The 72089-nt window shown below is 49.4% G+C and overlaps 1 long non-coding RNA gene across 1 annotated transcript; it reads left to right on the top strand.

Annotated features, from left to right (window-relative positions):
• Positions 1-21990: 21990 nt before the first annotated feature.
• Positions 21991-59104, top strand: LOC119405205 (uncharacterized). The gene is made up of 3 exons (XR_005186437.1): positions 21991-22168; positions 26237-26279; positions 58904-59104. It is a non-coding gene; the product is annotated as an uncharacterized LOC119405205 (long non-coding RNA).
• The last annotated feature ends 12985 nt before the right edge of the window (positions 59105-72089 follow it).

Here is a 72089-nt window from a genome sequence, read left to right as displayed (position 1 = left end):
CCGCGGAACGCAGGCATCGTCTTCGCGGCGCCGCTGCACCGAACTGCACCGATTGCGGCGCGATCGAAACCCTGTGCCACCTATTGTTTGACTGTCATTCTCTCAACACAGCGCGGAAGCGGCTCGCCATGAAGTACCGCCTCGTCGGACTGCCGTGCGCGACCCTACAGGACTTGCTCCATCCCACCGGCCACGTGCACCGTCGCCGATCAGCCCTTGCGGCCCTACTCGCTTTTCTCGAGGATGCCGGCCTAGTCGAACGAATTTTCTAGCCGCTCACCACGGTGACTCGGACGCCCGTTCTCTTGGCCCCCCCCCCCCCCACCCCCTCACTGTTTCTTTTTCACTCATACCTTTTTTTTCTTCTTTTACCATACTCTTTTCACTCTGACTGTCCCTTTAATCCCCAATCCCCCGTGAGTGTATCGGTTGAGGTGTCCTCACCTGAGAGACAGTTATCGTGCACTCCACACCTAATTTCCATTTTCATTTCCTTCTTCCTTTTAAGAATCACCCGCCCCACACGTTTTGTTACCGGTTAGGATTTCCGATGATTTCTGACAAAAATAAACATATAAAACAACACCAAATGAAGTGTAAGTAAAGAAGTGAATGAATAAACGTATTACAAATAATTAAAAATATCACGCAGTACCCAATGCTTCATGCAACGGACAAGAAATGTCACTTTGCGAAAATTCAATATTCATACCTATCATTGCGATTTGAGCATTCTTTTATACGCTTGATTTTATTGCGATAGCAATTATATGGACACTCTCAGCTGGTTTTTGCCGTCGCCTTCGCCGTTGCCGTCATGTGCCGGATATCGATATGTATATATACGTAAAAGCCACAAGGCAGAATTAATCAATAGGAAAAAATTCCGAACCCCGCCACTGAGATTCGATGCGATGAACCCTAGCTCCGCAGCGCGCTATTTGAAACAACTTGGCCATGCGCCACTGGCTGTTCAGGATAACAACGGTGAGCTATTTATTTAGAGCTCGGAGGTGTTTCAGTGTGTGTAGTATCACCCGCGAGATTGCACGAAGGGTGTGCTTTAAACTACGCTTCTGCATTTTCTTCACTTTGAAAGGTGCCCTTGAGACGCGCACTAAGAAGTGGTGAAGTCCTTTACCCCCTGACGATGGGAAACGCCGAGTAAACAATGCGTTGAACGTCAACGCGCGGCAGAAGACGCGAAAGGGTCACTCCACGCGCCACTGTTGTAAAGAAAGTGAAGTCTTAGAGCATTGGGTTGCAGCGTGCTGCTGAAACACGAAGCAACAAGCGTATCATTTAGTTCGCGCTCGTCCTGTGTGTACCTGTGCGTTCTTTTCGACTGTCGCTCATTGTGTTTGAGCAGCGCGCTGCAAGTGTCGAGCTGTGATCTTTGTTAGTTCGAGGTTATCTTGTTTGTGTTCCTTTCGTCACTCCTTTGCACTCGAGCGACGCGTTCCAAGTATCGAGCTGCTTGCCGATCTTCGTGTGACATTATAATTTGTTGCTATCGCATTCATTGCATCGCCGTTGCGGCGGAACTGTGATTTCTTTCCACAACATGAATTACGAATTCGTAGCGTTTAGATCTCCTACCCGTTAGCACTGTTTCACAGACCGTTTCCGTATTTGAGCAATATGATGGACACTGTCTGCCTTCAACAAGATTTTTAGAAGGAAAAATCACAATTATGTCGCCTGAATGGCAGTTTATACGAGATGTTTTTATTTGTAGCTGATGTCATACGGTGTAACCTATACAAACTTTCACGTCTAGTAGGTAGTGTGGTGGAGAGAGAGTGAAGAAAATTTATTAGCACTTGGCCGACAGTTTGGTCTTGATGGCCTCAGATGGCGGCGCTGAGTCCCTGAACTCGGGCGGCATCTTCAGCCTGCCCGACGGCCCAGAGCTGGTCCTTGAGCTCCGAGGTTCTCTGCGCGTTCTCGACAGAGAAGGATCCCGCGGCTAATTTTAATATTTCAGGTTATCTTAGCAATATTCCTTAGTATGTTACTGAGTTATTGATGCAACAATGTAAATAGTTTATGTTTATTATGAATAATTCTTATTTTCAGCAAAGCTATTGCATGGTACGCAGAGAAAGTTATACCAAATATATATCTCTTTCAAATAGCTTCTTTGGCATTTCTCCTGAAAATGCGTACCATTTATTACCCAGATGCTCATGAGAAAATTTGTGATGAAATCCACAAAGTGGTAAACTGTGCTTTTGCGATCGTACACGATCCCTTGATCGGTGAATGACACCACATTCGAGCTCCGCGGATCCTTTCACACGAGAGGTGTATTCTAGATGCGAAATACATTCATTGTTTCAAATGAACCCATTTCCAGAACCAACATTTCTTGCTCACGAATTGGTAATTTGCATAGTGTGCAGCGTGTTGTCCACTACACAGGAATCACTGCCATATTGGGCCGTGAATTCTCGATTTGACTGAACTTCACCACATCTGCAAGAACGCCCACCTAATTTGCAGCCGCCAGCGCCAGACGAAATCACCAGCAGTTCGTGCGCTGCAATGGACGTGACGCTAACCGATCAACTCTAAAAATTTAGAGGCCATACTATTCGCAATGCCCATAGACTGTCGCGCTGCCAAGCGGAATTCAGGAGCATCCTCTCGAGGAGGGTTAGTAGCCGACAAAAAGGCAGCACTATGCAATCGCTCCCCTGTTCGGCTGTGCTATCATCAGTGTTTACGCGTTGGCAAGAAAGGCACACTACGAATTTGCATGTCCCCTGAATCAGTGAACAAACCGGGCCCTCCGTGACGCGAGAAATCTGATTCGTTTTTGCGAGACGCGAAGTTTTCGTGAAAGTACGTGGCAACTCGCGCTTTCAATGATAGCCCACAGTGTAAGTACACATTTCAGCTTTGCGAGGTTTTCTGCAGCCACGTAGGTTAGTTCAGTGTTATCGTCTGACATTTTCAGTTGAAACTCACGCTGTTTTACTTGCATATAGCATTCGTCAGTGTTTTTGCAGTGCATGAATCTCATACCATTGCACGCGGGAGGTTGCGCGGGCTCGCGATGTGCTCTTCTATAAGTGAGCAATCGCAAGTTGGTGATATACATTTTAGGGCGTCTATCTTTTGTCAGGAAAGCGCTGTTACGAATCGTGCGAGCGACGTTTTAGTCATCGTGGACGCGTCCGCTCCACGCCTTTCGTGGAGCGAACGCTCTCAATGCCGTCCTTCACCAGTGTTGATTTCACGGCCAGCGCTGCGCCGCTTGTTTTTGTACGTTTGTTGATAGGTGGCAGCACACTGCAAGCGATTTGCTTGTTGACCGGTTTGAGAGCGAAATCAGCGAAATGTTCTCCGCGCCCAGACGTCTGTCTATAATTGCTAATTGTAAACATGGTGACGCGGAGTGGTCGAAGTCGTTCGGCGGAGGAAATTCTTCAGATTGCTTTCAGCAGTGATGTTGAAAGGAACCATCTTGACGACGAGGATTTTTCACTGGACGTAGAAGGCTGTGAAAGCACCGAGAGTGACAGCGACGATGAACGATCAGCTGCTAACTGACGCGAGTTGCACTTCACGTCCCCTCGTGCGTTAATGTTCTTCCACGCTAGTAAGTCACTTTTATTGTATTTAACGTGTAGTATCCGTGAGCGAGATCAAAATAAAAGGATAGTTTTTCTTGTGCATTGCATGTAGCGGAATTATTGTGGATATTATGGAGCGCCGCATGCCGCCGACACGCTCGAGCTTGATCAGCGAAACGAAATGGTTAGAGCGATGAATAGTGGTCAGAGCAACAATCCACGCCTCTCGGCTAACTTCTGTACTTCACCGGTACCTTCCGAACGGCATTGTTGTTCGACGAATGTTCCGCTACGTCGAATTATTCGACGTTGAGAAAAGCATACGTGTGCATTCTTTTCGATATTCATGTTTCGATCGTGCTGATCGAACCAGCAACATGCGAGTGAAGTGAATGCACACGTGTAGGGTCTGAGCATGGCTGTGATACAAGCGCTACTGAACGGGATGTTAAATGCTTGTGTTACGTTGAAGAAGTAACTCCGCGTTCCTGACTCTGCAAGTAATGACGACGGCGTAATATGTTTGCAAACCATCTCCACCTTAAACATGCGGTCCCGTGCAGCAGCGATGACGCTACTCGCTGGAGGCCTACTACTGCGACAAATCCGTCAGGCAGGCTCGGTACGTGCTACCTCAGAGTGCCGTTCACTTCATACGTCAATTATAGCTCATGCAGTTTTCTGTAGCTCGCACAGGATTTCGCAAAGCATCGTTGATGCACGGTAACGGAACTGAAATGTAACCTTTCACACAGCAGCAAATAATTAGGTGGTGAGCATTTTCCATGGTTTGGGAAAGTATTTTGGTCTCATATCCATTTCAGTGCAGCTCATGACTTCATCCGGTGAAAGTGGCACGGGCCGTGAGTTCGCACGTCCTACTGTTCCTATGCTAACAAACGGGTTGACCCTCGTCCGGGCGTCATCTTGAATCGCACCGCGCGCCACCTATGGTTCGTGGGCATTGCGAATAATTTAAGAAGAAAATGATGTGCGCACAAAAAACGCAATCGCCGACTCCGTGGAGACTCGGGTATTGTCTACTAATCAAGTGCAGCGGTAAACAGCCAGCGTGCCAGCCACAAAAAGCTTCTCGAGAGTCTCAGTAGGGCACAGTTCCGCATCTACGCAGCGTATGAAATTTTCAGTGCAAGCCAGATATGATAATATGTGCGCACTCACCGGGATCGAGGCAAAAGATGAGCATTTTACAAGATATTTTGGGCAGGCGTGGTCTGGCTATCCTATAGCCAATCTAGAACACATGCTCTGGCGGCGCCCCGCCTTACAATAAAAAGCGAGTTCTATTATGGTTTGTCAAGGTGCTTCACAGAGGCTGGTTACACACCTGACACATTTTAGAAACAAATGATGAGAGTGTTATAGTCTACAAGCAAGCGGGACATCCTTTTCCCTTGCGCCAACAAATTATGGGAGGCAGTTTGTAGTCACATTCTGTCATTAACACACCTACCGGGTCAGCGCACACGAAAAAGCTTCCCTCAGAAACTGTGAGTTTAATGTTAATGAAAATATATTTGTCTGCAACGATCTTTGATGTTCAATCACTAAAGTTTATTGTCAATGTAAAGAACAGAATATATCGGCTATTGTCTGAACTTTGTGGTCCCTCACGTCTAAATCTGATGACACTGCAGTCTGCTGCTGCCGGTTTTTTTGTGTGTACTGTTCTAGGAATAAGACGACGACATTTTCGGGCCGATTGTTTCGAGAGTCAGGGACCGACAATTCAACAGCGTCAATGAAAACGTGCGTCAATGAAATCGACCTCTGATCTGGCAGTTTCACAATGAAACGTACGGCTTATTTTTCTTTGTTTTTTGTTGCCAGGTGATATCAGTGGTACTCTAAATGGGAGGATTCATCGCACGGTAATACGCAGAATCATTTTCTGGTTTCCCCACGACCACTGCCATGAGTAGATATACAGTAATGGGGTGTTATGCTGGATGGCCCGAACTTTTCGGGAACACGAGTTCGCTCGGAGCTCGCACTACGGCGTTCATGATAGGAAGACAGCGCGAAGCGTGGGATAGCAGCTTTGATAAAAAAGGCTGCAATAACAAGAATGGCGTAGCAAACGCATGTGCGGCATTTACGGTGGTTTTCAAAGAAACACCGCGCTCGAACCTGTCAGCTCAGCTACTCAGTCACCATTTCAACAGCGCAGCGACCTCAGCGTGAGTGTCACGCTATCTTTTTACCAACTGAACATCGTGTCTCCCACAGGCGTGTTCGTGGGCATTTGTCCTCTTTCGGGCAAGTTCTTTCGTTCCACGTGCGGCATGGAAATTTCCACTCTCGAAGGCAACAAAGGCGCACACGCCGCAATCTTGTGCAGCTTGTTTTCCTTCTCTCGAATATTGCAGATAAATAAATTGACAGGTTACCGCTACTTGAATGAGACGCCTGAATAATTTTCTGCCGTACCGACACGGTAGACACAGTAGAAACACCGCCCCAAAGGCCACTATGGGCGCTTGTTTCATGGCTGTAAGTACTACGTCGTGAGCGCGGTGAAATTGAATGCGAGACATCGTATCCACGTGATGATGTAACGTTTAGTTCTTCGCGTGTGTGTGTGTGCATAGTTTGCGCGATTAAGCTCATAGATGAATCTTGCTGGTCACTGGCTTTGCGGCGTGAGCACTGCTCTTCGCTGCGGGCGTCTGTCAATCAAACTGACTGAAGGGCGAACTCGGGTACAAACTCGTTGATTCTGAAAAGGCCCCAGTTCAACTCGTGACTGCCATAGCGCCGTTGTGTCTGTCAAGTGTTTCACGTGGTGGACGCTAAGCAGCAGCTTCGTCGCATATAAAATAATTGGTTAGCTCGCACTACTTGTGCAAGGCTGGAGGCATCAGAGGAGCTTGTGATCACCTAGCTTCTTCCAGCTTTTTACGTGGCTCGTCTACTCAGTCTGCCCGGTCGGCTTCGGAGTGGAGACCACGTCACTTCGGTCTCCATTTTGATGGTAATAACTAGCTTGGTCTTAATGAACATGACATTGAATAGTTATGTCCTCATTGGTAATTTTTTATATACCCGATAACCATTACATACTGGTAATTACCAATGTTTAATTAGTACGACACTAATTCTATATTAATCAGCGCGGCCCTTATTAGCACGACCTAAATGAGCAGGGCCATAATTAACTTGATTTTATTTAGCTCGCGTGTAAGTATTGTCATGCTAATTTGCATGGTCCTAATTAGCGTGGTGTTAGCCTTACACGGCTTCGTTAGCATGGTCTTAGTAAGATCTAGTGTACTTAGCTCGGTCTTAGCATGACTTGGCGTAATTAGCTTGGTCATAGCATGTCCTGGCTTAATTAGCTAGGTATACCGCCCAGCCAACAAGCTAATCAGACGGGCGCACGTGCTCGGGGAGCGAGCAGACGAATATTAAGAAGACGAATGATGGCGAGCGCCGGGCGAGACGCGCTAGAACGTAGAGGTCTACCATGTTGACTACAGACGTGGCCTCGCCGATTAGCTCCTGCCGGGTATTGTAAGGTGCTCGGCCGGAGCTAATCTCAGAGGCCGTGCTGTTTATTATTCAAAAGGATACTGAGTGCACGCATTAAACGCTTGAAAATGAATTTGAACAGCCCATACCTCTAAAAATATCGTTAGTAAAAGTTTCCTCACACCTTTCTTCCATGGGTGCACTTCTGCACTTAGTGGAACAACAAACAAATGAAAGAATGTGCCTCTGGTTTGAAGACACCACCCAACTTTGTCGACCACCCTTGACGTGACGCCGCGTTCCATCGTAACCAATGGAACGCAGAGCGCCGAGGGATGGTATTCACCCTTTCGTATTGGTAGCTCGTTCAAAAGGGCGTGTCGAAAGAGCTCGGAAAGATTCCAAGTTATGATACATGATCCTAACTCGGAATCAGGCTCATCGATCCTACATAGGATCCATGATCCTGATTTTCATGCTCTGCTTTGCTGTGTAAGTGAAATATCTTCCTTTTTGTACAAGTTTTGCAGTTCCTAGAACTTAGCGCATTTAGACTTATAACAATACCGCATTTTCAGGATACAATATAATTATATTATTTTGGGGTTTACGTCGAAAAACCATGATATGGTTATGAGAGACTTCATAGTGGAGGGCTCCGGAAATTTCGACCGTCTGGTGCTTTTTCGCGTGCACTGACATCGCATATTACGCGGGTCTCCAGCATTGCGCCTCCATTGAAATGCGACTGCTGCAGCCGGGATCGAACCCACTACCCTCGGGTCAGCAGCCGAGCACCATAACCACTACTCCAACACGGCGGACGACTTCCGATATGTAGTTCTCGTAATACGGCTTTAGATGTCAAGCATCTTATGGCAGGGCCTTTGTCCGCCTCTCCTTCCCGCGTTCGGTGGCTTCCACACCCCACTGCTCATGTGCGTCCCCTCACCCTGTCCTCTCCTCTCTTAAGGTCCCCCTCTCTCTCTCTCCTCTAGGAGTCCTCTGCTCTACGGAGCGGCGCGCACAACAGGGGGTGTGACAGCTGCATACTCCGTTGGGAGCGCCACGGTAGTTCCGCGGTATGAAAGCGACGGAGCGCGCGCGCCTCATTCTCTCTCTAGTGCAGCGCCGCGATGAGCGCTCGGGCCGCTGCCGCGAAACGGGAGCGGCGAAGTGGCGATTCCGAACTTCAGGCTCGCGAAGCCGGAAGGTAAAGGTGGACGGCGGCAAGCGGATCCTGAACTCCGGGCTCGGGAAGCTGAATCAAAACGTCAACGTCGAGCGACGGATCTCGAGGCGGCACGGCAACGAGAAGCCTAATCGAAACGTCAACGTTGAGCGATAGATTCCCCTGAACTTCGGGCTCGCCAAGCCGAAAGGAAACGTGAACGCCGGGATGCGGACCCTGAACTCCGGGCGAAAAAAATAAATTACACCATCTCTCGCTCAAGCTAACCATCTCGCCGCTGCTTCGCGTCCACACATGGTTCCCTTTAGCGGGAGATTGTGTAATTTTTTTTGCTTGTCTTTTGTCTGTCCGGTCGATATTTTTTATTAGTCTGTGTTATTTATATCGTACTTGGGCACATTCAAAGTGCAGGGAACCGAAAATTTTATTTCCGAAAAACGCCCTCAGCGCACCAACAAAATATTTGAAGGTGGCGGCGTGGGCTACCTGTTTTTGCTCACTGCAATATTTTCGGCTTTCACGGCCGAATTTAACGCGAACTATAAATGTAGTGTCGAAGCGTTTGTCTGCTGGTTTTATTACGCATTACTGTGAATTACATCCCTGCATTTTATGCCGTCCTCAAAAGGCAAAAAATGTGAAAAAATGACAAGCACGGCCCAAATAAAAAAAAGTGTGCTAAGTTTGATGCGCTTTGTCGCCTTTGTGTTTGATGCAGGAACTTCTAAACAGTGTTAAATATAGAAAAATAGCCTTTGCAACATTTTTGCGGAAGGTCGTACTCCTACGGGCAGCGAAAAAGAAGAAAAAAATCATTAAAGCAGCATAGCTCATGGATTGCGGCTGAAGCAGTGGCGGTTCAAGGTTGCCCAGCGACTGCTGGATTTCTGCTCGAACGTCATCTGCGATCGAGCCCACTTGAGGCTGTGGTGAGGGTAACAGCTGGCGCAGTTCCTCCCGGACGATCGCTCGGATCGTTTCGCGCAGGTCGTCGGAGCCGAGGGCATGAACAGCTGGGCTGTCTTGAAACGATCGGCGATTATCCTGGCGGGTGCGCATTTCCAGCGTCTTCTCAATCGTCGTCGCCTCTGTGATGAATTCTTGGACTGTCGAGGGTCGAACTTGGCCGAACTTCTAGCCGCAAAACGGAAAGTCAAACTACAGGAATACACACAGTGCACTGGTAGCGGCGAGCAGAGCATCGGTGGTCGATAAAACTGCTCATGGCTGGGATGCGCCGTCTTTTATACATCACTTATACATCACGCATCGAACTTTCCAGTCTTATCACTGGTGGTCGAGCAAGCTCTGGAATAATATATACTATTCACGTCCTGCGCGCAATCTTAACAAAGTGATATACTACAATCGCGGAGCTTCTCGAACACTGCGGCACGGCCAGCGCCGAGCGTTGCTAACCGTGCTTGTGGGTCAAACCCGAATACATAAAAATAAAACAAGAAGCGGGCGTGACAATTTCGTGGTTTTCGGATGTCGAACCTCAAAAAGTATTGTAGTTTGAAACACAGTTGATCCATCACCGGATTCTGGCTTTGAGCCAGAACGCCCTAACTGCGCTTGCTTTGTTTTGTTTCGACATCCCGCTGTAGTCCTTTAATGGCATCGTCTCTACGCGTGCCTATACCGTGACAGATCTTTAACCCTCTGCGATCCCAAACCTTTATATTCACCTTGCGTCCTTTCCGGTGTGAAACTAAAGGAAACAAAACTCAAGTAAAATAAGTTTACCTACGCATTTGGAGATGACACAGAAAGCAATTAGAAAATGCGCACGTGAATTAACCACCAAATAACTTGTCGAGTAATGCCAGACCACAAGCCGCTGCTGTCAACGCCACCTAGAAAAATAACACGCCTGCTCACTACTCCAGGTATGGCCTCTGACGTCACTCATTTTTGACCCTCGTTTCCTGCCAAGTAGACGTGCGCATGCATCGAGAAAGCAGGATTGCTAAGCCTGACGAAGCCTGTCGTCGCGTTCTGGTGTCTCTTTTGGCGACTGCATCACTGCATGAAGAATACGTGTTCTTCTGCGTTTGTGAAGTGCTGCGTGGTGGTGTGATTTGCTTCGTTCTCTGAATGTTCACGTAATGTACTACACCTGCAAGCTCTCCCAATGGGGCAGTGCTGCGGGCCCAACTCTTGGCGATATTGACAATGTGCCGAAGATCCGAGTGTTTTTATTCCAAAAGGACGACCAAAAAGCGAAGTGAGAGCGTGCCGTTCATCGGGATGACATCGATATGCGTTCTCTCCGTGATTCGAAGGTATGTGTATGTCTGTACTGCTTGCTTTTGAGTTTTAAAAGCAGCACCTCTAACACGTTTGGTTCTTTCTGTAAAATAATGATGTCGCGTGCGCTTCTGACTTGTTAGCGTAAGCCTTTACATTAGACACATTTAGCTGAGCGTCGCTGACGCTCACCCCTGCGATGATGTAGCGTGCCGAGACAGTGCTGGGAACTGCATAGATTTCGCATTTTTGACGAGCGCGTCTTCCCGAGACGCGGTCAGCTTGGTTGCAAACGACGGCTAATCGAAGTAGACACACCTTCATTCCACTCAACCGACTTCACAAGCGGAGCGAGACATGCGTTTTACGCTCTGCTGCTCGTACTCCGAACACATCAAAATGAAGCAATAAACGCGCCTGGCACTATATTCTCAGAACAGGCGCATTTCCTTGAGGGGCGGTAAACATTACGCTATTAGAGCATAGCACCGCGGGCTGCTTTTAACACCTCTGAGAAAATTTAAGGAGTGCCGGTGCGTGGCGTCATGCATTTGTTTAGTACATAGTGTTTCTTACCGGTGGTCCGACCACCTTTCTTGCGGCATTATAATTATGAGCCAGTCTCGCCAGCACCTTCGCCTAATTTGTTTCCTTGAAATGTGTAGTGCTGTAAGTCAGTTGAATTGGGATGCCTGTAGACACGTCGTAGATTTTCCTGTTTTGTAACTGAGCAAAAAGGGGCATGTAACTGAGAAAAAAGGGACGCAAAAGGCAAAATAAAGCTGTTACGCATGTAAAACTTGCCGCGAACGCTTTGTCTTTTCAAGGGAGGCGATGGTGACAATGGCTTCAGTCTCCCGCGCGTTCGCTCGCTCGGTCAAGACGCATGACGTCACGGCGGCAGTGAGCAGGCCTGAATTTTTTTCTAGGTGGCATTGCTGCTGTCATGTTGCATTGTCTGTAGTGGCCCCACAGCAGACCGAAATGATTACTAACCTTACGGGTGCTGTTTCTTGGGCGAGTTAGAAATTCATACTTGGAAGAGTAGCGCTAGTAGACACGGACTAAAGGAAGACACACGGACACACAGAGGGGAGCGCTTCCGTCTGTGTGTCCGTGTGTCTTCCTCTAGTCCCTGTCTACTAGCGCTACTCTTCCAAGTACAATTACTAACCCACGAACACAAAGTACGAAACTCATGTGACGCTACAGCTCTTCTAGGATGTTTAACTCAGGCTTCGATAATGTGGAAGTTCAGGTGAAATGCATTTTGATTGCCGCAACCGATCTCGTTTTTTATTTCTGGGAAGAGACGGCAGATAGAGGAGTTTTTGCTGCTGCCATAAGCTAACTGGTTCTTCTGAAGGTTTTTCTGAAGCTAACTACGTCGATTGCAGTTATGACTTAAATAATTACAAGGCTCTTTTAGGGACTTGGTATAGTCCAAAAACATTTTCTGTTCGTCGCGGTTGCATTTGACTAAATACAGATATATAGATAGATAGATAGATAGATAGATAGATAGATAGATAGATAGATAGATAGATAGATAGATAGATAGATAGATAGATAGATAGATAGATAGATAGATAGATAGATAGATAGATAGATAGATAGATAGATAGATAGATAGATAGATAGATAGATAGATGGATATTGATAGATAGATGGATAGATAGATGGATATTGATAGATAGATGGATAGATGGATGGATATTGATAGATAGATGGATAGATGGATGGATGGATGGATAGATGGATGGATGGATGGATAGATAGATGGATGGATGGATGGATGGATAGATAGATGGATAGATAGATGGATAGATAGATAGATAGATAGATAGATAGATAGATAGATAGATAGATAGATAGATAGATAGATAGATAGATAGATAGATATGGAGAGAGAGAGAGAGAGAGGGAGTGAGATGAAAAGAGATATCTATAGTTATATGGCAATATGCGCCGCATACTGGAAGCGGAATTTTCTCGCTGTTGGTTCAATATTAAATTACTATGCATGAGGGCATACGGATTCATTTCTAGTTGTTTCTTTCATTTTTTAATGTATTCATCCTCCGCTAGTTAACGCTGCAGTCACAAATTGGTCACATAAACGCTATCCCGCTGTACTTAAACACGCTTTCCGCAACGACAGTTTCCGGCACAGTAGCGCTATTTCCTTAACGCCTGCTGTCAAGGCAATGCTAAACAAAAATTACTTTAACGGGCATAGCGGAATAGCTGGAACGAAATGTCAATGCGCAGTACGCTAAACGAGCCGTAACGTTTACCATGCGTTGCCGTGTTTGCCAGCTTTGCGTAACACCATAAGAAAGTTTACACCTTTAAGGGGGTTTAGCCGTGTCCATAAATAACAACCTTACAGCCTACGAAAAAGGCGTTTTCGCGAATCGAAACACCCATAACATGCGTATCTTCAGGACACCCATTATTTCTGAAAAACAGAAAAAAAAACGCTACCAGTCAAGGAAAAGCTTATTTCATCAGCATCAAAGGATGCCATACCGCACATACACAGCAAACCATACACACAGATATATCACACAAGCACGAAATGGGTGAGCGCCCAGGCGACACAACTATGCACCTGGCATGTATAGCCATACACTCAAAGGCAAAGGGGTGTTAAAAGAGTGTGTGGTCGTCCCTTTGGGCACTACTGGGTCTGCCGCAACCATTAATTCATTTAAGCGCTAACGGCACCTGGTCTAACCATTAGTCCCCATGCAGCTAACTTCTAGTCCCCACGGTTCACCTCAGTGGACTAACAGTTAGTCCTCCCATTTAGACCTTACGGAGCAACCGTTAGTCCCCGCAGTTGCACTTCGCCGGACGAACGGTCGGTCCACTCAAATACTCTATTCGAATGAACTTTTTATTCCAGGTTCAAATGATCCGTCAATCCCCAGGGATGATATTCTGCAGTTACTTTTCGCAAGGCTTAACGCTTTTTTCGCGTGTTTTTTTTCCATGGTGAGCACCATATGGCGTGGTAAAGAACACGCGAAAAAACATTTAGTCATGTGTGTTTCACTGCTTCGCAGCCAGTGCGACAACGAAAGACAAAAGTGAGACAATGAAACGTTTTATTTTTTTTCTATATTATGAAGTTTCTGCTTCTTTCATTGAATTCACTAAAAAATATTCAATACAGGCGCAGCCGCGTTGTCATATCTCATACCGCCCTTTTTCTGAAGCTACTTGAACGGAAAAGACAGATGACTGGCATTGCACGCGCCAGCGCGCACAGCCTTCTGCACGTTGTGGGCAACGGCTGCATCCTGCAAAGCACAAAAATATCGCAAATAGTTAATAACACGTGACAGAGAGGATGAAGCGCACGCACTTGAGAAATACGTGCAAGGTGAAATAAACACACGTCTACAATATTGCATGCAAATAATTTCACCGTGATGTCATGCATCATCAAACGCATTTCCAGCCACATAGAGCAACAGCTCAAGTGCGGTAGCCGCAACCATCACGCCGAGGCGCCGCAAACTACCGTGCCGCCAATGAGTCGGCGTCGTATAGCTTGAGGAAGCCCGTCAGAGCCACTGCCGCCGGCGATTATCGAGTAGAACAGCGAGCGAACGCGGGGCCGCCGCCACAACGACGCCGAGCTACTTGCGAGCGCGTGACGAGGAAGCCGACGGTAATGGCGACCGATTTCCACTAAGTCCCTCGAGCGAACGGCAAAAGAGCGAACAAACGCGAGGCCACCGCCACGAAGAAGCCGAGCTGTTTTTCAGTGAGCGACGGGCAAGCCGACGACAATGGCGTCCAATTTCCACAATGCTCCACCAGCGAGCGGAAGTACAGCGAGCAAACGCGGCGACAAGCTGCTTGCAAGGCAGAGATGGTGATGCCGACTGTAACGGCGATCAGATTCCACAGAGTTTATTGCTTTGTTATAAATTTTGGTAGCGAGCACTACAACCACAACTGACGTTGCACCGACATCTCGCCTACATAGGGTCTTTTTCCAAAGCAGTTTCCCGACCTTGTGTGGCTCTGTGATAAAATACCCGACTGTCATGCAGAATGATAGGATCCTAATTTTTATTCTTTGCATTCGCCATTTTACCGCTGCCGGTGTCAGATTTTTTGTTACACCTCTGGCATTTAAAATAAAAGTCTGTTCTCACCGTTCTTGGGTAGATGTAAACTGCCACTCACGAATACCACGGCCCACGGTATACGGTATGTGCCACACGTGTCTGGAAGAAAGCGTTTGACGACGTACGCGGCAGGATTTTCACGTTATTCATGTCATGACGTGACAATCATATTCCTGAAACCCTGTTACCCTCCCATGCCAATTTTGGTCTACACTAAGCAATGGAGCTGATCATCACAACACCCAGACAGAAGCGGGCAGATGGATAGATACGGCGACAGAAGCGCTCAAATTGCCTTGGGTTCGCTAACAATGCGTTGCATTTAAAGTTTACTTTATATATATATATATATATATATATATATATATATATATATATATATATATATATATATGTTGGGCGAGTACCAACTCGCCCAACACTCAGTCCTTTTAAATGGCAGCCACTGCTGCAAGGTTGGTCACCGCCGTAGCCCGGCAGTACGGCTTCCTCGGCTGCCTCCCTGGACCAGTCGCCGAGCGCGAAACACGGGCTCTTCAGGTTTATTGTACCAGCTACCCAGCTCGCTTGGCTCCCTGAACCATATGCCTTGTAGGAACACAGGTCTTTGGAGCCGAACTACATCGCAGTGGTAGGGGCGGTTATCTCTGGACCGGCTTCCCAGCTCACCTGGCTCCCTTGACCATTTGCCTAACAGGAACACAGGTTGCTCGAGCCGGAGTGCGTCGTAGTGGTCCGGGTGGCTTTCTCTAGACCGGTTGCCCAGCGAGACCTAGCTGGTTTCTGTGCCGAGCAGCCCGAGCCATCGATCGCCGAACCACTTTCGTCATTACTCCCGCACGGTGAACACTTCCCGCCTCTGGATCAAGACAACATACTCCCTGGTGGAACGAAGATTGTAGGAATCCGTGCAAGAGGCCGGATAGCATTTAGGGTATCGTCGATATCATTGCGCTTGCCTCGATATCCGTAGCATAAACCACGTAGAATTAAAAAAAGGTTGAATCACAATAAAAAGGCAAATTCCACCTAAGGCAAAAATGGAGAGCTGGGTCATGTTCATTGCCAGCATTATACTCTACACTCAAGGAGGGAGAGCTTACAGATGTCTAAAAAAGACTTGGGGGTGCCTAAGCATGCCAGCTATCAATGCAGTGCATTTGGTTAATGAAGGAAGCACACCGAAGAATCGAGTCAACACCATTGACGTGCACATTGAGCTGGTCTCCAATTCCGCTTTCCAGCTCTAATCGAGCATAAATCTAGAACAAACGAACGATACAAATGTCCTTTTAATATTGCCCACCTTAGGGCCGCCTTGTACGCATGCCACAGAACAGCACCGGGACTCGACAGACTTGTTTACAATGTGCTCAAGCATGTCTACAATGGCGCAAGAATCACTTTAATTGCTCTATATAACACTATCTGGTCGGCGGGGCGCCTTTCATCAACGTGGAGATAGGCTTTTGTCTCTGTTTTAAGGAAGATAAGAATCCCTTTATTTACAAGCTATTGCCCAATAGCGCTTACAAGCTGCGTGCGTAAGCTGTTCTAGAAGATGGCAAACAAAAGATTTGGATTTCCTAGAATCCAACCCATTCCTTACCCTTACCGGTGCGGTTTCTACTGTACGTCAATCTACTGTTGACCATATTGTACGCATTGAAGCATACAATCGTTACTCGTGTATTCACAAACGTTACTGTCCCTAATGCTCGACATGGGCAAAGCATATGACACCACAATGCATTATGGCATCGTCCGAGGTGAGCGAGACATGAGTATCCATGGGGACACCCCGAAGATAATAAAGAGCGACCTATCTGCACGATTAATCAGTCTCCGTATTTGGAGTGTTCTTTCAGGAAACTGTGGTACTGCAAGGCCGCGTGCTTTTCTGCAACCTTGTTATTGCTAAAGCGAACTTGTTGTCTTCATCAATTCTAAAGACCATATTCAGTTGAGCATTTGTTGACGATGTGCAAATGGGGTTGAAGTTGTGAAGCTTGGCAATCTGTGAGACAACTGCAGCTTCGTCTGAATAAGGTGTCGCAATGGGCGACTGAAAATAAATTCAGCGTAGATGCGCTTACAGCCACTGCGTGCTATTTTCAACGAAAATAGTCTTTGTCTCAGTTCGTCATATCGTATTGTATAAGCAGCTTGTACCTATAAAAAACAGTTTCCTCGGCATCATTCTTGATTCGCAGTATATTTTCCACAATAAATCTCTTAATCGCAAGTGCTTGGAAACGATGGGTACTATAAAAATCTTGTCGTACACAACATGGGGCAGTTAGAGAAGGTGCCTAATAAACGTGTACAGGAGACCCCTATAATCGGGATTCGACTATGGTGCTATGGTGTACGACTCCGGTACACGAAGACCTATGGAGATTTTCCATGCTCTGGATCACTTGGGTATCCGTAGTTCTACGGGTGTATTCAGGACAAGTGCTCTACCTGACATCTAAGCATAGTTGAACGAATAATATCTACACTTGCAGAGCTCGTATACAAACTCTATGTGTTTCCTTATGGTAAATTCAAATTGTCAGCATCCATGCTGCTCAACAGCTAAGGATACCTCATGTGCCCATTTCACTATCGACCTTCAGTTAGAGAATACTTCTCACTTCGTGTGACGAAACTTAGCTGGGAATTGGGTGTACCACATTTGCAACATTAGCTAATGGTTACACAAATGTTATGAATGTTTAAAAAGAGGCCGTGGGGAAATAAAGTTATTATTATAATAGTATAAGTTCCTTTCACTTAGTGCCTTTTTTTCACTAATCTGCGTCGTTGAATATCAAGTCTGTCCACATTTCGGTGCCTCTGTCACAGTAGTAACAAACGTGTGACAACCCTTTTGTTACTAATGTTCTCGAGAGTATGATAGCACTCTGGATAACGCCGGGCACGTCTAAATCGGAAGCAACGGGCAGCACATCGGAGAGAAAAAAAAAACATTCAGAGCCCTTCCACAGGTGTGAATACCGAAGACAGCAAAGGCTGCAGCTGCACGTTCTGCACGGCTTCACGATTCTATCTCATCCATTCGCGCTTCCGTGCGCTTTAACGTTCTTTATGTCGCCGCTCTTCCGATCGGAAGATCACTCGATTGTTCGATCGCTTTCCGCTCACACGAAACGTGTCCCTCGCATAGCCAGTCTAAAGGGGAACTGCTGAAAATAGCGTTAGTGTGATGTCCACGTCACGAGACAAAGGGGCACCATGATTAGTGGAACGCGCTTTCACCGAGTATCGTGGTATTTGTCACATCTGCATCGGCGGTGAGGAGGCGAGGTCGTCTAGCGGTTATTGTGCTCGAGTGCTGACCCGAAATTCTCTGGTTCGAATGTCGGCCGCTGCGGCCACGTTTCTCGAGAGCCGAAATGTTAAAGGTCTGTGTGCATGTATATAGGCGTAATATAAAAAAAATCCAGGTGCTTGTGGGTTATCGTGCTTCTGGAGCGTAAGACCCCAACAATTATTTTTTTTTTCTTACGCACCCGGCGTTTCAAAACCTATTCATACGCCTCTTCGCTATAAAGGAAAAAAACCCTAAAGACCGTGGAACGTATCTACGCAGCTACTGCGCGGGGTCTCGATGACCTGCCATGTAATCATCGCATCATGGCTGTGATACAACTGCATGCCTTCGCAAGAACAGAGAAAGCCTGGCGCTGGTCCGATAGGGACTTACTTCACTTACAAGGAAAGTATGCGAACATTTGTTGCCGCGTGTGTTGCGTGAGGTAATTAACGCAAAAAGTGAGCTCGTCATCATCGTTATCAGCCTCATTACGGCTCCTGCAGGGCAAAGGTCTATCCTGCGTTTCGCCAGGCAACATGGTCCTGAGCTGCAGCGGTCAGGTTATCTTCGCAAACATCTTAATCTCATCGGCCCACCTAACTTTCTACCTCCACCTCGTTGACTTCCATTCTCTTAGCACCCTTATTGAGTGGATTCAGCGCGATCCAACGAGGACATAGCTTAACAAAGGACACGAACACCAACGCTGTTCTCACAACAAACTTTTTTAGCGCAGAAACACATATTTTAAAGCACCACCTCTAACCACGTGACCACACGCCGATGACCTCAAACAGAGGATAAATGCAAAAGATTAGGACTTAGCAGGAACAAACTGCATCATGTGACAAAACTATTATTGCGATAGCGGTTACATGGGCAATCTCGGCGGATTTTTTCCGTCCCCATCATGCCCGCGATATGTATATGTATTTCTATATAAAAAAAGGCACAAAGAAGAATAAAGCAAAAGAAAAAAAAACTTCTAAAGTACCTGACCGGGGAATCTAATCAGCGTTCTCTCGCTCCCTAGCGTGCTACGTTAGACAACTCAGCCACACGCCATGTATCAGCCTGCGAAACATCGGCGAGCTATTTATGATCACCATTTACCGTTGGCGGTACGCAGGTCCCGGAGCAGCTTGAGCGTGTTTTCTATGACGCAACGCTCCTACATTTTCTTTCAGTTTGAAAACTACCCATGAGACGCGCGCGCCCATGTGGACCCTTTCTGTACCACCTCGCTGGAACGAAAAAATAACACCGGGCACACCTTGCGTCAGACGGCCCCGTTTTGGCAGCAGACGCAGAGAGGCCACTCCATGCGCAGCTGTTTAAAATAAAAAGCAATATGTAAGAGCGTCTGTTTCTCCAATGTCGACACGCAGTCTTGGACAGTCCCCCAGAGTGGGTATGTGTCGTAATTTTGAGGACACAAACAAACATTGTCGACACTTGCACCGCGTTGCTCAAGCACGAATACGTAACAACTGTGACAGTTGTTAGATCGCGCCTGTCGTGCGTATACCTGTACGTTCATTTCGGGCGTCCTTCTTTGTGCTTCCACGGCGCGGTGCAAGTATCGAGCTGCTTGTCGTTCTTCGTGTGACATTCCCATTTCTTGCTATCACATTCATTTTTTCGCCCTTGCGGCAAAGCTGTGAGTTTTCACGAAAAAAATGTCTTTGTCATGCAGTGTTATAGAAGGCGCGCTTACACAAATAGGGCCTTATTTGTGAATGTACAAAGCTTCCATAATTTCTCTGGTAGCTTGATCCCCATGAACAAAACTACACACCGTGTCTGCAAATATCGCTGCACACTCATGTTCATTACAGTGTCTAGCCCAATGTGAAGAATGTTGCCTGCTAGCGAACGTTTACGTTCCTCTAATATAATATTCAAACGGCGACCCGTTTGTCCTCTGTGAACGTGGCCACTCGAGAAATGCACCTGCTAAACAACGCATATTCTGCTTTGAACTATCGGGGAGATATGCTTTATCTAGCGACATTTTTTTAATGAATTAATGAACATGGGTGTGCAGCGATATTTGAAGACACGGTGTATATTTTTGCGCATGCGGACCAGGCTACCTGAGAAATTATGGAAACGCTTTACATTCACAAAAAAGTTCCTAGTTGCTCAAGTGTGCCTTCTATAGCTCTGCATGACAGAAATTTTTTATTGAACTGTTTTGTCACATGATACAGTTTCTTCTTGGTTAGTCCCAATCGTTTGTATTTATCCTCTCACGTCGTCGGCGTGTGTTCAGGTGGTTATAGGTCGTGCTTTAAAATATATGTTTCTGCACTAATAAAGTTAGTTGTGAGAACAGCGCTGGTGTACAGGTCCGTTCTTCACCTCTTTGCTCGTTTTATCGCGCTGAATCTACTCAATATTGCCACGCGTGCTTCTTTTGCTACGTTTATATAACTGGTCCGTTAACGTATAATCACTGTTGTGCGCAAACCACGCCCGAATGTGTGGGAACCTTCCTGATTATTTCAGAATGTTTTTATAGCCTTGAGCACGCAGACGCGAGCAGTTGAATTCATTCTGGAACTAACGCGGCCACCAGCGATACGGCTCGAATGTTCGATGCCGCATGTATGAATGCCGACACGCCTTACCACTGGTCACATTATCGACAGCCGACGCTCTGTTCGACGCTATCAGTATACAGAGTGTATCGCTTCCTTACAATTTGACTTTCTGTTCCCCCGCCACAAGCTCGGGCAAATAAACAGTTTAATCTTGGACACGCTGACTGCTGTCTTCGTCGACGTCGCGACCCCATGACAATATGATTAACATAATTCAACTCACGCAAATGTCAGTTCCCTTAGTAGCCAATCTTAATGACCAGCGGCTTATGCCGACTTCTTGATTTTCGGTAAGATGCCCTTAACACACGTTTGTTCCCTCACCCATTCTGCCCTCCCCTTCTCACTTAAGGCAGCACATATCACTTGCCTTTCCATGGCCCGCTCCGTCATCCCCAGTTTAGGTTGCACCCGATTCGTAAGTCGGAAGGTTCCTGCTCCGCAGGTAAGTACCGGTGAAATGTTGCTGTTATATACGTTTTTCTAGGAATACTGGTGAACTACCCTTCATGATTTGCGAGTGCCTTCGGTAAATTCCTGTCCTAAGTAGACGTATTTCTTCAGCACATCGAAAGCCTCACTAGCGACAGACTATTGAACGCTCATTTAGTTTTCGGCATATCAATTTTCAGACCTACCTTTCTCCTTACTTTGTTGTATTCAGCAGTCATGATTGGCTGTTCCTTCCCTGAGTTACCCTTCAAGGAAATGCCGTCAGCGAATGGGAGGTTTATACATACTCTCCACAAACTTTTAAAAATACAAATAGCTTTGAGAGTATTTAAACAAATAAATGAATAAACAAACCTCAACTTTTCCCCATATAGGGCCCTGAAAACTTCCTGTGAGCACGCGGTCAACAGCACTGGGGAGATTGTGTCTCCCTGCCTTACACCCTTCTTTATTGGGATTTCACAGCGGCTCTACAGCCGCCATAGTCCTCTATAATGAAAGCGAAAAAAAAGTGAGTTCAGTCGATCATAATTTGAAAAGGTGCTTCACAGAAGCTGTCTACACATTTGAGGCGCTTTTAAAACATACGGTGAGGGGGTTTTATTCTAAAAGGTAAGCGCGACATTTTTTCCCTTTACATCAACGACTTATGACAGACACTTAGCATTCATCTGTGTTCCGCGAAACGCCTATGAAGTAAGTTGCCGAGAAAAAGCTTTCATCGGAGACGGAAGTTCAATCATGAAAATACATTCGTGCGTAAATCTTTTGTTTTGCTTGTTTCTTAGAAATAGTGAATTTAAACAAGCGAATGTGTCGGCCTGTTCCAGGAAGCAACGTGAAGAAACGATGACCTGGTGCCACTTGATTGGTGGCTTACGGATTCTAGAGCGTCAAATAAATCGTGCGTCAATGAAATCAATCTTTCATTCGACAGCTTGACGACATTAAAACGTGTGGCTTCTCTATATTACTTCTTTTGCCAGCTAACGTGAGTGGCCATATAAAGGAAATAAAGCATGGCACGAGTAATTTATAGAATCACTGCCTGGCTTCCTCAATACCACTGCGATGGGCACATATGCAGTAACGTTCCTGATCTTTATGCTGTGCTTTGCAGTGTAAGTAAAATTTGTTTCTTTTTAGGGGCGAAGCTCCTTAAAGCGGCACCCGTTTGTCCCTCGTAGTCGTAGTGCGTAACCAGTCGTAACGCCAGTACCAGATCTTGACCTCCAAGTTGGTGCCGGTGGGAGATTTTTCCTGTGCGTTGTTGAACAATAAAAAATTCGCAGCGTGCGCGTTAACTAAAAGCCGAATTCTTCTTAGTATCGAAGCTTGGGCGTGTTGGTTAGACATCGGAGGGGATACAGCGCAAGAGAAAACGAGGACAAGAAAGGCGACGCACACAGAGCGCTGACTTACAACACTAGACACAAGATGTCAGATGTCAACACAAAATGCCAGATACAACACAAGATGCCAGATGTCAGTTGCCCCGGTTTTGGCGCATGTCAGAGAAGTGCATAAATGTTCATCCTTCCCTTTCTACCAATAAAGTGTTGTAAGTCAGCGCTCTGTGTGCGTCGCCTTTCTTGTCCTCGTTTTCTCTTGCGCTGTATCACCTCCGAATTCTTCTGTCTCTCATTCCCCATTAGCAGCCATTGGCATGTTCCAGTAGGAAACGTTAGTAGAAGTGTAAGTGTTAGCTAAAAGCCGACTTCTTCTGTCTCTCATTCCCATTAGCAGCCATTGTTTACCTCCAAGGTAGTGCCTGGTGAGATTTCTCCTGTGCGTGATTAAACAATAAAAATTTTGTTCAAAACGCCGTTGATTGATTAAAGAAACCAACGAAAGACGCCAGAAAAGAAAAACGAAAGAACGCCAGATGTTTCTAAAGCAAAACGAAAAGACGCCAGCTGCTTAACGAAAGACGCCAGATGTTTTCTAAAGCAATGGTTTTCTAAACAATGAAAATTCACAGCGTACATGTAAAATTAAAGTGAGCTGCAAGTCGTCATAACTCTCATCGAACCTTTAGTATAAACGCGCCCGATCTCACGTCGGTGATGATGTACTGGGCAGAATTCACGGAAGATTTACGGTTTACCGATGAACCTCCGCAGCTTCGCCCACTCATCATCATTCACTCCGTGGATATGCTGTGATTGTTTTATGTTTGTTCGAAAAGTAAATAGCCGAAGCAAAAAGTGTATACATGTGCATCCCTCTGGTTTCCTCCACTTTACTGACGGTGACGACACCATGGCTACACAATAATCAACCACACTGTACATTGCACGTCATAAAATCCATATATAGTCGAGATCGATTAAATCGTCTCGCGCATCGTATTTTCTGCGCGCTAAAGAAAGTGCGCGACCCCTGTCAACAAAGGCGTCTGAAACACAGATGATACGAGTCGGCCATCTCCGTACGCGAAGGACATATGCGATAACGTCTCCCCGCTTGCGAAGCCTACAGTCACGGAGAAAGAAGTATTTGAGGAGGAGAATCTCTCGGCCGCGGCAGCGCGTGAGGGCGGCGCGATAGCGTCACGGCGGAATGCGGTTTACGCCGAAGCACGACAGATGACGCTTTCGGCCTGCTGCCGTCCTCGTACGATAAAAAAGCGCGAATTTCCAAGATGCAACACCAACTAGCCCCTGTAGCTGCTCTAATCTTTTACATGCTCTTCTATGGACGCGACGCATAAAAAGCGAGATAGCGCCTCGTACAATGTAAAATTTCTAAGATTTCGGTCTTTAACATCAATCGGTAGATATGACAGATATTTTAGCTGTTGTTTCTAATCGATACTGCCAGAATTATAGGCCATACAGCGCTTGAAACCAATTGCTAGTAGTGGCTCCTGAGCAGACGACGTCTGCCGCCGCATGCACGCGCGCCTCGCTCCTCGCTCGCATGTTGTGCGCGCGCATGCGTAGGTGGCCTTGGGAGGGAAAGTTCCCTTCGCGATTTTCTGATTTCCTTTCTCTTTAGCGCTCTCAGTGGCTACCGCGCGTTGCGCCGGCGGCGCCGACTCCTCGATGTTTGCGCGCGCTTTTCACGCCGCGACAAAGGAGCTTTGCAGATTTCGACCAGTGCTTCTTCAGGATGGGGCGGAAATGGCTCGTGCCGAACTGCAGCAGTGGGTACGCGTCCTGCAAGGAGAAGGTAATTACATTCAAAGTTATTAGTGACCCAGTGAGGTTGGAAGCGTGAGCTCGCGCCATACCAAGAAAAGACCGACAGCTGACGCCTCGTGACTACGTTTGCGAGAAGCACTTCTCGGACAGTGACATAGGCAGGCGACGCTATTATGGCGAGCTTGGTGGCGAAGTTCTCCTTGACAAACCGGAACGGCCAGTGTTGTTACGAGACGCCGTGCCTTCCATCTTTCCGCGCTATCCCAGCTACTTCTCTGCTGTTCTAAAAAAAATACAACGTGAAATTTCGACCACCTGGGGGTTTGTAACGTGCACCTAAATGTAAGCACACGGGCCTTTAGCATTTCGCCTCCATCTAAATGCGGCCGCCTCAGCAACCTAAATCCGAATTGATGGCATATAGGGTAAGTCCCATCATTCGTTGAAGTAAATTATACCTAACTCATTCAGTTCACGTTATCAAAAACTATAGATTTCGCGTTGTACAAAATATATCACGCTGGCAATTTTCGTGTATGTGACGCCATTTTTCTCGTTAATTTAGCGAAAAAATTTGGAGTGCGCTTGAGCTTCGCCTTTAAGAGTAGAACGCGATAGCGGAGTCGGGCCCCGTGCGCATCGGCCTTCTCAATTGCTAGCCTCACCGACGCCGACACCGGTATTTCTGCGAAACGAGCTCTTTAACGCAGTCGCGTTAAAATATGGAGCCGGCCAGGACGCACAAAAACACATCCGTTCGGGCGTGAAGCGCGAACGGCGAATCGGCGCCGAATGGCCTTGAACCGACGAGCTTCTTTGGAGAGCGCGATGAGAGGGACGCGCGCATTTTTCCTTCTCCGCTAGCGGACTCTCACGACAGAGGGCGCGTGAGCGCTGTGCCCGATTCCGTGTCTTTATTAGGACGCGCGGGCGAGCGCAGTTTCGCCTCCTCAAGAATTCTTGCTCCGTGCCTACAGTACATAGCTGGCTCAAGCAGAGAGTAAAGATCCCGCCCGTCTTTCGTCCGGTCAAATCGCATGAACAGGCACAGAGGCCATGAGGGGGGAGGGGTTCTGCGTCGCTGGAGCGAGCAGCAACACACAGTCTCGACACACATCGGCAGAAGGCTCGTATATCCTTGTACGTGCTTTGCTCTCACTACTTACCGCGCATTGAGAAGGCACCTAGCACGAAAAATATTTCCCTTCCTGGATAAGACCTCATTTCGGCCTGGAGTGAGGCCGCATCTAAAACAGTTAGCTGATAACCTTGCTTCGTTAGCACTAATTTTTTTTGCTATTGCATCCATTTCTTCGGCCTTGCGGTGAAAATGTGATTTCTTTGTATTTAACAAAGAAATTTTTTCGGAAGCCCAAAGCCAACCGGGCTAAACATATAGTATCCCAATGTCAAATAACAAAATGTCAGACTAAATGTCACTGCACAAGTGGTTTTTCGTAATAGCTTTCTGTGTGGTCTTCTCACGCCTCTCAAGTTGTCTTGCTGAAAATCCTGCTTGCCCGCTGTGGTAGTTAGTACATATGAATGTCAATCGAAACATGCAATGATATCAGATAATATCCCCTTTTCGTGTACTGTACGATGTCAGTGCACGTTGAAGAGCACCTGATGGTCAAAATTTCCGGAGTGCTCCAATACGGCGTGCCTTATAAGAAATACTGGTCTTCGCAAGTAAAACTGGAGATGTTCTTATTCGAGATGTTCCAGTCAAGCTGTCCGAGGACAGCTTTTTTTCTGCAATCCCCCTACTTATACGTTGTAAATATGGCAAATAACCAAGTTCATTAATTTATTCATTATTCCTTTATGGCTGTGGTCTTAGTGGAAATCTTAAAGACTGAAGTGGAGAAATATTGCTAACCGCTTGGTATTCCGTTGGTAGATCAATGGTTAATATACACAACAGCTTTTTGCCAAAGCTGAGCTGGTCCTTCGGTTTCGCCTTTAGAATGCCATGTGAAGAGCGAGACTGCGTGGAAATTTTGTCTTGCACTACTAAAAATCCTGTTTTTATATTTCCAGTTACCACTGCAGCGCCGGTCACCATACTCCGTGTTATTATTATGTGAGTACTTTTCTGCATTTTTTAGTATCTTCCTTCTAAATGTTACCTTTTCTTTCCCTATATGAAAGAAATGAAAGTAAGTTCCGCGCCTATAAAATTTGAGTAAACCTCGGCGATGAAAAGCCTGCGAGCACAACCACACTGTCAACACAGATTGACTTGTTTATCCATCATTCTTCTCCTCCTTCTTTTTCATGTTATTTTTCTTTTTTATATCATGCTACGCCTTCTTCATATTTGTTATTTCATCAGTTTTATCCATTTCTATAGCACCCTCTCTCCTCCTAACCCTCATATCGCTATTCCTTACTCTCACTTCTCTTTCCCTCTCCTCGCTATGCCGTATGCTGTTATGCTGTGGTTTACCCTCTGACCTCTTCCTTTTCCTTCCCCTCACCGTAGCGCTAGTCCTCCTCACACTCACTTTCCTTTGTTAAGACATGGCTAAGCTGTAATACCCAAGGCTATGCCATGTTTTACTGTTCTCCTCCCCCATTTGGTTACTCCCCACCATCGCACAACTATTCCTCTCTCTCCCTTCCCTTTCCAATGCAGTAGCTGGGTGGTTTCATGTAAGATTGCCTCGCATAAAACCGATTCCCAGAAGACGTATGCTGAATTCTTTATACATTGTCACCTAATGAGTGCAAAGAAGAGAGCAGCAATTGGTCTTGCTGCCACAAATTTTTTCGAAGCACCGGGGATCAATATTGGCGAAGAGGTGGAATGCTCTCACCTGCTATGTTGTTTTTGGGCAACCTTACTTATGAGTTCTACAAAACATGATAACAGTACGTAGAATAAATTTTTGTAACTTAATATAAGCGTGATGTTGCTTGTGTCTACCTACGTTTTGTTTTCATGGGTAATGTAAAGCGAGCCGTCAGCGTCTTGGAGAACACGACGAAGATGCACCTCAGCTACTCTGGACGTTCCTGCCGAGCGCGAGAGAAGATTTAGGCAAGAGCGACAGCTTCTGCGGTCGCACACGTGCGAGCAACAATAAAGTACGTGGGAAGCTAACTTCTCACGTCTTCCCACAAGTGGTGACCAGGATTTCGAATGCAATCTGCCACCTGCTCGTCCATTCGCCGACGTACCAATTGTATGGCCACCACTATTTGGGTGACCGCGTTAGGACCATCGGCCCCGCTCATTCGACCTGACCATGCAGACCACACCCAACAGCGACACGAAGCTGAATCCCACGGTACCCGACCCTGCCGTCGATACTCTCAAGCTACCGAAGTTTTGGCAGTCGGAATCGGAAATCCGTTTTCTGATCGCCGAGCCACTCTTCGGACGACACCGAGGAACATCGAAAACAGGAAGGTATGACTATGCCATCGGTCCTTTACCACTTGTAGTCATCGGCATCATAAGAGAGATTATAGACGCTCAACCATGTAGCCACCGCAGCGGCGGCTACATGGTTCTGTAAGGGCCCGTGGGTGCACCTTAACCCACCACAGCCTTGGTGAAATAGTTGAGCATCCACCGCTGCTGTGGGAAGCAGGGAATTGCTGCCGCCGTGTGCATACCAGTAAAATAGGTACAAGCGCACTTCCGGCCTGGTGCTCGGCAGAATGAAGTTCATAGTCGCTTGGGAGGGCACCCACCCTGTGGGAAATTGGCGCCATGGGACCGCCAAACCTAAAAAAATAAGGTCATCCTCTTTTTTTTCTCCGCCTCCTCTCACCCCCTGAGACACTCTTAAAGCAGAACTCATACGGCGGAAAACCGAGTCGGAACAATTTAAGCTGCAGCAGCTGCTCACCGCAGAGAAACTCGGTGACTGAAAGCCTACGGAGCTTGCGCGGCGCATGCGGCATCTGGTTGGGGACCACTCTGCTGCACAGAAGCATTCATTCTACGAGAATTGTTCCTACGGTGACTGCCACAGACGTTGTGAATGATTTTGACCGTGTCCGCCACAGAAACCATCCGAGATGGGACCTTCGGGAAGCCTTCTAGATTGACAAAAAATCAAGAATGTCTGATCTCTTCTTCTGTAGCCCATTCACAAAAAGAAATCTGTTTCGTCGAGGGTTGAGCGCAAGTATACCAGTGAAAATTCTGATAGTGAGGGTTTTCCGCTTTGCTGGTCCTATGATGTCACATATCTTTTCCTATTTATTTCTTGTGTAGTGATAATAATCTCACTTGTCAGTCAGCGCTGTGTATGTGCGCTTCTTTTTGTTTTCTGTGCCGTCTCAGCGTGCTGTTTCACGCTCAGTATGAAAAAGCTGCCCCGCCAACAATCAGTGTTGCAGTTATAGATGTCGGTGACCTGTTCATATCTGCAATCGAAACACAACGTAATTCTTCCCTCTGTGCGCCACCCCACGACGACCGCTTGGACCGCCTTCTTCAAGCTAACGAGGAGCTCAACCTCAAAGTGGTGCAGCTGGCCGCTGAACTGAACTCACTCAAAACAGACCACCGACGCAACGCGGAATGACACGGACGCCAAAGCCGCTACAGACCGCCAAGTCTCTCTCGCAGCGTCTGCGGGTACCAACACCGATGCGGATCAGACCCTCGTGAGTGCCATCAGCCATGCCAGTTTACGGGAAACGCAGGTGCCATGCACTGCCTTTTTGCTGGTGGTCGAGCAAGCTCTGGAGCAATCTTGACTATTTAAGCAATGCGCATAATCCTAACAAAATGATCTATTACAATCTGGAATGTTCCCAGACGTTCTAGCGCGGCAGACTGATCGAGGCAGACAGTTCGAGTCAGTGCTTTTCACATCTGTCACATCTCTATTGGGTTGTGCGCGCATTCGCACAACTGCGTATCATCCAGCATCAAATGGCATTGCAGAGATACTCCATCGTCATCTAAAAGCAGCACTCGCCTCGCAGCCTCACGCCGAAGGTTCGGTATCACACCTCCCCATCGTGCTTCTCGGCCTTCGTTCAACACTTCGGCCAGAACTTGCCTGCTCTGTAGCCGAGATGGTTTATGGCAGCAAACTTAGTTTGACTGATGACCTCGTCAGCACCGTTAATACGCAGAGTGTTTCCGATCCATCTTCTTTCGTCCGGTGTCTGCGGATTTTCATGCAAAACTTGCGCCCATCACCAACTTCAGCTCACGCCAAGAACGACGTTTTTCTGCCGGCAAGCCTACAGATATCTTCACACGTTTTTGTTCGTCTTCATGCGTCTCGCCGTGCTCTTCAGCCTCGCTATGACGGTCCTTCCCCCCTTCCCAGTCATCAAGCGTTCTGAACATCATTTTACAATCCTGCGCAATGGGCATGAAGACACAGTCAGCATTGAAAGGATCAAGCCGGTACCAATTCTGACAAGCTCCGTTTGATCATTTTTTTTCAAGTGCCCACGGCCTCTTCTCTGCAGAGGGGGGGGGGGGTCATCTGTGGCATACCTTTCTTCTTCTGGCACGAACACTTCGGAGATGAACTGGTAGTGGGTAGTCTGCTCAGAAGAAAAGAAGTGTTTGGAACGATGGCGGAGATGCATGAAAGAGCTACAACGTGTAAAGGGGGTGGTATCATAAAACATAGAAAGAAGTGCAAGTGGCACTGTATTTGCGTATAGTTACACTGCTTTCCGTCGCGTCTGTACTTTGCACGGGATGTTACGTGATTTTACGCCCGTGACTACATGTAACGTGGTGCTATGTAATCTTAGTCCCCTCACTAGATGATACGCGCTTTTTAGTCACGGGAATAGTCGCGTGATGTTACGTGATTTAATTATTCCCCGTGACTAGTTGCTACGCGATGGTAGGTCATTTTAGTCCAGTGACTAATTGTTACGTGATGTTAAGTAATTTGTAGTCACGCAACACACTCGCCCAATACGGTTATTGCATTCCGCGACAGAAAAATCGGCGCACGTATTGTGGAAGCGAGGCACAAGTTGGAAGAGGACGAAGCCAGCACGCACCGGTTCATGATGATGATAATTTCTGTTCACACAACCTAGCGCAATGAAAAGCTTACAGAGCTCTGCTCTTAAAACTGTGCAACAAGCACTGAATACTCCATTTTCGCGCATCATTTTTGATAAGGTTGACATAGCACTTTGCATCTTAATTCTCTCTCTGAAACACAGAATTGCAGAAAAGCGTTTCTTTTCAACGGCACTGTGCCACGATGACCTTGTTGTGCACGCCAACATACTTAAAGTACGGTTGTTTAAGGCTTACAGTGATTTAACACGAATGTTTGACTTTTGTATGACTTTCAGTTCCATACTCAGCATTCTTTAATTCCGTGCTTGAGGCCATTTTCCGCCATGCATCTTGTCTATGGTGTTTTCCTAAAAAGAATGAATTCGTTATTCACATATCCGCATATAATAGAAGATGGTGATTACGATTGTTATTAGCACCGCTTCTGAAGGAAGACAACGGCAAAAAGTAACGGCGTTTTAACTTTATGCGTGAGCCTTGCCATGTGCTTCATGCTTGCCGTCACCGACTGGCACGCTTTCGAAACTCTGACGCTCTAATAAAACGAGGATTTCATTGGGGCGGTGTAGCTTCACTAAAATGCGAACGCTTTTTAAAAAAGTCAGTTTCGCCTCAAGGCCGATTCAATGAATGCTGTAGCAACAAATTGAAATGGCACTCGAAGAACGGCAAGCAGCTCGAAAGTTGCAGCACGCTGCTCAAGCTCAAACGTCGAACGAAAAGAACACACATATGACGTATGCGAAGTAACAGCTGTCACAGCTCGACGCTTAAAGCACGGTGCTTCAACACAAAGCAAGACGCGCGCAAAGAACGCAGATGTTTACACAGGAAAAGCACGAACTAATAACTGTCGCAGTTGGTACTTCTTTGTGTTAGAGCAGTGTGCTCCTTTCGCAAACGCGGCCGCTGCAGCGAGCGAAGTGACGTCCGTGGATTCTCACTTCAACGCAAGCTTTCCCGTGAAAGCACAATCTGAACAAACCGACCCATCATGAGATAAGCGCGCGCGCGTGGGCGCTTACGCCCTGTGTTAACGCAGCGCGCATCGCGACGAGCGGGGCGACGACCTTCAAAGCGCGCGCTTCACGCCATCTCGCTGTTAATGCACAGAACACGCTGAAGTGCTCCCGAGATGCGCGTACTACCAGCGGTAAGTGGCGCATGGGGGCCGCCCGTTCGAATTCGCGCATCGGGAAGTATTTTTTGCGGCATTTATATGCTGTAAAGACGTTTATTGGCGGGCACTCGGCGACGATGCATAACATCGACAGTCAAGGCGGGGCCTGGCTCTCAGCACGAGCTTTGTTCTCTCCGAATAGAGCCAAAGACGCCGACCCACTAGAAGCTACTTGAGAGGACGACCCAATGCAGAGTTGCAAGGGTTCGCTACAATTACCCCGGTTACGATGAGGGAGCCGCCTGGCAACCTATAAGCTGGTCACTATGAGCGGGTCATGGTAGGTCTTGAGGCGCTCGACGTTGACAGTGTGGTGCCCTCGACGGCTCATGTCCGAAGATGTTTCAATGAGTTCGATCAGCTAATTCACAGGGTGACACGGGAAACAGCGCGGTAAACGACGACAAAGAAGGAACACACACCACACCACACGAAGCGCTGACTGACAACTGAAGTTTATTCGGGCGAAAAGTATATAAATACGCTTTTAGGCGCACCACGTCACAAACAAAATGACACAAACAAAGCATGAAAAAAGCACAGACACAAAAAAAAAAACAGAAACCTTGGTCATCGCCACATGGTGCATCGTGACTGGAAGGCGTAAGCGGTTTCAGTTGATACGGTTAGCCGATAAATACGAAATTTCTTTGTCAGATAGTAAAACAGATGGACTACTGACACACCTTTCTTTTAGCAATGAAATGTGATGCGCTTCGATAATCTCTCTTGTCATTTGATTTTGGTTCCTAGCTAACACGTCACACGTCACCGCGCTGTTTCCCGTGTCATCATGCTTTACCAACTAGCCAACAAGTTGACCTTACTAGAATTCGCAGGGGACGTGCAAGCGGGGACACGCTAGGGACCTTCGTATTAGGGCTGTAGTTTTGAAGAGAGGACAGTTGCAGTGGTAGGGATCGAGAGCCATACGAGCGCTCCAGGGAGGATTGTGGGCTCAAAAGTGGTTTTGTCACCGTGAATGCTCCTCTGCGGCTCTTGGTCATGTGTAGTAAAGGTCTGGGCAAGTTCGCTACACTCTTCAGCAAGTGTGGCAGTGGTAGAAATAAAGGAAAGAAGTATTACTCTTAAGGGCTCGTATTTCTTTGTTAGACACAATATTGCTACATGTAGGCTGCCGGAATTCATATGGTCGACGCGCGTGTGCGCCCGACGAAGAGGACGAAGGTCGCTAGCTGCTCGAGCTCGGAGCCGGTCTGGTCAGCGCTGCCGCCGCTCTTGCAAATATATCGTGTGAATAACGACTTGTAAAAGCGACTCGTCACTCACGTAACATATTTGGTGGAGGTGGAACGTTCCCCGTCCTCACCACGCAGCTCCGCAGTGGCCGCGTCATTCAGCGTCTCGCCATGGCTTCCAATGACAACCCGTCCCCATCTCCATCTGCGGCTCCTACGACAACCTTTGTCGCGGTCCCCACCCCCCGCGACCCCGGGACATTCTCCGCGCAACCTGGCCTCGACGTTGACTACTCGCTTCGCCTGTATGAACGGGTCAGTCAAACTCATCGGTGGGACACTACCATGATGCTCGCTAATGTTCTCTTCTACTTGGACGGAACCCCGCGCATCTGGTACGAAACACATGAGACCGAGCTCACCAGCTGGGACACATTCAAGGAGAAGCTACGTGACATCTTTGGGAACCCGACCGGTCGCCACGCAGCTGCACGACAAGAGCTCGCTACCCGTGTCCAGTCGCCTACTAAGTCGTATGTCTCCTACATACAAGTGCTTGCTCTTTGCCGGAAAGTGGACGAGGCAATGCCCGAAGCTGACAAAGTGGGTCACGTTTTGAAAGGCATCGCGGACGACGCTTTTCATTTGCTGGTCTACACCAACGTCTCGACTATCGACCGCATCATTCAAGAATGCCGCCGTTTCGAAACGGCCAAAAGCCGTCGTGTGCACCCTCAATTTTCTCGGTTGCCAAACACGGCTGCCACGTCCACCTGCTCCGATTCCGCCGCTACACCGCCCTTTGAGCGGTGTGTAACGCGTATAGTTCGACGGGAACTTGAAGCGGCAAGTCCAGCGTCGTTCCAGCCCTCTCCTTTCGACCATGCCACTATACAACCAACCCCCGCGGTCTCCGTTATTCAGGCGGTCGTACGACAAGAATTCGCCAACCTCGGGTTCCCTGTCGCCTGCCCGGTCTCTCGCCCCTCGTCCCGACCAATGCCCATGAATGCATCTCGAAGTGACCCATTCGTTCCTCCACGATCTCGCAACCCAGCGGAATGGCGAACTCCCGACGACAGACCAATCTGCTTCCGGTGCCACCGCGTTGGTCATGTCTCCCGCTACAGCCGCGCCACTTGGACGCCGCCCTATAGGACCCCACTTTTCTCGCCTTCCCGCCCATATGAAGATCTTCGCCGGTATCCTCCCAGCCGTACGGACCCTACTTGTGACACACCTAACAGCCGCCCTCCTGCTCGTTCACCGTCCCCTCAACGCCGTCGTTCCCCGTCGCCCCAACCACGCCGCCACCCCTTGCCGCCCAACTTTGCATCGTACCCGACGGAAAACTAGATCGTGCAGCTCCTGGAGGTAGTGCTGCATCATCTCCTTCTGAACCAAATCCTCCGTTGACGCTTCCTACGAACAAGAACCTCATCGATGTGCATGTGGACGGTATTTCTTTGACGGCTGTAGTCGATACTGGAGCTCACGTGTCCATAATCAGTGCTCGCCTTTGTCGCCGACTGAAGAAAGTCCTCACGCCTGCTACTACAAAAGCTGTACGCGTCGCCGATGGCGGAACTGTTCCTGTCACTGGAATGTGTACAGCTCGCATAAGCATCGCCGACCGTTACGTTCCTGTCCTATTCACGGTGCTCCATAATTGTCCTCATGACCTCATCCTAGGGATGGACTTCCTATCGACCCATTCTGCCCTGATAGACTGTTCCGCTGGTACTCTTTGCTTGGACCTTCCTCTTCAGCCAGATATTCACCCCGACCTTCCACACAGCCTCTGCACCACGGATTTCATCCGCCTACCGCCTAAAGCCCTAACATTCGCCGAATTCACAACGACTTCACCCGTGTTGGATGGGCACTACGTCGTCACGCCGATTACTGATGTACTCCTGGCACGTGACATCACTGTGCCTCACTGCGTCATTACTGTAGCCGCTAACCGGGTACATCTCCCCGTCATAAATTTCGGCTTCACGAAGCAAGTCCTCCCTCAAGGCATCTTAATCGCCACGTTGCGGTCCTTAGCCGATGACTACGTCACCTCTTTTGCAGCAGACGTATGCTCCAATCTTCCTTGTCGCCCACCCGATGCCACAAGCCTCGACATGGCATTACGCCCCATGATTGCCCCAGACCTCCCCCCAGCGCAATCAGCTGCCCTCATCCGCCTTTCGGCTTCTTACCGCGAGATCTTCGACCTTGACAATCGACCACTCGGCCAAACTTCTCTTGTGCAGCACCGTATCAACACAGGTGATGCTGTTCCCATTCACCGTCGACCGTATCGGGTGTCCGTATCGGAGCGCCAGATTATTCAAGAAGAAGTAAACAAGATGTTAGCTAAAGGCATTATTGAGCCCTCATCAAGCCCTTGGGCGTCACCCGTCGTCCTGGTTAAAAAGAAAGACAACACGTGGCGTTTCTGCATCGATTACCGGCATCTAAATCGAATTACGAAAAAGGACGTGTATCCTTTGCCCCGCATTGATGACGCTCTCGATTGTCTCCATGGCGCACGCTACTTTTCATCCATAGACCTTCGCTCCGGTTATTGGCAGATTGCCGTGGACGAGAAAGACCAAGAAAAGACCGCCTTCGTCACTCCCGATGGCCTGTACCAATTCAAGGTTATGCCCTTCGGTCTATGCAACGCCCCAACCACGTTCGAGCGCATGATGGACTCTCTGCTACAAGGGTTCAAATGGTCAACATGCCTTTGTTACCTAGACGACGTCCTCGTATTTTCACCTACATTTGAGACCCACCTTGAGCGTCTGTCGGCTATTCTCGACGTCTTCCGCAATGCTGGCCTCCAGTTGAACTCGTCGAAGTGTCACTTCGGCCGCCAACAGATTACAGTGTTGGGCCACCTCGTTGATGCTTCTGGTGTGCGGCCGGACCCTGAGAAAATTCGTGCCGTCACCAGTTTCCCAGTACCCCAATCCGCCAAAGATGTTCGGAGTTTTGTGGGACTCTGTTCATATTTCCGGCGGTTTGTGAAAGACTTTGCAGCAATCGCTCGACCACTTACTGATCTTCTGAAGAAAGACGTCCCATTTTCGTGGGGGTCCACTCAAGCTGCCGCCTTCTCTCACCTCATCACAATTTTGACGACGCCACCTGTATTGGCCCACTTTGACCCATCCGCCCCGACTGAGGTCCGAACTGATGCCAGTGGTCACGGGATCGGAGCCGTCCTCGCCCAACGTCAGCAGGGACACGACCGCGTTATCGCCTACGCTAGTCGCCTCCTTACACCTGCGGAGCGCAACTATTCGATCACCGAACAAGAATGCCTTGCTCTTGTGTGGGCGGTCTCCAAGTTCCGTCCATATTTATATGGCACTCACTTCTCGGTAGTCACCGACCACCACGCGCTCTGCTGGCTTTCATCATTAAGGGATCCCACAGGTCGACTTGGTCGCTGGGCTCTGCGACTGCAAGAGTACACTTTTGCAGTGACGTACAAGTCTGGACGCCTGCATCAGGACGCCGACTGCCTATCTCGCTATCCGGTTGGCGAGTCGCGCACCGTCCCTGACACGGAAGCTTGCGTGTGCACCGTTTCCCAACTGACCCACATAGCCGACGAGCAACGCCGTGATGCATCCTTACGGGCTATCATCGAGTGCCTCGAATCCTCACCTTCGGACCGATCTCATCGCTCGTTCGTACTCCAGAATGGTACACTATACCACCACAACTTTCATCCAGACGGACCATTTCTGCTGCTTGTTGTACCCAAACACCTCCGCTCGGCTGTACTCCACGAACTTCACGACGTTCCAACTGCCGGTCACCTTGGTGTGTCCCGCACATACGACCGAATCCGCCGTCGCTTCTATTGGCCAGGTCTCGCACGCTCCGTCAGACGATACGTCGCGGCGTGTGAGAAATGCCAACGCCACAAACACCGTCGACGCTTCCGGCTGGGTGCCTTCAACCCCTCGACATTTCGTCTGAACCCTTCTTTCGCGTCGGCTTGGACCTACTCGGCCCTTTTCCCCTGTCTTCTGCTGGCAACAGGTGGATAGCTGTGGCCACAGACTACGCCACACGCTACGCCATCACACGAGCTCTTCCAACAAGCTGCGCCACAGATGTCGCCGATTTCCTTCTGCGCGACGTGATCTTGCAACACGGTGCTCCACGCCAGCTGCTCACGGACCGTGGCCGCACATTTCTATCGAGAGTCATAGCGGACATCCTGCGTTCATGTGAAACGCGGCACAAGCTCACTACGTCGTACCATCCGCAAACGAATGGCCTCACGGAGCGTCTGAATCGAACCCTAACCGACATGCTTTCAAAGTATGTCTCCTCAGACCACTCCGACTGGGACCTTGCTCTACCGTACGTGACATTTGCCTACAATTCCTCGCGCCATGACACGGCTGGTTACTCCCCATTTTTCCTGCTGTTCGGCCGCGAACCCACATTGCCCCTCGATACAGTCATTCCGTTGCCAGCAGCTCCGACCACTGAATACGCCCTGGACGCCATCAGCCGGGCCGCTCATGCACGCGAAGCCGCTCGTACTCACCTTCTGACCTCCCAAGAGAACCAACGCCGTCGGTATGATCAACGACACCGCGACGTACACTTTTCGCCCGGTTCTTTGGTTCTGCTGTGGTCTCCGACCCGGCACGTTGGCCTGTCCGACAAACTGCTCTCTCGGTACACAGGGCCATACCGAATGCTTCGTGCGGTGACTCCCGTCACCTATGAAATCGCTCCTGCTGCCTCGCCGTCTTCATCCACCCCGCATGCCAGCGACATTGTACACGTCGCACGCCTGAAGCAGTACCACTCGCCCAATGACGTTGACGTCTAGATGCGCCGAGACGGCGCCTTTGCCGCCGGGGGTTATGCTACATGTAGGCTGCCGGAATTCATATGGTCGACGCGCGTGTGCGCCCGACGAAGAGGACGAAGGTCGCTAGCTGCTCGAGCTCGGAGCCGGTCTGGTCAGCGCTGCAGCCGCTCTTGCAAATATATCGTGTGAATAACGACTTGTAAAAGCGACTCGTCACTCACGTAACAATATTAATGAGAACTAACAGACAGCAATGCCAAGGAAAGTATAGGGGGTGTTATTTGTAGTAATTAGAATATAAATGTGAAGAAAGTAAAGTGGACGAAAAGATAACCTGCCGCCGGCAGGGACCGAACCTGCGACCTTCGAATAACGCGTCCGATGCTCTACCACTGAGCTACGGCGGCGGTCATCTCCCCGTCCACTTTATAGGGTATATATGTGGATTGAAACTTAGGAGTGTCAGTCAGCGCCAGTCGCAGCCATGGCGGCGAGTGTGGAACACTCTTTTTTTCTGCCTTTTTGGCGTCACGTAGCACGTGATCTATTTACGAGCAGGCAGCTGACCAATAATCCCTCGCATACTACCTGAAGGCATCATGTCTGCCAGAACGACACCCTCGCTATGAATGAAGGAAAGAAGTATTACTCTTAAGGGCTCGTATTTCTTTGTTAGACACAATATTAATGAGAACTAACAGACAGCAATGCCAAGGAAAGTATAGGGGGTGTTATTTGTAGTAATTAGAATATAAATGTGAAGAAAGTAAAGTGGACGAAAAGATGACCTGCCGCCGGCAGGGACCGAACCTGCGACCTTCGAATAACGCGTCCGATGCTCTACCACTGAGCTACGGCGGCGGTCATCTCCCCGTCCACTTTATAGGGTATATATGTGGATTGAAACTTAGGAGTGTCAGTCAGCGCCAGTCGCAGCCATGGCGGCGAGTGTGGAACACTCTTTTTTCTGCCTTTTTGGCGTCACGTAGCACGTGATCTATTTACGAGCAGGCAGCTGACCAATAATCCCTCGCAGAAATAGGCGCACACTCAGATCAATCCGGCTTGGTTGGAAGGATTGTGTCGGCTGTGTGCGACGGGTGCCTACCGTACAGTAAGAAAAAGGGGGAAACAACCAGTAGTGCTCTGAGGAGCGGTATTGTTAGCGTAGCTGACGAAAGGCAGACTGGCATCCCAAATGGTGTGATCGGCGGTGACGCACATCGACAGCATGTCGCCAAGTGAGCGGTTAAAGCGTTCGCTGAGGCAATTCGTCTGCGGGTGGTAAGCGTTAGTTTTGTGGTGAAGAACGTTGCACTCTTTGGGATTAGTTTCGACGACTTCCGCCAAGAAGACAACGCCTCGATCAATGAGCAGCTCCTGGGGTGTACCGTGACGCAGCATGAGGTAGGTGGCCATATCGCGCGCTGTGGCCGCTGGAAGGGCGGCAGTTTCAGCGTATCGCTTGAGATGGTCTACAGCGACGATGGCGTAGTGGTTTACAGCAGACGTAAGATGAAGTTGCTCATACAAATCGAAGTCATTTTGCCCAAAGGGTCGGTCAGGGCAAGGTAGAGGATGCAAACCTGCCGATGACAGGTGCGTTGATGTTTTGCGGCGCTGAGAATCGATGCAGGAGCGAGCAAACTTCTGCACGTAGCGGTACATCCCTCGCCAAAAGTACCGTGGACGAATTCGGTGGTAAGTTTTTGATAACCCAGAGTGCACACACGGCGTATCAGAGTCAATCGACTCGCATATGTCAGAACGTAGACTGTAGGGTATTACTAGTGGCCACTCACGGCCATCGCCTTTGTAACTGCGTCGGTGGAGGTGGTCGTCACGAACGGCCAAATAGTGGGCTTGAAGACGCAATGCGCGAATATATGCTGTTGCAGATGGATCAGTCAGCAAGTCTGTCAGTGAGGCAATCCATTGATCTTTGCGGTGTTCTGTAGCGATGGTGTGAATGTCGATGGAAGAAACGGCAAAATGAGTTATGTTATTTGTAATATTTTGGATATAAATGGGAAGACAGGAAAGTGGACGAAAAGATAACTTGCCACCGGCAGGTACCAAACCTGTGGGACCGTCCCTGCTGGCGGCAACTTATCGTTTCGTCCACTTTACTCTTCACATTTATATCCAAATTATTACAAGTAGCATCTCCTATACTTTCCTTGGCATTACTGTCTGTTAGTTTTTATTATTATTTTGCCTCACAAAGAAAAACGAGCCGTAAAAATCCATCTCTCCTTCCTACAAGGGCTGATGTGCGAACACCATCCACATACACTTATACGTTCGATGGGCTTTGCTGAGGGCTTTGGCAGTTCGATAGCGTCGCTGCCCTTGCCTTCTGTACTGCGACAAGTTTTTCTGGTCTCGGGCGACCGGACGAGGCCGCGTCGGTGATAGTGAGTGGCGTCGTGGGGACGGTGAATGGCGGGTAGATGAAGCTGGACCTGACGTCGGTGACATAGGCGGCGGCATGATTCGCTGCTGAGGGTTGATGCGACCCTAGGCGGCTGCACGCGATTGCAATAGCGCGCGACGCGACCGGCGCAACTGCACGCAAAGCAGATGAGGCGCTTGTAGTAAGTGCGCCATCGTTTCGCGGGTCCCATCCATGTCGCAGAACGCGATGGACGAGGTGGCTGCTGATATGACTGCATAGTGGGCTCCAGTCGAGGCCTGTGGATGACGTCGACGTATGTAGGTGGCACAACCGCGTCGAAGGCCTGACATCTGGCGATAGCTTCGGCGTAACTGAGCGGGCCAGCCACAGCATTCGCTGAGGGCGGCCTGGCTACAGCTTGCGCGCCGCTTAGTGATGCAGGAACTGGATGGAGCTGGTGGTATTCAAGGATGACCTCAGCGATTTCTTGCTGAATCGCTCGGCGGATGGTTCGCAGAAGTGTAGTTGACGGCTGTTCAGCATGTTGAGGTGGAGCGAAAGCCAGAAGAGAGACCTGGCCGGCAATTTCCTCACGCATGAACGACTTCATTTGGGTGAGCAAGGTGGAGTGGTCAGAAATGGCCGGCAAGCCTGCGAGATCAGCTTCGCGTGATGGCGGTCGACGGGTAAGCAAGCGCTGCCGGCACAGTTCCTCGTAGCTTAGGCACAGCGTGATAACACTGCCAGTACGCGAGGGTTTTTGGCCAGCAGCATGGTGAAGGCATCGTCATCGATGCCTTTCAGAATATTCCTGATTTTGTCATAATTCGACATGCTCGCGTCGGCTTTCTTGCAGAAGTCAAGCATGCCTTCAATGCTGGTTGTAAAAGATTCCCCGACCTGCTGAGCTTTTTCACGTAAAAGCTGCGCGGCTTTCAGCTTACGAACGGCAGGGCGGCCAAACACGTCGAGAATGGCGGTGTTGCAATCGGAAATCGTCGGCAAACTAAACAAAAATACTGATCGCGTGATTCACCTGTACAGAGAGAGTGTGACCCGAGTATTGCTCGTTTAGTGCACAATCTTTCTTTATGCTTGGCGCCGTAATCTATCGCGCGGATTTAGTATATTCGTTGTTATTTTCGTGAACGCTATGCGTGTGCGTTCATTGGCATATCGTTTTTAAAACATTGCGATCTTTCGTATGCCACGAAAGGGTGCGATGGACCCGAGATCAGCGGAAAAATGAGTGCGATGATCTACCGAACAAACAGCTGCATCTGGTGTACGGCTCCGCAACTCTTCACTGCGCGTTGGAAGCGCACCCTGAGCCGCTGACTGAAGAAAACAATAGAAAAATAAATGTGCATGCTTAAGGGGCTCTAAATCGAAATGCAGACGTGGCATGCGGACTGTGTACTTCGATGCACACTGCCTTGCGAAGGTTCCAAAGAGATGCCTGTTGGAAATCTTTCCGCGGATGGAGTCTCGTACGCCACGCAGCAGCGTCTGTGGCACTGCCTACACACGTTTATATACGTAAATAATTGCTTCAGCCGATCTGCAACTCCCGCCACCTAATGTTGATCAATCATGATGGCTCGCGCGTGTGCGAGGTCGGCATCTTATCTAAAATATATCGTAAATACGTTGTTCTTCATGCCTTGCTCAGGATGCAGGCGAGCAACTAAATTGCAGTGAGAAATAAGAACTGAGGTTGAAGAGCGCTTTCCCGCTCCCGTAATTTTCGAACGAAAGCACCGTGCCGATCATGTTGACGAAACAAGTTCGCGTCTCTACATTTCTTTTTCGTTCAGGTAACTGATAAATCCGATTAAAAATAGTGTTACCTTGTTCCCGGCATTGTCAGGGCTCTCTTGTTGCCTGAGCAGCGCACGAAGCATTGGGAAAGTCGCAGAACGAAGATAAAAAACAAGTAGCTAGCAGCTGAAAGGCTGGAATATGCGACTGGTTTCGTTTTCGCACTTACAAAAACATGGCGCATTCAGCTTGTTGCAAATTGTGTAGAAGACGAGGAGAGGCGCCATCATCATTAAGATCGGATCAGTATGTTGTAATAATAATTTATTGCAATAATAATAAAGGTTGCCGATGCCATGCAGGAGTTTATTAAAGGTTCACAGAGATTTAGGCTATAGAATCAGTCTTTCCTCTTGTTTTTCTACTTTTCAAAATTTCTTTATTCTTTTTTACTCAAATTCTCCGCTTCATTGTTTATATGATTTTTTATGTCAATTCTTATTTTTTTTCATTTTACTTCTTTCCTCTTAAATAGGAAAGATCTACGCTTTACTTTAACAATTAGATTTTAAAAAACTATCCGGTTCTTGGCCAATCCCCCAGCGTGGGTGTGTGCCAAAGTTATAGGAACTACACTACACTACACTATAATAATTGAAACATCAATCCAATATATTTGTTAATAATAGCTCTTACGAACGACACTCTTAAGCTAATATCTGCAAAATTCACCCTCTACTCGGCCAATCCCCTGCATTGGGTATGAGCCATACACAGAAGACCACAACAACAACAACGAAGAACAGGCCGACAAGGCTTCTCTATGTGGACGGCGGCTTGTCATTTTCTTTATATGTTGGTGTTTTGAAACCCGGGACAAAGGAGCTTCAGAGGTGAAACCGATTGGAATTTACGAATTGTCGACCGCATCTGTAGCCTCGAGTACCTTCGTGAAGCCACACGAGCGACGCCGCAAAACCGACGATTCTCCTCACATTTTACTGTTTCTCGATGGCCGTCCTATCTTCAGGTGCCTCGACTCTGTATTTTAGGCCTCCACATTCAGTCTGATCGCAAGGCCTCGCACACTACACACATTTTGAATCAGCAGATAACTCAAATTACATACGTGATCCACAGCTTAGTACAAGCACTTATAGTTAGTTGGCTCGCATATCACCTTCCATATGATAGCCTCACACTTGCTGAAACCAAAAGGATGGACATCCTTCTACGAATGGCGGTGAAGATGGCTCTCCGCTTGCCTCCACAAGCATCTACGCAACGCATCCTTCAACTGGGTGTCCGGAACACCATAACCGAACTGCTCGAGGCCCAACACAACAGTCAGCTCCAACGGCTAACACAGACTCGTCAGGGCTGCACCATTCTTCCTCGTCTTGGGTACCCCATTCCTGGAAACCCACACAGGTACCACAACATTAGCTTGCTCCGACTCTTCGCGCTCCGATCAAAGTGGCTCCGATTCCACACATCATCAATGCCCATTGCCACGCCGGTCGTCGACGTGCCCGAGTTCAGACCATAAACGCGCCTTTGCTTATGGCACCACATACTTACAAGTCCTCTACACTGATGCGGCACTCTGCCCAGAAAAGCCCGCCATGTATTTAGCCGCGATAGACGACACTGACGCCCTTATGGTGTGTGCCACACGTTGCACTATGGACAGTGGTTCGGCTGTAGAGGGAGCTCTCGCACCGGCCATTGTCCGCGCCACGACATTGTCACATGACGCCCCTGTCATCATAGTGACTCGCAGGCTGCTTGCCGTGTGTTCGCTCAAAGACTTGTGGCTGCACATACACACAACATCCTGTCTTCTGTCTCGCCGTCTGCACTACGTCCGGTGCGTACCGTCTGGACTCCTGGACACGCCTCTCTCCATGGTAATGAACGCATTCATGCGGTTGCCCGAGGTCTGACCGGCCAGGCACCAACTGAAGAACTGTCCAACGCAGAAGACGCACCGACGGAACCACTACACAACAACACGACGCTAGAGTACTACCGACAGAGCCGTTACGCATACTCCGGCCCTTTTTCATGTTCCTAGCTTCGCGCCACTTACGATATGTTCAGCAAACTAAGGCACCAACGCGCCCAAAAACAAGTTCTTCTAGAGTATATTTCCAGCACAGTGGGCTCGGGCTTGTCTGTTCCCGGAAACCATTCTTCTGGACTTCCTGACCTGCACAATGTCAAGTGGAATATAGTTGCCTCGACTTGTCAATCAAGATATTTGGGCTTCTGCATACGGAAAGGATTTCCACCTCGTGAAGTCACCTCTCTCTTCGGTTGTGTCCTGCCTTTTTGGGGACACGTAAAACGGGTGAGCAAGATTTTACGCTCTGAGTTAGGGCGGCAAGTGAGGCTGTGTAATGAACTCTTGAGCAGCATTTGTTACGCCAACTTTCCTGAGTGGGTTGCGTTGAAGAAAAAATCACAGCATATCCACGGAGTGAATGATGATGAGTGGGCGAAGCTGCGGAGGTTCATCGGTAAACCGTGAATCTTCCGTGAATTCTGCCCAGTACATCATCACCGACGTGAGATCGGGCGCGTTTATACTAAAGGTTCGATGAGTTATGACGACTTGCAGCGCAGTTTAATTTTACATGTACGCTGTGAATTTTCATTGTTTAGAAAACCATTGCTTAGAAAACATCTGGCGTCTTTCGTTAAGCAGCTGGCGTCTTTTCGTTTTGCTTTAGAAACATCTGGCGTTCTTTCGTTTTGCTTTTACAAAACATCTGGCGTCTTTCGTTGGTTTATTGAATCAATCAACGGCGTTTTGAACAAAATTTTTATTGTTTAATCACGCACAGAAGAAATCTCACCAGGCACTACCTTGGAGGTAAACAATGGCTGCTAATGGGAATGAGAGACAGAAGAAGTCGGCTTTTAGCTAACGCTGCGAATTTTTTATTGTTCAACAACGCACAGGAAAAATCTCCCACCGGCACCACCTTGCAGGTCAAAGCGTAAGACTGGTTACATACTACGCTACGAGGGACGAACGGGTGCCGCTATAAGGAGCTTCGCCCCTAAAAGGAACAACGTAGGCTCATCAATGCTGAAATTGAGGCTACATGGAAGTACATGCTTACGAGCCGGCTTAAATCTGTTCGCTTAAATAACAAGGTAACCGTGCAGCTCGGGTCAGTGAAGGTCATGTGTGACACGCCCCTACCTGAAGATGTCAACCGTCTTCTCAACAAAGGCCCTAAGTTTGGTATTGAGCCGGCCGTCTCCGCACATGAGCTACTAGCTCTAAACCGAAGAGTTGCAGGCAAAGCTTCGTTGGAGCAACGTGAGCGATGTTTACTGGACGGTATCGACTGTCTTCAGAGATGTGCTCCAAGACCAGCAACTGGACACCATGTGCGCGCTTTTAATCGTGTTGTGTCGTTTTTCAGAGACATTGATTAACGGTTAATGCAGTCGGACAAAGAGGGTGCTTTTGTGATTTTGCCTACATCTGTCTTTAATGAAAAAGCCTTGCAGGCTGTTAACAAGAATTTCAAGAGAGTTAAAGTGAGCCTGGCGAAAGTGAAGAAGAATGTTAGCAAACTCTGTGAGGAAGTCGGCGCTGAACGTTTGGCTAAGCAGATTTCCAAGTCAAAAGCGGATAGCTTGATAGCTTTTTTCAGCACGAAGACGCATAAGGTGGACATTCCTTTCCGAACGATAATTAGTGAGCGGGGTGCGTGGCAACAGCATGTCAGTAGGTTTCTGCAAAAGTCGCTGAAGTGCCTTTCTATCAATGACCCTTTTCTAATAAGAAATTTTGATGAAGTTGTAGAGTTCTTTCGCTGCAAAGTGAACACAGGGTATCTTTCTTTCTGTCGATGTGACTGATCTATTTTATTCAGTTCCACACCCTGAGCTCTTTGCTGCTGTTAAGCTATGTATTGAAAAAAGCGGTGAGGCTAATTTTGTTGGTTGTGCTGAAATGTCGGTAACTAATTTCATGTCTGTACTGGAAGCGTACCTCAAGAGTACTTTCGTTACTTTTGAAGCAAACATTTATTTGCAAAAGAAAGGCATTTGCATCGGGTCAAGTGTAGCACCTATTTTATGTGACATCTTTTTATCCCTTATTGACCAGGCACTACAATGTGTTTCTAATTCATCACATCCTTTTTATGTTTTTAGAAAATATGTTGACGTTTTTTTTTTAAATTGTTTTAGACAAGACGTGCCCAGTGCCCTACCATGCAATGGTGGACTTCATTTTAAATGCCTTTAACACAAATTCTAAAGGATTAACCTTCACTCATGAGCTTCCAACCGACAATGCTTTGCAGTTTTTAGACATTAATCTGGCCGTAAAAAGCGATCATGTTTGCTGTGCTTACATGCCTCGCAGTAAAAAAGAGCTTTTGCCATTTGATTCCGCGCATTCTAAGACTGTAAAACGTAGTATTGCTCAGCATTGCCTTCAATCTGCGCTGCGCAGATCGTGTCCGCACATGATGCAGACCAGCCTGTGTAATCAGATTGGCAGACTGGAAAAGGCTGGCTTTCCTCGGGCGGTCTTGTATGCCGTTGCCGAATCTCTGCTACGGAAGCTGAACTACAGCACTCAGGAAGAGCACTCGAGAGAACAGGAGCGCGTCAAACTACAGGTGGTGCCGTACTTGCACAAGTTGAGTCACAACCTCAAGAAGGTGGCCGCCAGGTTCGCAATCCCTGTTGTGTTTTCCGCTCCGAATAAACTGGCGCACTTGTGCCGACGAATCTCTCGTGCTAAGGAGCAAGGGTGCCAAAAGAGGCACGTAAAACCTTTCAGGCGTTGTGCCGAAGGGGTTGTATATGAAATTCCCCTGAGCTGTGGCAAGACCTACATCGGTCAAACGGGGCGGTGTATCAACGACCGCCTCAGGGAGCATGCCAACAGCATAGGTTAGAGTGATGGTGCGCACTTTCCCGCGCATGTCAGGTCGTGCTTGTGTGTGCCACGTTTTGCGCAAGCTAGGATTATCGGCAAAAGCAGAGATCAAACAGCAAGGGAATTACTAGAGGCGTATCATATTAGAAGTAAAGGGTCCGCTTGTGTCAGTAACACATCCATTGTTCTCTTTCAGTCTGAGTTGTCCTTCTTTAATGAACTGCTCACTTGATGTCATGTTTGGGGTAACTCTTCCACTCCACTGCGCATTTGTGGAAGTATACCTGTGTTTCAGCCTGCGCTGGCAATAAACAGTTGGTAGTTTGGCGCTCTTCTGTCTCTTTCCTCCGGCCCTTTTTCATGTTCCTAGCTTCGCGCCACTTACGATATGTTGAGCAAAATAGAAAAGAGACTTTGCCACAGTTATACGAAAGGTCATTTTCCTACAAGCAGCTCAAAAAAAGAAAAAAAAAAAGTAGTTAAAGTAGCGAGTTTTTTTCAAAAAAGTACATTTTCAAAAAATAAATTAAAAAAAAACACCGGTCTCAATTTTGACGGCAATTTTTTATCGAAGAACGCTTATGTTAGTGAACACACGGTTTTAATATCATATGTCCTCCTTTGCTTTGTTTACGAGATATAACTGGCCAAAATCACCCTTGCTGTGTGTGCTCACTTCAGTGCGACTGATGGCTGTTATCAGCTTGCATTGTGTGTAAATCTCAGTTTTAATTATTCTGCTGCAGCAAAACCTTGCTCTGGTGGCTTTTCGTCAAGAAAAATGTGTTCTCAGATTTTATTTTGTTCTAGCTTGTGCGAATATGGGCTGCTGCCGCCCTCTAAATGGCTAACGTGTAAATAGTTTGCAGCCTACAACCTCGCCTTCAATCATCACAGGAAAGATGGGCGCGCCTGTTCAAGATATCAATCGCTTCTTCTTCATGAATAAATGCCTGGTCTACCTCATCCCGGTTAGATGCAGACAGGTTTTCCTTGAGGAGCGTAAAGCAATGCAAGCAGACTTCGCAGGTGTCGCCAAGATCCTCAGCCTATGACAGTAGCTTCTGAAGGTAGGCAACAACAAAAAGAGCAAAGAAAAAAAAATGCGCAACGAAAACGTTTTCCTCAGCAATCTTCTTTTTGTGAACACGTAAATAATCGGCACAAAACAATCGGACGTAGTCATTCACGCTGTTCTTCTGGTGGCTTTAACATTCGCGGTTCACCCATGGCAGTCAAAATGAACTGAATGAGTTGCTAAACGGGTCTCCTGTTCATTCATGAAAGCGGAAAACACACGCGGGAAAGAGGACGGGCCGTTTGACGTCATTCGAAGGCATCGTGTGTAGTGCAAAGCAGTTGAAACATAGTCTTCACCGGGAAGGCGTGGGAGGGTGTTTTCTTTGTTCACAGGCACCTTATCATCCATCATGCGGTTTTCATGCTTGTTTTGTGGTTTCCTTTACTGAAACGAATACTCAACTCAACGCTGTATGCCTGATTGTAAAGAAAGATATGCCGTCTGCCTTCATTAGTTCAAGGGCCGCAACACTACCCAGAGTTCGAAATTTAGTAGTGTCGTTCCAGTTGTGCACGACTCTACAGCAAACGCTAGCGGAGTTGCACACGTTTGCTTGTTTCCTGTTTCCTTCGCTACGCTGCGTTCGTCGGCTCGTCTGTCCACCTCTCCGAATGCCCTTCCTCAGTAACCGAGTTGACAATCACCTGCTAGCAGAGGATAACGGGAGCGTCTGTTAGTGGTTTAGGAACCCTTTTACTTAGCGTTTTCTGCTTAGGCCACAATTTTTTTCAAATCACGAGAGGTATTGTTAGTCTTTGGTCGACCAGTGGGATGGGCAGGGGGATTTGCCAAATTTCTGTGGCACATACGCGCTATAGGAATTTTGCCTTTACCCAACGAAAATTTCCGGCAGCGAGAGGTATGCAGCTTCAGTGTAAAACAAGTTTATTTTCAGTTATATTCAGCGCAGCTTAGAAACCATTTACGGTGGTGCTGTAACAGGAACACTTGCTCAATTTCCGGCGTCCGTAAGCGCGAAAAAGAAAAAAAAGAGATGGTTGATCCACGTGTCCACCAACGTGTCGACACTGAAGTAGTTGATTGCTTTAGTTCACTGGTATATCAGAGCTTGTATAAAGTCTGTTGTTGTTTGGAAGGTGTGGAATCGCCTGATGTGGACGCACTCACGTTGACACCTAGTGGCAAATCTCCGTACCGACGACTAATGCCCATGATCATGATTTAACCCTGGCGGTAGCTGAAGTTGTCACTATATACCTGGACACCACATATGGGTTAATTCCGCGCAAATATCGCAATAACAAGCACATAATAAGCACTCATACTCGATATGCACTCTCCAAAGCGTCGTGAAACGCGAAGAGAAACGCGACTCGTGCCGTGCCTTCCCTCTAGCCTGGCAGTAAATTCTCACAGGGCGTGCGGTGAACGCGGTGAGACAGCCAGGCGAGCGTCGGAGAACTTTTCGATATGGATGGGTGTTATGAGTGAGGCTAGGGCGAAAGCCACCACCTCGCGGTGTGTTAAACGAAATCACACTTCTATTGGAAACGCGCGGAATGGGACGGTCGCAGCAACGGTCTTAGTGGCCTCATTTGATCTTGGTGGCCTCAGATGGCGGCGCTGAGACCCTGAACTCGGCCGGCATCTTCAGCCTACCAGACGGCCCAGAGCTGGTCGTTGAGCTCCGAGCTTCTGAGCGCCGCCTCCCAGCGGCGTCGTCGTCGACGGAGGTCCCCCGCAGCTCCCGCATCGGGGACGGCGGCGGGAACGAGTGAGATCGAGGCTTGCTGTTAACTGTTGTCGGCAGCTGCCATAGGCGCATCGCGAACAGCGGCCGTTTCTCGGCCGTTGTTCTCAGAGCGAGTGGCATGCACAGAGCGCATTCTCAGAGCGAGTGGCGCAGAGTTGCTCTGTGCCCGCATGTTTTACATAGATCGGTGGTGTGTAAGTGGCGCGTAGCAGTAGCGTAAGACGACCGGGCTGGGGCAAGAGTGGGTTTGTAGTAAGCGATAGCTTACAGCATCGTGCCTGTTTACATTGTCATGCGGTGGCGGGAAGTTAAGCCTTTCTAGTCTGTAGTTTTGTGTAATATCTCGAAACTTGATGAGACGATCACCCCACAACCATTGTGGTCCGTGTTGTTGCTGCGTGTCTGTCGAAGTGCCTCGATCCGGCAGATTAGAAGCCCCCTTCTCGGGGGCGGAGGCGGCGGCCGCGAAATGTGCCGCGACTCGGCGAGTGAGGCCTCGAACCGCGGCGTGGGCCGCCTCGTTGCCCGCAAGCGGGACATTGGTGTGTGCCGGGGTCCAAAGGAGGAAGACTGTTAAATTTTTTGGTGGCAATCACGATGCTGAGTCGCCATCACCGCACATCGTAAGGATGCGGGCCGCCTCCCGCGAGACGCGGCCGCGTGCGAAGTCGCGGATTGCCGCCTGCGAGTCGCTGATTACGATCGTAGCGTTCGGCACCGTGGCGATTGCTAGAGCTATCGCGGCTTCTTCGGTCGCCTCCGTATGTCCCGTGGTCACCGTGGCACTCGCAAAACATTTGCCCGTACGGTCAGCGATCGCAGCGGCGTGCGTGTCTCCCGTCCCCATATCTCGCGGCATCTACGTACACAACTTCGTCGCTAGTGCCGTACTTCTTTTGAAGGTCACTAGCTCGCTGGTTACGGTGCCCGACGTGGTGCGTCGGGTGCATATTCCTAGGAAGCGGCGGAACAATTAGGCGGTCACGAACCGAGGCAGGAGCATCTGCTTTTTTTTCCCTGCTGGGTATGGTATCGGATGCCAAGTGACTCGAGGATGTGTCGACCAGTCTTAGACCCCGACAAGCGTTCATTTTGCGAAACGGCAGGGTCCTCAATTAACTCATCGAGTGAGTTGTGCAGTCCAAGTTCTGAAAACTTGTCAGTGCTTGCATTCAGTGGAACTCCGATCGCTTTCTTGAAAGCCTTTAGTATAATGCATTCGATCTTGTTTTTTTCGGAGCCTAGCCATTTGAGGTAGGGGGCGACGTATTTTGTACGTGTTATCGCGTACGCCTGCACGAGACGTATCGCGCAGTGTTCGCGCATACCGTTACGTCTGTTCGTGAGACGACGCAGGAGTCGGATCGTGTCGTCCACCGAACGACGTAGTCTTCGCACTGTCTCACCATTAGGGCTGTTTGCCTGCAGGTGTAACCCGAGAATTCTAATTTTGTCCACGTGTGGAATGGGAGTGCCTTCTGCCAATAGAACGCTTATTTTGTAGCACTACCTTTCCTCGTCGCGCGGGGTTTTGCGACCTCTACCTGTTGGTTTGTATATTAAAAGTTCCGACTTGGTTGCCGAGCATTCGTTCCTCGCAAGTACTCCTGAACTTCGTGTACACCCGCCTAGAGCGTACGCTCGACGTGACCATCACAACCTCCTCCGGGAACACAGAGGGTGGTGTCATGCGCGTAGATACTGTGATGCAATCCGTGTATCCCTAATAATTTCTCGGGTAGCCCTCGTACAACTAAATTCAAGAGTAATAGTGAAATTGCGGAGCCTGCGGCGAGCCCCTCGAGCCCATGTCAAATTCTTGCAATTCCACATGTCCAACAACGACGCATACGCACCTGTCAGCAAGGAAGTCACGTATGTAGTCATATGTTTCTTGTCCAAGTCCTAATGTTTGAACTCTGTTTAAAATTGCTTCGTGGTTAACGCTGTTCAAGGCCTTTTAATTATCTAGGCCAAGAATCGCCTTGGCTGAGCTGGTAGTGTCATCAGCAATGTGGTACTTCAGCTAAAGCAATGCGTCTTGTGCGGAGAAATTACGGCGGAATCCTAGCATAGTATGCGGAAATACATCGCGGTCTTCGAGAAAGTCGGTCACGCGATTGAGAACTGTGAGCTCCAGAACTTTTCCTACACAAGATGTGAGCCAAATCGGCCTTAGGTTATGAAGCGCAACCTGCTTGTCCTGTTTAGGAATCATGATAACTCGAGCTGTTTTCCACGCTTCAGGAAGGGAACCGCGTTGCCAGCAGTCGTTGATATGTTACAAATCGGGAGATTGACTCGTCATCTAAGTTTCGGAGATCCTTGTTCGAAACCCGGCCCAGGGCGGGCGCCGATCTGGTGTTTACTTCAAAAAGGACTGTCGGAACTTCCGCTTCGATAAATTCGCCGTCTAGTTGCTCATTAGCAACGCCGTCATAATCTCGGTGTGGGACGTTCCCTCCCGACTTGAAGTAACGGTCACGTATCGCACCGAGCAGGTCATCGCCTTTATGATCGTTCAGAGATCTCCGAGTTTTATGGCCTTGAGCGGCACGCGTATCTTCCGGATTCAATCGGTTCCGGAAAAGGCGCCAAGCACTCGCCCCGCTCATCTGCCGCTCGACGCCCTTTGCACAGGTCTTCCCAATGTGCCCTACAGACTTGGAACGCGTGTTCCTCAATTTCTCTGTCTAACTGTGCTATGCGTTTTCGCAACGCCCGATTACGTCGTTGCCGTTTCCACCTCTTGAGTAGGGCTTGCTTTGCTTCCCACATGTGCAGGAGCCTGCTGTCGATTACGTCGAGCTTCGCCTCGGGCAGGATGTGGCACGTTACCGCGTCTACGTCCCGATTGAGCGTCGCGGTCCAGTCGTCTATATCCGTGATCGGCTCGTCGCCTCGCCCGCCTTCTGCTGGCTTTTTGCGGAACGCGTCCCACTGCACTAATTTGAGTTTACCGCCTGTGCCTTCAGAGTATGTTCCACGAACGCTCGGGCCCGTGTCTACCGTAATCTCTATCAGCGAGTGTGCACTCCCGAACTCCTCCTGCGTATTTTGCCAAGACACCGCTGTGACATTCGACACGAACGCAAGGTCCGGGAGTGTGTCTGCGCTCACGGTGTTTCCCCGGCGCGTCGGATCGGCGTGGTTCGAGATCAGTTCAAGCCGTTGGTCTTGCGAGTCTTCCCAAAAGTGCTGCCCTTGAGCGTTTCGCGCGTGTATCCCCAGGCCCCGTGGGGCGCAATAAAATCACCCGCAACTAGCAGAGGTGCGCCGTTGGCAGCCGTGCTTGCTTTCCGGAGCAGCTCCCCAAATCTGTGCTGTAGCGTTGGTTTACTGTAGACGTTAAGGACAAACAGGCCTCGGCCGCGCATAGGAATTATTTCTACAAAAAATCACAGCATATCCACGGAGTGAATGATGATGAGTGGGCGAAGCTGCAGAGGTTCATCGGTAAACCGTGAATCTTCCGTGAATTCTGCCCAGTACATCATCACCGACGTGAGATCGGGCGCGTTTATACTAAAGGTTCGATGAGAGTTATGACGACTTGCAGCTCACTTTAATTTTACGTGTACGCTGTGAATGTTCATTGTTTAAAAAACCATTGCTTTAGAAAACAAAGTCTTCGCGGGTTTATTTCATCAATCAACGGCGTTTTGAACAAAATTTTTATTGTTTAATCACGCACAGGAGAAATCTCACCAGACACTACCTTGGAGGTAAACAATGGCTGCTAATGGGAATGAGAGACAGAAGAATTCGGCTTTTGGTTAACGCGCACGCTGCGAAATTTTATTGTTCAACAACGCACAGGAGAAATCTCCCACCGGCACCACCTTGGAGGTCAAGATCTGGTACTAGCGTAAAGACTGGTTACGCACTGCGAGGGACGAACGGGTGCCGCTTTAAGGAGCTTCGCCCCTAAAACATGCGGTATTCTTACGCACTCAAGTTCGCGCTGCGCCACCGTGATGTTGCGTCTAACTAGCACGGCGGCGACCGGCGGCAGGGGCGAAGGCAGCGAGCGCGGTCGCGCCGACGACGAGAGCGAATCACCCCGCCCTTGGCGACCCGCGGCTGCCCCGGCGTCCCACCACGCGCCGAGCGGCGTGTAGCACGTTTTAGGGGCGAAGCTCCTTATGACGGCACCCGTTCGTCCCTCGTAGTCGTCGTCGTCGTCGTAGTAGCAGTAGTAGTAGTCGTAGTCCGTAACAAGTCTTACGCTTTGACCACCAAGGTGGTGCCGGTGGGAGATTTTTCCTGTGCGTTGTTGAACAATAAAAAATTCGCAGCGTGCGCGTTAACTAAAAGCCGAATTCTTCTGTCTCTCATTCCCCATTAGCAGCCATTGGCATGTTCCAGTAGGAAACGTTAGTAGAAGTAGAAGTGTAAGTGTTTGCTAAAAGCCGACTTCTTCTGTCTCTCATTCCCATTAGCAGCCATTGTTTACCTCCAAGGTAGTGCCTGGTGAGATTTCTCCTGTGCGTGATTAAACAATAAAAATTTTGTTCAAAACGCCGTTGATTGATGAAATAAACCAACGAAAGACGCCAGATGTTTTGTAAAAGCAAAACGAAAGAACGCCAGATGTTTCTAAAGCAAAACGAAAAGACGCCAGCTGCTTAACGAAAGACGCCAGATTTTTCGAAAGCAATGGTTTTCTAAACAATGAAAATTCACAGCGTACATGTAAAATTAAAGTGAGCTGCAAGTCGTCATAACTCATCTAACCTTTAGTATAAACGCGCCCGATCTCACGTCGGTGATGATGTACTGGGCAGAATTCACGGAAGATTCACGGTTTACCGATGAACCTCCGCAGCTTCGCCCACTCATCATCATTCACTCCGTGGATATGCTGTAATTTTTTTTCTCTCAGCCTGTTGTCCGCCGCGGCTGCGTTTATGGCTTTGTAACCAGCTTGTTTTGCCGCATGATTTGTTTCCTGCAAAAGGATAACGTCTGGTTTCGTCTCACGGCTGCGAGAGACTTCCCCGTTTCCTCCTATATCCCCTGCAGTTCCACTGCCAGATCGTGTACTTTTGTTAGCGAGTGTTAGTGTAAGTGTGCGCGTGTCTAACCATGGTGATGCTTGTGTTTAATTTAGGCCATCGCCGTCGAGGCGACTGGGGTGCGGCTGCAGCTGCGGTTCGGCGTCTGGCAGCTCGGTCTGCTGCTGCTGATTCTGTTGCTGTCCAGCGTACGGCTTACTCACCGTTCTAATCGGTCTGCCTGCAGACGGCGGGAGTCGCGCTTCAATGTTTTCAATGCGCGCCGTGTGCGCGGTGAGCATTTGTGTCGTTTATTCAGAGAGCTTAGCCAGCGCAGTATTTAACATGTCATTCATCTGTGCCACCTGTTTAGCAAAACGCCCATTGAAGCTGGTCTCGATAGTATCGATTTGTTTCTGTAGCAGGATCTAGTGCTATCCTTTTCGCGGTACACGGGCGGTCCTCGCGTCAGCCTCTACCCTCTCCCGAACTGCTCTCGTCATCCGTGTCCCCCCGCCACCTCGGGTCGCGACGCGTCGAAGACCAAGGCGTCGGTGGTGGTGGCGTCGCCGCCTGTTGCTTCGGTTGTTGTATTCGTGGAGCCTCTCCTTTAAGTTTGGAATTTTCTGCTCTAAGGGCGGCGTTCTCGCGTTTCAGCTCGGAAATGATCGATTGTAACGGTACTAGGCGTTGTTCTAGCGCTCGCTCTACGGCTAGCTCGAGCTCGCTCCCACCGCCGGCACCGACGGCGGAACCGCCAGAATGACCCGCCGAGACAACGCTGCCGGCGGGAAAAGCGGCTACATCCGCCCATCTCACCTGCTGCCATGTGCCTATGGGTCCACGTTGTTGTGGTTGCCGCCACGTCTGATGCTGCTGACTTTGTTGGGTGCCTTGGTTGAGAGCGGCGGCGCCCTGAAGGGCGCCACCGCGCGTCTTCGACATGCTTCTCGGCCTCGGTGTCCGGCTGCGAGAGCGGTTCCACGATTTACCACCGCCACATCTCGCGTCTCGGCTTGTCGAGCGTCCCCTTCAGTTGGCGTCGGATGAATGACTGTCAAGCGCCGGATTATGACTGTAGTTACCTCCGTTGCCTTCGGTGCTGATGCCGCTGTTGTAGATGCTGTCGGACGCTGCGGCCGCTTGCTCTTCTTCACGCCTCTTTCGCTCTAGTCGGCGACGCTTGACTATGTATGGAGTCTTGTATCTCGCCTTACAGACGCGGTCACCTGTGAGATGATCGTTGCCACATAGTTGACACCACGGTTCGCAGCAATGGTCAGACGGTGGGCTACTTCTTCCGCAGCCACGGGAAATCTTGCCGGCAGGGTTGGGCATACGTCAGAGCGATGGCCCAGCCTCCCGCACGCGAAGCACAGGTTGATGTGCGTTCTGTAGAGGGAGCATCTGACAAGCATAGGTCCATAGTGTACGTGCCTGGGAACATGGAAACTGTCGAACAATACGATGATGGTGTCCGTGGTGCTCATTCGCTTGGCATGCAGCACGCTGGGGTTGCGTTGCGTCACTAGGTTGTTAATGATGTCCTCTGGGCACTCGTCTTTGGAAATGTTTCTATTCAGGCCCTTGGAAGTGTTCTCCGGGGCGGCCTGATAGGCGTCCGCCTCAAACTCTCGGTTCCCAATACAAAGCTTGCTGATGGCTCCCTAGCGTTCGGCTCTGTCCGCGGACGGAGTGCTGAGCACCACGACGTTCTGTTTAACGTTGAGGCCGATACTGTCCTCTATAGCCGTTTCTCTGTCAATACCTGGCGCGTTAGGAAGGCAGCAGTAAATGTGATCTATCTTGTATTCGGCCCCGTTGAATCCGCCGCGGGGGCGCACAATGATCCTGTAGTCATCGGGCGGTAGCTCTGGCATTCGGCTTGCCTTAGCGATGTGCTGCAAGTAACGAGCACGCTTCTTTTTGTTCTGCGCCGCTGTGGCAGTCGCCGGGGCAATCCCTGTAGTCGAAGCGGCAGCCGCCTGTTGCTGCGTCCCCGCCTGCTCGTCTTGCGCTGACTCGGACGCGCCGTCGGCCAGTTTCGTTCTTTACGCTGCCCCATCCTGCTCCCCCGCCGATATCTTCGAGCTGAATGTCCTCTCCTTCTACCTCTACGACATCCATTTAGCCCTGGCAAAGGCCTTGTACGTTGCCGTCGGGGATCGGGAGCTCCGAGGAGGTCCGACCCGTTAGGCTTTTGGGCCCCACCGCTGCAGCGGCCGGCCTATGGCGTCGTGCGCAGAGATGGTAGACTTGGCGTTCGTGCCTCCATGGCGGAATAAAAGGCGCCAATAAGCGGCCAAAGAATGGCCCGACCTGGCAAAACTTGGTGTCATAGAAGTCCTTGAAACTGCCGCCGATCGATGGTGCGAAGCGTTTTCCACGATAAATTCGACAATCCACCAAAAACATAGGAATGTTTCGGAGCCGACGCGCAACACGTCTGCACTCCGTGGCCCCCTAGCTGTGTCCTCCGCAGCAACGGCGCGTATTTTTTTTTCGAGCCTGCTGGCACACATGTCACCACCCCGTTATAAAGATGCTCATAGCATCGATCCATTCATCCCTGCAAGAGCACTGCGAGAGGAAAGTGCGAAAGATAAAATGCGCGTTCATGTAGCCTCCGTTATGTGTTTGGCGGTAGCTCAGTGGGATAAACGCCCGCCAGTCATCGTCGCAGGCCGAGAGGTCATGGGTTCAACTCCCGTCAACGGAACGTTTTCTTATAGTTTTTTTTCTTTGCCATTTGATGACATTCAATTTACTGACGTGTTTTCGTGATGGAAATATGTCATGAAAATCTGGGTGGACCCCGGCATAATGCACTTTCGTGTTAAAAACAGGTGACCTACTCCGAGGAAGCGATGACGTCATCATGTCACACAATGACGTCTTCAGTTGATGTCGTCGATGGGTCAAAGGTTGGTTGATGTATGAGGCGGTGCAGAAAAATTACGTGAAGCTGTACACCTTTCGTACGTATTTCGGCGCACTAGAAGAGTGGCTGGAGTCTAGGACCTGCGTTGGCGCGGTCATGCGTGTCAAGTATAGGTCGACGGCACATCATAAGAACGCCCGAGGAGCAGCGATAATTTGATAAGCACCGAGGACAGTAGAAGCAGGAGTTCGCCCGTCAACTCCGTAATATCGATCTTCCCAGGTTGGAATGGCCGCAAGATTTCACACTGCATAAGGGAAAACTGGCCGTTATAAACACACGTCCAATAAAATGCGTCAGTAGAAAGTTTTTGTCAAACCTAGGAGGCTATGTAATGCCATAATCCGAGGGTCGAAAAATCTCATTTGTGCCGTTGGGACAGTCAGCGATTGAAAGCTACTATGAACAAAGTTCCTTCATAAAGAATAAAATGTATACATTCTAAAGCGGATGCAGAAACAGCTAACAAGAATTCGTGCGTGAGCCACGAAAAGTGTTTTCACGTCATGCGGCTCACTATGTTCAAACAACCGCAGCGGCATGCCTTCCACTGGTATAGCGTTCTCTACCTAATAGATTACCAAACCGCTATAACAGGCATCATGCCGGGCCGACGACCCGACATCGATACGTGGATCCACGGGCATGTGCATCCTTCACTGTTAGACTTTATACACTAAGCAAATTTGTATGCGTATATTTGATACCACGAATTATTATGCCTAAGAGCGTTAATCACAGCCAAGACACATGAACCGAAGGAAAGTATAGGGGACGGTATTTATGGTAACTGCGAGATAAGTGTGAAGAAATCAAAGTGCATGGAAAGACAACTTACCACAGGCAGGGACCGAACTTGCGACCTTCGTCTAACGCGTCCTTTATTCTTTCTTGCCTTTGCTGGATTTTCTGTTGGTTGTCAATATTGTCCTGTGTAACAAAGAAATCTAGCCCTTAAAATGACCCTTCTAGCCTTCATTCATAGCGAGGGTCTCCTTGTGGCCGACTTCATGTCTTCAGGTATTATGGCACGGAGTATTGCTCAGCTGCCACATCGTAACAAGATAACGTGCTATGTGGCGCCAACAGCCAAAAGAAGAGATTTGCACACTCGCCGTCTTGGCCACGAGCGGCGCTGACTAACAATCCCAAGTTTAAATGCACATATGTACTTTTAAAAGTGAGGACAACGGCCACTGTAGGTCAGTCGATGATGCATTGGACGTCGTTATCTGGAGGTTGCAGGGTTCGGTCCCTGCCGGCGGCAAATTTTCTTTGAGTCGCCTTTAATTTCTTCACTTTATATCAAAATTACTACAAATAACGTCCCCAATGATTTCATTAGCTTGATTTTTTCTTGGTTGTAATTATTGTTGTATCTAAGAAAGGAATCCGAGCCCTTAAAGTCCCTCTTCTTCCGTTCATGCCTAAGGGTAGGCTTTCGAAATTAAGAAAAAAAACTGTTGTAAGGTTTCGTATACAACCTGTTCGAGTCAACCAGCATGAATCTTCTCATATAAGTGCAAGGGGTCGGCCATTGTGTAAATTTGCATTCCGAAACGGCCGTTTTACAATTCAAACAAGAAGAGAGATATGTCGGCTTTCTTATTAAAATGTAGTCGACGATGTATCCTCTAACGACTATTTCAGATCTGCGACAACAGTAGTCTCACGTGCCCGGGAAACTGCTCGTGTCCAAGCGATTGGGACAAGAAGAATGGAATGTGTGAAACAGTGATGTGAAGATGTGAAGCCCTCAAGTGCGCATGTGCGCACTCTTTATCACCCTTCCCTCGTCCCTTTAATTTCATATATATTCACTTTTGTGAATAAACGCCGAGCTGTTTTTGCATGGTACCACTGTCTCGTTTATTGCTGAAGCGGTGTTGCCGCCTCCCACATAACAGGGGCGACGAGAATTTCCACCGATACCCAACAGCAACCAGGCTAGTGATGCAGAACTATCGAAGGTACTATTGATACTATCGATAGCTGAGTCACTATCGAACTATCGATGTTAAAATACTATTGATAGCGCTATCGATAGTAAATTCGATGGTGCTATCCAGCGCCGCCTCTATTTTTCAGTGCCTGGGCGAACGCTCTCCTCGGGCTGTGCAAGTAGACTACGGGAAGCTGGCGCTGAACGGCCGCGCGCATCACGAAGCTCACGAATTCGTGTATGCATCCGAGTTTAATTGCATTTGTGCTTCTTGTAAGCTTTCGCAGGTACAGGTGGATTGAAAGAAACGCGAACATAGCGGCGCGCTGTTTTCTTCACGCTCTAACCGTGGTGGCAATAAAAAGATATGCTAGATGGTCTCTTATTGTGTCATGGATGACACCGTGTTCTCATCAATCAAGTTTGATAGTACTCGCGTTTTATTTTCTATTTCAGTCTATTGCAACGGCCCCAATGCCTTAGTATGTCATACTGTTGTGTTCCACTCTGCAAATGGAGCTGAAAGAAATCACGATTGTCTTTTTTAATTTCCCTTTTTGATAAAGAAAAAAAATCTCACAGGGTTACTTATGCATTCATCTAAGACGACTGAAAGGCGAGAGACATCTTCTTCTTTTCTTCTAGTCAATGTATTGAACATTTCCTGCCTCCCTCCGAGATATTTCGGCGCCTAACGTGGTTTTCTTACAACCTCAAGGATCGAAGGCAGTGCAAGCTTTCTGCACATCAGCGGAGGCATGCACTGCATCCATGATCGGCCCATTTTGACCAAGCGAAGATGTAATATGACGACGTCACGTTATGTCACGTCACGACGATGTCACAAAATTTTGTTATCTGTGACGTCATATGATACGTCATCACGTAATTATTTTTTGCATCACTCGTGCTGACGCCGCCGACGGTCAATTTTCGCGTTTGATGAGTCATCTAAGTCTTTCGCCTTAATACACTGTTCGCCTGTCGTTCCATGACATTCCAGCTGCCGTTGGTGTTCGGTAGAGGTGGCTTGCAGTAATTAGGTGGGATAATTGGTCTCCTAATACATCTTCAAATTACACTAGAATATACAGCCGTCGTTTACGACGCGAAGATTTCATAGAATATAAGAAGCGGTGGCTTACGAAGAATGCAGTAGCGTCACTCTTTGCGTCACCCTTCACGTTTGCAGCCCAAGGTAACAACTGAATCAAGCATGGCAAGTATCCCTAAACGTGACCGTGTTGCGTCCGAACAGTCAACGAATGCATGTAGTACCAGTAGCAACGCTGCCTCGCGATCGCCGCCATGTGCATGCAGCGCTGACATTAGGTCCCAAAGCTGAAGAATCGGAGCCCATGAACACTACATGCGCTACCGGCGAAACAACCGACAATCATTATGTACATTGTCACTGGAAGCAGCTTAGTGACACTTCATGCTATTTAGCGCATGAACTCATGGCTTGCGTATAGTGATGCATCAGTAGACGATAGCACGCATCGGAGAACTTTAAGCGCCCTAGCTTTCAGTATTAGCTCTTGGCAAATGTTGCTTTCGAAAATCGACTTTCAGACAGTCAGTAACCGACTCTCAGTCAAGCGAACGTAATGGTGACAAAACAGCTTTCCGCGCGTCAATGGCATGCGCTCTCTGGAATCGGGCTAGCGGACGACGCGCGAGCGTCTCGATCAAACAGCCGCGAAAGGCACATGCTACGAAATGAGCTGGTTGCCCAGAACGACAAGTGCTTCATGATTCCAGTTTACAAGTTTTCATTATACTTTAAACAACGCGAACACAGCCGAATACTGAACCATATAGCAGCTTCGAATGCAGCCATGGCATTCGTTTCCGCGAGCGACGACGCGACGGCTGGTCTACTACGGTGGCGGCGCCCGTCGGCTAAAAGCCGCACTAACGCCAACGGTCGCTTCCGATTGCGCTCCGCTCCTTCGCCCAGGCACAGAAAAATAGAGGAGGCGCTGGTGCTATCGATAGCATCAAATCAACAGTGCGAACTCATTGCAGAATAAACTTCAATGTACCCGGCGCGCGTAGTACATAGTGGAGCCAAAGGAGCGGGCTAAAGGGCAAGAAAGTTGACATGCTTGAGTTCTTCACCACAGTGCTTTGATGCATGATCATCAGTGAAATTGTAAATCTGTAGTGGAAAGCAAGACTTTACATGTGTGCTGGAACGGTGCGGCTTCAAATTTACATTGCATTTTATGATTTCCAAAGAAACAAAATATCAAGAGCTAAGTTTGTTAATTGTAAGGTTTAAATGGCTGCTTATGGATATGAATTTCTTCACGGTTTTATTGCGCGATTTTCACTGTGGACATACAATATTTCTCTAGCCAAAAAATGCTTATAAATTAAGCGAAGCTGACAGTAGGCTATCGCTAATATTTTGGCAATATCGCCGGCGGTCAACAGCGTCATTATTCACACTACTATCGATAGTATTGCCAAGTGGTTGTGACGATGAAGAATGTAGCGGCAAGACTGGGAAGTACGGACCTGTTTATTTGGGCGAACTTGTGCCCAAAAATCAACTCAAAATACGAGCTATAAACGCTGCGCACTCATAGCAGAGAGAACAGTCGTCGGCCTTCGAGTAATCTGATCGTTGGAACACGTCGCCTGTCATATATTAGTCATCGAACCTTCCAACGTTATTGCAGGTGCTTGCGTAAGCTCTCGAATAAACTGGACTATTCGCGTCCAGAGCGTACTCTTCACAAATGATCTCAAACAATCGTGAAGCTTCTCAAACATTACGGTGCGGTCTGCGACAAACGTTTCTAACAGCCTTTTTTGGTGACACCCAAATACACGAGTACACCAAACAAACGAATAAACACGCGTGGTAGTAAGATTGCTAGTAATATTAACAATGATACTACCGATTGCACTATCGATCGTTTGTCGATAGTAGTACTAACGATAGTTTGCTTACACCCTCGAGAGTTTCAAAAAAACTATCGATGCTATCAATAGAAAATTTACCGATAGTTCTGCATCACTATACCAGGCACCAGTGATGACGTTGAGACGAAGAAACCCATTAGCCGTCCGCCGCCATGGCCGTCAAGCTTCCGTATTTCACAGAGACAGATAAGTGGCAGGAGTATCTCGTTAAGATCGATGCCTACTTTGAAGCAAATAAGGTAACGAACCACGCGAATAAAAGGGCCTTGTTCGTGGTTGCGTTAGGATCCAATACCGTTGAGATTCTGTGCGCCAGAATCGCACCGAGAAAACCGAGCTCACTGAGCTATCAAGCAGTTGTTTCAACATTGAACGAGTACTATCATCCATCACCTAACGAGATCTCAGAAAGTTTCAAGTTATTTCACAGAAACCAAAAAGAAGGGCAGTCCGTGCAGGCCTTTATCACTGAGAGTCGTAGGTTAGCTCATAACTGCAACTTCTCTTCAATGTTGGAGCGCATGCTGAGGGGTCGCATCGCTTGTGGAGTGCGGTCGAAAAACCTGCAGAAACAACTATTAGCCAAAAGGGACTTGCCACTGTGAGAAGCGGAAGCACTTTCTCTAGCAGCCGAAAGCGCAGAGTTATGGTCGCGACAGGCATACAGGCAAGGTGGTGGCGTCGGTCTGATCAACGTGAAGCATAAAAGGGAGCGCACACTCAGTAGGGGTGTATCGAGCAGCTTATCGCAACAATGTAGTTGCAGTGACAAACAGGCGCATCAAGCCAATGCGTTGCTACAAATGTGAGAGTCAAGGTCAATTGGCACAAGCTTGCACCCGAAGAGTCACCGCCCACAGAACCTTGGCGATAATCGAATGTTCACCAGAAATTGAAGATAACGACAGTAATGCATTCCATTTATGGTCAGTGAAAACAAAGGATTGTCTAGTTCCCCCCTGCGCAAACAGGTTGCATGGAACGGAATGCCACTGAATAGCATAATCGGCACAGGTTCGCTTGTCTGCGTAGTACCTAAGGCCACATACGAAGCCAATCGTCTTGGGTGACCACCGCTTTGTGAAGCTACATGAAATCTGTTATGTTGTCTTGAAAAAAAAACAGTGCTGGGCGTTGTAAAAATGCAAGCTTCCTATATATCTGCCACCGTTGACTGTGATCTTGTAGTTTTAAACTGCGAAGGTTCTAGTCTTTGCGGCCGTGACTTGTTGCAGATGCTCGAGGCACAAGAGACACCGCTGCTTCATATTGCGTCGCCCTCTACTGCAGTGAAGCTGGAGAAACCGGAAGCTCCACTCGTGATGCAACAGTACGCAGACTTCTTTTGCGGATGGCTTGGGACTCATCAAGGGACCACCAGCACGGATTCGCATAAACGGCGTAGCAACCCTAAGCTTCTGTAACGCAACAAAACTCCATTTTCTCTGCTAGACAAGGTCTCCGCTGAGCTAAACCAACTTGTGGCCGAAAGCATTATTTCGCCAGCTTCCTGTTCCGAATGGACAATCCCTGTGGTACCAGTGCCGGAACGCGATGGCACAGTCCGCATCTTCCGCGATTTCAAAGTTACCCTTAACCCATTATGTGAAATGGAGATATCCTCTACCCCTGCGGACGACATTTTCACTAGACTTCGTGGAGGGCAGAAGTTCAGCATCTTGGATCTATGCGACGCCTAAAACCAAATTATTCCAGACGAAGATTCGTGTAAGCTAGCTGTTATCAACATTCACAAGGGCCTCTTTTGTTATAATAGGCTACCATTTGGCATTGCCTCGGCGCATGTGTTTTTTCAAAGAACAATTAAGTGTGTTCTGCAAGACCTTCCAGGAGTCCAAGCGCACTTAGATGACGTCCTCATAGCAGATGCGAACGATAAAGCAGACGTGAGCCTTGAAGCAGTCCTGCAGCCTTTCGTGGAATAAGGCGTCAAGCTCGGTGCCCACAAGTGCCGTTAGGTGAGGCGCCCGTTACGTAATACTACACAGAATTTACCTTGCCCCTCACACAGGCCTGAACCCTCAGAAAAGAACATCGAGGCAATTAAGCTAGCTCCGGATCCTCGGAAGGTCGCTGAGCGGTGGTCTTTTTAGATGCGAAGCAGCTTTTGCTCGGGGATGTGTCCGTCCTTCCGTTGGCTATCGTCCGCTCGGGAACCATGTGTATTGGCACGCGCTAGCGCGTTAGGGCCTGTGTAAGGGGCTGGGTAAGACGCTGAGCCCTCTCCCTCTTACACTCTCCCAGCAATCATGTGATGGCGTCGAGAAGGAGATTTTGCAGACGCGCGATGAATCAACTCGCTGTATCCTAGTCAGAATGCGCTGGCACGCGCTAGCGCGTTCCGGCCTGTGTGAGGGGCTGGGTAAGACGCTGTGGCCTCTTCCCTTTACACTCTCTCAGCAATCACGTGATGTCGTCGCGAAACGAGATTCTGCAGACGCGCAATGAACCCGCGTGGCGTGTTCCGACAAGAGTTTGGGAGGAGTAACAGCAACAGCAACTACAATGGATTCATAGTATGCTCCACTTCCAAGGACGCGTTAATATCCGGCAAGGTGCCCGTGATGAACGGAACATTGTGTCAATCGATGCGCTGCTTCGCATCCCCACACGGTTCCCTTTAGTGGGAGATGGTGCAATTTTTTTTTCGCATCTGGCTTGCCGCGTTGTTTTCCGGTTGCTTGGGCTGCGAGCAAGTGAATTTGTGGTGACTGTTGCAGCTTTCGCCCCGTTCGAGACCAAGGCTGAACGCGCTTTAAGGGTTGACCGCACTGTTCATGTAAGGGGTATCGAGCCTGTGAAAATGCTAAACCTGGAAGCGATGACTTGATTGCATCTTCTGTGGACAAGACTCTCTTACGGTATCCAGAGAACATATATTTGCGATTATCCTTTAAAACACTTTATAATGCACCGATGCATGCGGTAGAGTCGTGGTCCAATGGAGTCATTTCGCGGTCCAGTGGAGCGCTTCTGGTAAAAATTCACAGCATATCCACGTGGTGAATAATGATGAGTGGGGCGAAGCGAACCCGCGCTGCACCATGGCGATGGCATTGGCGCGAGCGTGGTCTTCTTGATGGAAAGTATTGTGGCTACATTGTTTGAGCACCACAATCTGTTGCACACACCGCAACTATGGCCGAAACTGTTATCAAGGAAGTCCCGCTGGAAGCGCGCGTCGGCGCCTTCGGGCAGAGCCCGCCTGGTGCGTTTTGCAGCCACTTCACGTGCTCGCACAGCCTCGGGCTCTGCCTGCCGGTACGCGCGCTTTCTCGCCGCTTGATGGTCCTTCACACTTTGAAGATCCGATTCGCGCCGCAGCCGTGCAGCTTCGGCCTCGCGGGCTCGAACGGCGGGGTCATCGCGCCGCAGCCATGCAGCTTGTCCAGCAGCATCGGCCTCGCGGGCTCGAACGGCGTGGTCTTCGGGCTGCAGCCATGCAGCTTGTCGAGCAGCTTCGGCCTCGCGGGCTCGAACGGCGGGGTCTTCTCGCCGCAGCCGTGCAGCTTGTCGAGCAGCTTCGGCCTCGCGGGCTCTCACCTGAGGATTCTGTCTGCGAGCGCGCGCTGCCGCCGCCTTCCGTGCCCTCCGTTCCGCAGCCTTGTCTTCCATATGGCGACTCCGAGCTAAAGAGAAAGCGTGCCAGGAGGGAGCCTCATGGCGCGTAACTTCTGAAATGTTTTCTTCGGGTGTCGTTGAAAACGCGAGACGTAGTAAAGAAGAAAGAACGCCACAGAGGCGAACGCGCACGAGGGTGTCACTCGTCAACGTCGTCTTCTTCTTCTACTGCATACCAGAACGCGCGCTTCTCACGAGCAAGAGGTGGCTACTACAATGCTACAAACAAACGGAGGATGGACAGACCCACGGCATAAGGAGCTTCGCCCCTAAAATATTCTTGTTTTGACACCAAATGAACACACTTTCTCCACACTACCGCGGAACCCACTCCCCCTTCTTATAGACCTTATGCAAAATTGCTGCCATCCAGTGGCCGCCGCGCGCATTTCCGCCATGTTGAAGGCTAAGCGCGCTCCGCATGTGCACACACGGAGCGTGCGCAACAACGTGTGGCGGCTGATAGGAGCGGCAATGCCACCATATTTTCTTGTGCCGTGTTACTCAGATTGAGGAAATTGCGATGCTGAACAAAAGGTTTGCAGGAAACTAACCTTCATGTTATTAGATTTCCTCGCGGCCGACGAGAATCAGCAGATCGTTTCGTTGCTCCGACTACTGCTTATGACTAACGCCGTGTTTACGCTCGCCGTTCTTAATATATGCGGTATGTGACAGCATCGGCACTCATCAGAGAACACTCTCTCATGTCATGCCGGAGCGAGACAGGTTTCGCGCCGTGTGCTTACAGGCACAGACAAACCCGCTTCGTGTACGAGCTTCAAAGCTGCATCGCAGATAGTCGCGCATGTCTGCGCTGCTGTTGACATTACCTTGTTTATTGCATTGCGATAACAATTAAATGTTAGACAAGTAGCTAGTGAGCGTCATTGATTCTCAGCGAACGGACCGATTGTGCTGAGTGTCTTGATTGTAGTTTGTTTTCGACTATGGAGTGTAACAAGGTAGCGTTTGGCGCGATGCTTTGCGCGCGTATTGCTTCACTATGCGTATTTTTCAAGCATTTCATGTGGTATGACTGCCCGATTCAGACGGGTGGCCCGGATATCCTAACCGGCCCCCACCCCTTACTCTTTTTTTGTTTAATTTATACCCCCAGAAGAGCACATCAGTTGCCGCCAAAAGCTGATCACCCTTCGGAAATGTCCTGTATCCACCCCTGTGTGCTATGAAATTTTACCAGGTGCTTGAAGTGCGTGCCACTTTTCTTATGAAACTAAAAAAAATGCTATTCCGGGAAATTGGCTGCATTCGACCGTGGGTGTGCTACCGCTGGTGGTTTCGCATGCGTTCAGTCGGCGACGCAAAACTGTCTTGCCGCTACGCGTTGACAGTGTAAGGCACCAGTAGGCCCCGAAAGCGACGATGTGCACGTGATTTTGGCGTATCGTGTTATATAGGAACACATGTCGGAAGGATATTGTCACGTGGTCGTGACGACGAAGACAGCAGTCAGCACGTTCGAGATGAAACTGTTTATTTGGCCGAACTTGTGGCCGGGAAACTGTAAGTCAATCTACAGCAACACACTGATAGCGGCGGACAGAGCGTCGACCGTCGATCAACTGACAAGCGGTCAAGCGCGTCGGCTTTTATACAGGCGCTATGGAACTTTCCAGCAATATCGCTGGTGGCGGCGTTATCTCTCGACAAAGCTGGAACATTCGCGTGCGGCACGCAATCTTAACAAAACGATCTACTAAAATCGTGAAGCTTCTCGAACACTGCTTCACGGCCAGCGTCGAGCGTTGATAACCGTCCTTGCTGGTCAAACTCGAACACATCAAAATAAAAGAAGAAGCGGGCGTGGCATTGCCCCCCTCTGAAAAAGCATCGTCCCGATGCTTGCAACAGAACATGCAAAGGAAAAAACAAGTGCATGCACAAATAAATTACAATAACAAGGAAAAAGTAGAGTTCTCAGGTTCGCTAACGCGCAAAAAACGGCTTAAGGCGCACGACATGGACGACTTCAGGTCGTGCGCGGCGTCGCTGGGAGTTCGTAATGCCGTCCGGGACGACCTCGTAGTCAAGAGCGCCGTGACGTCGAAGCACCTTGTATGGGCCGAAGTATCGCCGAAGAAGTTTTTCACTGAGCCCGCGTCGGCGTATCGGCGTCCAGACCCACACACGGTCACCGGGTTGGTACTCCATGTGGCGTCGTCGAAGATTATAGTGACGGCTGTCGACCCTCTGCTGGTTCTTGATGCGCAGGCGGGCGAGCTGTCGAGCTTCTTCGGCGCGTTGCAAATAGGCGGCAACGTCGAGATCGTCTTCGTCGGTGGCGGTTGGTAGCATTGCGTCGAGCGTTGTTGCCGGGCTCCTTCCGTAGACCAGCTTGTACGGCGTCATTTGCGTCGTTTCTTGCATGGCCGTGTTGTATGCGAAGGTCACATACGGAAGGATGGCATCCCACGTCTTGTGTTCGACGTCGACATACATGGCCAGCATGTCGGCGATGGTCTTGTTTAGCCGCTCGGTGAGGCCATTGGTCTGTGGGTGGTACGCTGTGGTCCGGCGGTGGCTTGTTTGGCTGTATCTCAGTATTGCCTGAGTTAGGTCAGCAGTAAACGCCGTACCTCTGTCGGTGATGAGGACCTCTGGGGCGCCATGACGCAGGAGGATGTTCTCAACGAAGAACTTTGCTACCTCGGCGGCACTGCCTTTGGGCAAGGCCTTCGTCTCCGCGTAGCGGGTGAGGTAGTCAGTCGCTACGACGATCCACTTGTTGCCGGAAGTCGACGTCGGGAACGGCCCCAGTAGGTCCATCCCGATTTGCTGGAACGGCCGGTGAGGTGGTTCGATTGGCTGCATAAGTCCCGCTGGCCTAGTCGGCGGTGTCTTCCGTCGCTGGCAATCTCGGCAAGTCTTGACGTAGTGGGCGACGTCGGCAGCAAGGCGTGGCCAGTAGTACTTTTCCTGTATTCTGGCGAGGGTGCGGGAAACACCAAGGTGTCCAGCCGTCGGGTCGTCGTGTAGGGCCTGGAGGACTTCTGGTCGCAATGATGAGGGCACGACAAGAAGGTAGTCCGTTCGAAGTGGCGAGAAGTTCTTTTTCAGGAGAACGCCGTTCCGTAAGAAAAACGACGACAGTCCTCGCTTGAATACCTTCGGAACAACGGCGGTCTTGCACTCGAGGTACTCCATAAGGCCCCCCAGTTCCGCGTCGGCTCGTTGCCTTTCGGCGAAGTCGTCGGCACTTATAGTTCCGAGGAAGCAGTCATCGTCGTCGTCTTGCGGCGGCGCGTCGACGGGGGCACGAGAGAGGCAGTCGGCGTCAGAGTGTTTTCGTCCGGACTTGTACACGACGGTAATGTCGAATTCTTGAAGCCTCAAATTCCATCGTGCGAGACGACCTGAAGGGTCCTTCAAGTTAGCTAGCCAGCATAAGGCGTGATGGTCACTGACAACTTTGAAGGGCCTGCCATAGAGGTAGGGGCGAAACTTTGACGTAGCCCAGATGATGGCAAGGCATTCCCTTTCTGTTGTCGAATAGTTGGCTTCTGCCTTGGATAGTGACCGGCTAGCATAACTGATAACCCTTTCAAGCCCGTCAGTCTTTTGCACAAGGACGGCACCGAGTCCTACGCTGCTAGCGTCGGTGTGTATTTCAGTGTCGGCGCAATCGTCGAAATGCGCAAGTATGGGTGGCGTCTGCAAGCGTCGTTTAAGTTCCTCAAATGCTTGCACTTGCTCCGTTTCCCACCTGAATTCCACGTTAGTCTTCGTGAGAAGCGTCAGTGGTTCGGCGATGCGTGAAAAGTTTTTGACGAAGCGTCTGTAATAGGCGCATAAGCCGAGAAATCGGCGCACGGCCTTCTTGTCGGTGGGAGGCGCGAAGTCGGCGATGGCCGCTGTTTTCCGCGGGTCTGGGCGCACTCCAGACTTGCTGACCACATGGCCCAGAAACAAGAGCTCGTTGTACGCGAATCGGCACTTTTCTGGCTTCAGGGTCAGTCCAGAGGCCTTTATTGCTTGAAGTACTGCCTCGAGCCGCCGGAGATGCTCGTCGAAGGTCGAAGAAAACACGACGACGTCGTCCAAATACACAAGGCACGTCTGCCACTTCAATCCGGCCAGTACAGTGTCCATGATGCGCTGGAACGTCGCAGGTGCCGAGCAAAGACCGAAAGGCATGACCTTGAACTCAAAGAGGCCGTCGGGTGTTATAAAAGCCGTCTTTTCTCGGTCTCTCTCGTCTACTTCGATCTGCCAATAGCCGGTCTTGAGGTCCATCGATGAAAAGTACGTCGCGTTGTGAAGTCGATCCAGGGTGTCGTCTATCCGTGGGAGGGGGTACACGTCCTTCTTCGTGATTTTGTTCAGGCGCCGATAATCAACGCAGAAGCGCAGTGTCCCGTCCTTCTTCCTCACTAACACCACGGGTGACGCCCACGGACTCTTGGACGGCTGGATGATGTTGTCGCGTAGCATCTCGTCGACTTGTTTCTTTATCGCGTCGCGCTCTCGAGTCGAAACTCTGTAGGGGCTCTGACGGAGTGGTCGAGAATCTTCTTCTGTTATAATGCGGTGCTTAACAAGGTGCGTTTGTCGTACCCGCGATGACGACGAGAAACAGTCCTTGTATTGCAGGAGCAGGGTTTTGAGCTGGTCTTGTTTGACCTTCGCAAGGCTCGGGTTGACGTCAAAATCCGGTTCGGGACCTCTATTCGTCGAAGCAGGTTAGGCAGCATCGAAGAGGGCGAAAGCATCGCTGGCGGCTACACATTCGTCAATGTAGGCAACCGTCGTACCAATGTTGAGGTGCCTATATTCGTGGCTGAAGTTTGTCAGCACTACCTTTGCTTTACCGTCACGCAGTTCGGCTATACCTCTTGCGACGCAAATTTGACGGTTCAGGAGTAGTTGCTGATCGCCCTCGATGACGCCTTCAAGGTTCGCAGGTTTTTCGGTGCCGACGGAAATAATGACGCTGGAGCGGGGCGGAACGGTCACCTGCTCTTCTATCACATTCAATGCATGGTTCCCTGGCGTCGCGTGGGGCGGGAGCGCTTTGTCTGCGGTTAGCGTTATCGACTCAGATCTCAGGTCGATGACGGCGCCGTGGTCACTTAGGAAGTCCATTCCAAGTATCACATCCCTAGAGCAATTTTGTAGGATTACAAAGCTCGCAGGATAAGTCCGGTTATTGATGGTGACTCTCGCCGTGCAGACACCAATCGGCGTTATCAGGTGGCCTCCAGCTGTCCGGATTTCGGGTCCACTCCAAGCGGTCTTTACTTTCTTCAGCTTGGTGGCGAACGGTCCACTGAAGACAGAATAGTCGGCTCCGGTGTCGACGAGAGCTGTGACGCTGTGGCCGTCGATAAGAACGTCGAGGTCGCTAGTTCGTCGTCTCGCGTTGCAGTTAGGTCGTGGCGTGGGGTCACGGCTACGTCGGTTTGTTCCGCTGCTTCCCCGTTGCGTCGTCAGGTCTACTTCGGTCCGCGAGGTTTCATCGGCAGGACTTCGTCTGCTTCGCGTCGTGTTCTGCAGGTCTCCTCGCGTTGTCGTCGTCGGCGGCCGCGGAGGATCTTCGGCATTTCGTCGTGCAGCAACCGCACCTCCATCGGTTGCTGCCCTTAGTTTTCCGGATACGGGCTAGGCGACCGGCCCCGGTTTGGGCCAGTGTACTGCCGGCGGTGCGGTGACATGTAGCGGCCGGGCGACGGCGAGCGGGAAGGTCGTCGTTCTTGCCACTGTGTTCCGGTGAGGAAGTCGTCGATGTCGCGAGGCCGTTCGCCTGGCTGGGGGCGCGGCGCGTTGACGGCGAATCCGCGTAGCCCCATCTGACGGTACTGGCAGCGGCGGTAGGTATGGCCGGCCTCCCCGCAGTGGTAGCAGAGCGGGCGGTTGTCAGGGGCGCGCCAAACGTCGGTCTTCCTTGGGGCATAGCGCGGGGCATAGCGCCGGGCGACAGGAGGACGGTAGGGCGTTGGTGGTGGTGGCGGCGGCGGCGTCTGGCGGCCGAACTGCTGCGGCGGCGTGGCGTCAGCGGGGGCGTTGCGTCGGGCTGCTGCAGCATAGTTCATTGCTTGCAGCTGCGGCTGCGCTGCATCGGGGGTGCCCAGCGACTGCTGGATTTCCTCGCGGACCATGTCGGCGATCGAATCCACTTGAGGCTGCGCTGAAGGCAACAGCTTGCGCAGCTCCTCCCGCACTATCGCTCTGATGGTTTCCCGTAGGTCGTCGGTGCCTAGCGAGTGCGCTTCTGTGTAGCCTGTCGAGAGGGTTGAGCGGTTGTATTGCTTCGTCCTAATCTCGAGGGATTTTTCAATTGTTGTAGCCTCCTTT

This window comes from Rhipicephalus sanguineus, chromosome 9 (genome assembly GCF_013339695.2).
Source record: "Rhipicephalus sanguineus isolate Rsan-2018 chromosome 9, BIME_Rsan_1.4, whole genome shotgun sequence".
Classification (NCBI taxonomy): Eukaryota; Metazoa; Arthropoda; class Arachnida; order Ixodida; family Ixodidae; genus Rhipicephalus; species Rhipicephalus sanguineus.
Note: the sequence above shows the minus strand (reverse complement) of the source record. Positions and strands in the feature narration are given on the sequence as shown.